The 59,751-nt window shown below is 44.1% G+C and overlaps 2 protein-coding genes across 9 annotated transcripts; both read right to left on the reverse strand.

Moving 5' to 3' along the window:
- Positions 1-9,209: 9,209 nt before the first annotated feature.
- Positions 9,210-17,340, reverse strand: lrrc4ba (leucine rich repeat containing 4Ba; the record flags this gene model as incomplete). The annotated part of the gene is made up of 2 exons (XM_079282666.1): positions 17,080-17,340; positions 9,210-11,159 (listed from the first exon to the last, which is right to left on the reverse strand). Exons 1-2 carry the CDS (start codon positions 17,323-17,325, stop codon positions 9,210-9,212), a joined length of 2,196 nt encoding a protein of 731 aa, XP_079138792.1. The 5' UTR covers positions 17,326-17,340.
- A 25,097-nt stretch (positions 17,341-42,437) lies between these two features.
- med25 (mediator complex subunit 25) lies at positions 42,438-58,584 on the reverse strand (the record flags this gene model as incomplete). Of its 8 annotated transcripts, XM_079281643.1 has the most annotated exons (20): positions 42,438-42,996; positions 44,100-44,220; positions 44,338-44,508; positions 45,150-45,221; positions 45,441-45,551; positions 48,152-48,328; positions 48,942-49,049; positions 49,123-49,180; positions 49,270-49,355; positions 51,877-51,978; positions 53,134-53,390; positions 53,524-53,599; positions 53,737-53,861; positions 54,418-54,574; positions 54,752-54,872; positions 56,256-56,354; positions 56,475-56,599; positions 56,736-56,781; positions 56,870-57,005; positions 58,459-58,584. In XM_079281643.1, the coding sequence occupies 19 exons, from the start codon at positions 56,992-56,994 to the stop codon at positions 42,896-42,898; spliced, it is 2,238 nt and encodes a 745-aa protein (XP_079137769.1). In that variant the 3' UTR covers positions 42,438-42,895. The 8 variants fall into 8 exon arrangements, with proteins under 8 accessions (XP_079137769.1, XP_079137768.1, XP_079137767.1 ...); XM_079281642.1 differs by lacking the exon at positions 58,459-58,584 and having other exon boundaries at positions 53,737-53,852; positions 56,870-57,015; XM_079281641.1 differs by lacking the exon at positions 58,459-58,584 and having other exon boundaries at positions 49,270-49,352; positions 56,870-57,015.
- Between the last annotated feature and the right edge of the window lie 1,167 nt (positions 58,585-59,751).

Below are 59,751 nucleotides of genomic sequence, written 5' to 3' on the forward strand. Positions count from 1 at the left end.
CAAGTCTTACTATCTGTCTGCAGCTCCTGCTGAGTCATTGATTATGTTTCATTCCAGATTACATAATTGAACAGTTTAAACCCGGGCACTTTTTATATTATGCATTGTCTCAATAAGGACACTGAGCTCTGCTTGTGAGGGTGCACACACACACACACACACACACACACACACACACACACACACACACACACACGTTTAATCTTTTTATCATTAGTTGTCTGTCAGCAGGTTTGCAGCAAAGTTTAGTGACAGGTTTGGAATAGTTTCCCTGAAATAGCATCCAATACTTTCAGAGCGTAATGCCTTTGTTGCAGAGCTGAGATATTGAAATAGTGTAATAAAACAATTAGTTCCCCAAATGTTACAGAAAAATCACTGTTAAAACACAATGAATCCATGTTAATCCCACTGACCCAAACCTGCAGCCCTATCCCTGCTCTCCCACACACACACACACACACACACACACACACACACACACACACGCACGCACGCACACACACACGCACGCACACACACACACACACACAAGCCAATAATTCACCCTGACTCAGTAGCATTCAGAAGCTGACCTCTTGGCAAACCCCCAGCCAGCACAAGCTATGTTCACCGCAGGCTAAACAGCATCCCACGAACAACACACACACACATGCACACAAAGACACACACGCATACGGACAGACGTGGGGCGCAGGCGTAGGTCAGCAGCTTGGGTCACAATACACACCCTGCAGCCAGCCGGTCCACAGCCTCAGTGTCAAATCAGCTTTAACACACTGACACAATGCCTTCACACACACACACACACACACACATACACACACCTACACACACACTGCAACACTGCGGCACATTGAGGAATAACCTGATGCTGACTAAAGGAGGGGAGGATGTCTGGGAAAATAGCTTGATCGTAGTAGAGTGCGCAGCATTAAGAATTCACGTAAATGAATTCACACACACATGCAGACACAATGACCTGCAGGTTTGCTGCTGTTTTGGCACACACTGTTTTAAGTGAAGAGACCTACAGTCAAAAAGAAGCACCCCAATTGCACTTTGAATTTTGTGAAAAAAAGTTATTTTTATTTCATAAATTTCTCAGTATGGCACATGAACAAAGATTGAACGTTCTGAAAAGGTTTTGGCACAGAACCTTGAAGCAGAACAAATCCACCCTACTCCACGCATACACACACATACACACACACACACCCGTGACATGTTCCTCCAGTGTTAACACGTACATCTGTGGTTATAACAGGTTAAAACACAGTCTTAAGAAACAATCACAAGAACAACCACAGTCAATATTGCAGAAGAAAAGCTGACGTGAAACAAAGAAGCAGATGGAGGCCATGTTTAATTGAACAGAGGGAAGGAAATATCAGAAGCCTTGGTTTGTTGCTGGGTTTATTTTCCATTTTCCTGAGAGGGGATCGGAGTGGTGCTAGGGGCTAACAGGAGCGTGGGAGAGTGTGTGTGTGTGTGTGTGTGTGCGCGCCTTAGAAGGGATCAAGGGGTTAATACAGAATCACAAGTTGACATCTAGCTGCAGGGGGGTGAAAAATGGCAGAAGAAGGAGGTGGGAGGGGTGAACCAGGAAGCATGAGGTAGATAGAGAAGAGCGGAGGAGGGGAACAGGAGGTTTAACGGGATGAGAAGCACAAGAGGAGGAAAGGGGGTTAATGTGAGGCGTACTCCTGTGAGCGAGCGCGCGTTTGAGTGTGTGTGTGTGTGTGTGTGTGTGTGTGTGTGTGAGAGTCAGAGAGAAAGGGACAAGCTTTAGCTACATCTCTGAAGGAGAGGGTGAGAAAAAGGAGCAGGAGAAGTCAGCTGTGCTCCTCCTCTGCCTCCCCTGGGTCGGGGACAGAGAGGAGTCATTTCCCCTCCAGCGCTGGGTGACATATAAGCACCACGGCAGCCCTTCCTCCTTCATGTCTTTATCTCTGCCGCACACAGATACACAAACACGGATACCGTGCGCACTCGAGTGCACACAAGTACGCACGCAACCCACTCGGACGTATGCATGAATATGCATACTTACATCCCGCTCATGCCGATGTCACGCAAACACGCACTGAGCACGCAGAGCTGGGGCCTCTGTGTGTGTACGCCATGTTGCATTCATGCACACACACATGCAAATACACTCAGTCTAAAACCTACATAGATATGGTGTGACAGGATGTGTCATCTTTCATTCCCCCGGTCATTCTTGTCTCTTTTCAATCTATCGCTCCTTTTCCCTTCTCTATTTCTGTCCACACTGTCCTCCCTTGTCACTCTCTTTCCTTTGGGCTCAGAGGGTGGGGAGGCCTGAGACAACTGAAGCCGTTGAAGCTGGGCCAGGTGAACGAGGCACCGCCGCGATGGGACGAACAGAAACGCTGCAGCTCGAGCACAATGGAGGCCGCTGTCACGCCTGCTGGACGCCGTTCATGAGCATCAGGGGTAAAAATATAACTTGTAAGGTTGGTGTCACATTGACCGGGAGCAGAAATTAGAGCAGACATGAAATGAGGGTACTAAGGGCCAGACCGGATAAATAAATCAGCACAGATGAGAAAAGCAGCACGCCTCACTGGCTGACATGTGGGGGTGGAGACAAAAAAAGGGTAAAGAAAAATCAATATCTTCCAGTAAAATTTTATTTCATATTGATGACTATTTACATAACTATTTGTGTCCTGCTTTTTTTTAAAACCTCTTTCACTGGGAGGATTTTGCAGGTCTTATTCACAGCTCAGCTGAGGAGGCGTATCTAGGTCAGGGCTCTGAGCCCAGACAATTTCTGACCCTCGCCGTCGACGTCCGGTCTGGGTTGGACCTCCCGGGCCTCTGCCACCTCAGCAGACAGATAAGGGTTAGACTGCTCTGTCATCAAACCCCCAGCTTATATCCATATGGCTGTCACTATCTCCCCGCTGCCCTCCATACGGTGCTCCAACCAGACCTGAATTTACACTTCAAAGCGCTGAAATGTACTCCATGGCCCCCACCCAGCTTCAAACAAACATCAGACACAGCAGAGTGTGATTATGATGCCGAGCCAAGGTTCCCATAAACAGTAAATCTGGGAGCCGGGCCTCTGTGGATAGGGTGGAATGTGCGTTTGGAAACTTAACTGTGAGCTTCTCCTCTGAGAGGAGCGCAGCTGCTGGGTCAGCACATCCTTTCATAGTTGCGAATGGTTCAGGACATTTTGACACAAGTCCCCGAGTCCGCACACATCACAAAACTGAAGGGGAGTTTTCCAAAGCGCTTCAGGGCATGAAGTTGCTCCAGAAGAGAGTCTCCAACTCCCAACACGAGCCACGACATCCCAGATTGTTCTCAAAACACAAATCTGTATTTCAAAGTGCAATATGGTCGCTGTCGGGTGAAAACCTCGCATCGTCTCCAAATGCCAGCTTTTCAGGGACCTGAGAAAAACAGCCCTCTTTGGAACCTTCCGCGCCATTTTGTTCAGTTTACCCCACCGAGTTCTGAAAGGGTTTGTAGAGCTAAATATGAAACGTAATCAGTTACATCGTTTTGGCATGACGACACTGATATCCTCCTTTATAAAGCATTCATGAGAAGCTCTGTGTTTAGCAGTGCGCCGGCTTTACTGTTCCCATTAATCGGTACTTTACAATTACATGGGCTGTGAGCGTGTCCCATTTTACTATTTCAATGACTGTGTGGATTTTTCTCAGTTTTCTTCAGAGCAGCGGCTCACAGGCTCGCTGACCGACGACTGAGTGACACAGAGGAGATAGTCATCTGGGATGAGACTCATCAGTCTTACGTCACAGCCCACACACACTTATAAGCCCCGTCCGACTCCACGTACAGCTAAAAGCTCGCAGGACGACCACAATGGCCGTCTTGTGACCAACAGCATGGTTACCAAGGCAACAAGGAAATAAGCCATGTGCTAATGCTCCGGCCATTCTCAAATTAAGGACACCTTCACAGGATATAAAGCACACGCGCACAAAGCTGAAGCACGGTGGCAGCGGTTGAGAGGTTTGTGTTAACCTCCAATGCACTCAGCTGCAAATTGTTTAAGAAAGCACCACCTCAATCAATAAATCACTCAGTCAGTGTGTGTGTGTGTGTGTGTGTGTGAGAGACTGTGTGTTCTTCTTACACGTGCACATGTTGTGTGTGTGGTAAGCTTTGATAAGTGGCTTCAGGGCAGGGTTTTCACAGTGATGACACAGAAAAATGTCTGTTCACATCTCCACTCAAGCCCCAGCAGAAGCAACATTACAGTGACAACAAAAAAAAAGCTCTTCTTTTTCTCACAACAGAATGACCCGGGCATCTAGAAACTGGTGCCATCAAATCGGCCTTCGGACCAGCATGATGGCGATGAAACCAGCTCCTGACAGCAGAAGCCCAGCGAATAGTGAGACATGGCTGCTCTCGTGGGGGGGGGGGGGGGCTCGGTGACACAGTGGCGCACAAAACATTGTTGCACTTAACGGAATATCAGCAGCCATCATGTGAGGAGACAAGCTGCAACGTTTGGCTCCGCTCTCACGCACTGACCTGACGGCCGTGTGAGAAATAACAGCAATAACGACGCATATCTTTTCACAGCGGTTTGATGTTCTTGGCCTCTGCAACGAGGAGAAAAATTAGCGCTCGTGCCATGCATCATTGTCACCATATGTATCAATAATGCATTGAGCTCTGCTGTCGCTTCACTGCTATTTTTAAAAAGGGGGGGTGACAGAAAAGAAATGAAGCCGTGTGAAGCTCTCACAGCCTCGTAGCGCTGAGGTTAACATGTGTGCGACACCACCTTCAGAGGGCGGCACAAGTGTGCCCGCAATCAGCAGAAGACTGAACTTGGATCGCCCCTATATCTGTGCTAACGCAAACCCTCACGCGTCATGAGAGAGCAGCAGCAAATCATTTCATGTGCATCGTTACGATTATGACTAAAAGTCACATCACTGTCAAGGCGATTAACCATAAATACAGCTGCTGAAAATGCACATTAAAAATCACTTAAGCTTCACCAACAGGTGTTACTCTCGTATACAGCTGAGCCAGGGCAAAACAATAAAAACAAATGGCACGATTCAAAATGCGAACGCTGACCTTGATTAGCTAGCTGAGGTTGTGCGGTAGACAGAAGCTGCCTCGAGACTTGACCCTAGATGGGTTGTAGCAGATTGACAAAGAGATAAAAAGAGTTTTGGGTTGCTCGCTTGAAAGGAGATAGACCTTACATCAGTTGGGTTTATCCCAATAAGCAGAGAGAGAGTGGGGGGGGGGGGGGGGCTGCTTAAGTGAAGAGAAAAAGTGTCAGTGAGAGGATCATAAAAGTAGCCTGGAGCAGAGGCAGACAGACAGAGCTGGTTTAAACTAGGGATTTAAAATGGAGGTCTGACTGCCCCTCCTCCCTCTTCCCCTCCTTACACAACCTAGCTAGCGCGAGCCCACCTGAACATGCACACACACACACACACACATGCTCACGCATGCACACACACACTGAGCAGTATTGCATCAACAATGGTGTAACATCTTTTGCCATTTCTTTGCCATATACAACAGTACAACAGGCATTTTGTAATCCAGAACTGTACATGCAAAACCCCAAAAGAAGACATTACACACACACACACACACACACACACACTCTGGTATTTTTCACCTGCCCTGAATGGGTGAACGAGCGGCTCCCTTCCTGCACAGTCAACACAGCATTTCCATTCGAGTGTTGGGAGTGTGTTCATTGCTCTGTGACTCAGACACTGCAGCACTGTGACTGCGTGTCTCCGGCTCAACCGCTGTTCTCTCTACCACCGAGCCTCAATCACATGGCCTCTGGTTTGTGCCACTTCACAGGTGCTATAGGGGCTACACAATGCTTTCCAGAGTGATGGGCCACTACAGGCGATAGGCAGGGAACACAGTATCTGAGGAATTAGGGGGAAATAGCTTTTTGTAACAGTCCTTGCTTTCAGCCACTGATGTACACATGCACGCACACACACACACAGCACTCATACCCACCAGCATGCCCACATGATAATTTCTCCGTTATTTGCACACAGAGGCAGATGAATATGTAAATAACTTGTGAGGGGAATATGGATCCCTTGTGCTGGGACAGGAATACGTTAATGACTGGTGCAGGGTATGAGTGTTCATCACAAGTGTAGGGTGCATAAATGCGTTTAGCAATGGTGTGGGGCCTTTGCAAATTAAATGCATAGGAGGTAGTGGCATGTGAACTGCACGCCTCAAAATATAGTCGCTGGCGAAAACAAATGAAACACATTAACGAGGAAACAAGGAAAAGATCTTTGAGGTGGCTGTACGTGCACACATGGATGGAATTCCATACTGTCTGCTCCCGTCTGTTTAGCATTCGAAACCCAAATCAAGACGCTGTGATAAGGGCTGTCGCAGCGGCAACAGTTGCCAGGGAAACCTGATGGCAGGATGTGGAGGTTTAGGGGAGGAGGAGGAGGGGGGTTGGGGGTTATGTGAGGACATGGGTACAATGCTCAGGTTGATTGATTTTGCTACCATTAAAGGAACACTGGCCGGCTCGTCGAGATATGGCGACCTGAAACGAACGTGACAGCCGAGGGGGCCAACGGGGCGCCGGTGGTGATGACCGTTTGCCGCATTTGTCTGAGTGTGTAGCCATGGCAACGAGGTGTTGACATGGCGCAATCGCACTCCGAGCACTGTGATGGCGATGACATTCAGGAAAGCACAGAGGGAGTGTGGTTGAGCTTGTAAACCAGAGCAGGGCCTTTTCCTGTCCCCCTGTGCAGAAACAAAAAGGAGCCTGCGCCGACCATTGCACGTTCGCTACGTGTCGTCTCAAGCAGAGCCAACGGGATACAAACAGTGACACGACAGTTAGAGTTGATTGTGACAAAAAGGGGAAGAAAAGAAAAATAGCCGTCATGTTTCAGACTTCAACTGCCATTTTATGTGCCAGGTTTTTTTAATTTTCAAAGTGACCTCTGCTAACAGAACATCTCTCATAATTATAACCAGTGTAATTAGCTAATTATAATAACAATAACAATATTACAATAAAGATATCACTTGATTTTTAAAAAACTGAAATATTCAAACTAGATAAAAACCCAAAATGAAAAACACTTATCATAATAATTTTTTTTTTTTTAAAGAGATCTATAAGGTTCTATATTTTTTTTCATTTAATTGTCCTTTTTCTTTAGAAAAAAATCCACCCACCACTATATACTGTAATGTATGCCACCTTCTCTTTCACTAATGAGCTTCGCTTACCTTTAAAAATGCTTGGCAATGCCTGTCGTCCATTTAGCTCCCTGCTGCCATGAAATCCACTCATACACGATAACACTGAGATACAGTTGTGAAATAATCCCCTGCAAAGGAGCAGTCTTCATCAAAGGTCCATGTCCTGTCTTTAATGCGTGATAACATGAGAGGTCCTGTCTGCGTGAGACATCAGAGCAGGCGAGTCAGTGAGGGCTGGACTGAGGAAGCCATCTTGAGGGCCAGGTTATTTCCTGCTAATGCATGTGCAGTTCATTTAGTGGCACGCTGAGTCCGTCCCACTGCCGTTCATCAGCCAAAGTCCAACAAGATCAGTCACAAAACTACTTCAGTGTCATATACAAATGAAAAAACAGTACTTCTCAGCTATTTGTAGGCACAAGTAGTAATAATAATAGTCATATGGATGATAATAATGATAACATTATAACAATAATGTGTCATATCATCATTGTGATACTGTATAAGTTGAAACCGAATGTATTTTTTAGAGAGCATGCTAAACTAGCATGTTCGACTTTTTAGTAAATATTGTAACATATTGTTGATAATTGAATGTGTTCGTCAGTAAATGACCATTATGCCAAATAAAGCTAAAGCTTGTTATCATTATGATCATTATGATCATTATTATTAATGCTATAGCTATACTGTATATCAAATGATGAAGAGCTGAAGTCGCAGTTCATATTTTTGCGGTAGAGCGTAGAGATCTCCCTCCTCCAAAGACCCTGTTCATGTGAATGCGACAGGAGAGGGGAAACACTTTGTGTGGCTACAAAAAAAAGAAAATTCACTCAAACACTTTGCCAGGTTTCTGTTTTAGCTCCCTCAACAGATGCCACTGTCCTACTCGTGTCCTTATGCAGCACAGAGCGGCCATCTTGTTACAAGTTTGGAAAGTTGTTAGGGAGGGCCACTACAACAGCTGTGTGTACATTTTTTTTTATATATATATATATATCTATATATATATTCTTTAGACGTTGTAGTTTTCAATCAGAAGCCTGATAAAGATTCTTTATAATTTATTTCTTTGAATGAAAATATATTTACGGTATATATAATATGTACTTTCGGTCCTTTTTATATCTCTCATTGTCCTTTATATGTTTCTTCTCCCATGATAACCACTCTGTTTCTCTCCTTCTTCAAAGAAGACAGCAGCCAGTAAGGTGTAAGAGGAGAAAAAGTGAGAAAGTGAGAGTGAAACTGCTCGAAAAAAAAATAATAGTTGTTGTTCTGTCTCCCTGCGGAATATTATTCAGATACGTGTGTCCCGGACAGAATCGCTGCACTGCTCTAATTTAGCTTCCACTGTTTTGTTTTAGTGCTTCCTGGAAACCTGGGACCGTACAGCTCACCCAAACCATTGTTTGTTGTTCAGCGTCTCTGCCAAACACTAATCTGACAACATGTTCAATGGACAATAGTATGTCTCCCTCCAAATATATACACTGAATGTGTCTGGAAATATACGAAGCAATCTGTCGAAAACCTAGAGAGGCTCGTCGCTCATTTCATAGCTTTCCACTTTGATTGTGAAATGAAAAGAGTTGGCTTGATCTTGACTTTGGCAAAGACTACAGCAATGATTCTGATGTTTGTGGTTTACATCGTATATGTTTGTAGCTGAGTACGTTTAAAATGATGTGCGGATGCTATTGATGGGACTAGTGCTGATCAGATATCAAACTCTGCCTCCTTCAGTCTTTGTATCGGCTCATCTCTGTCAACAGATTGACAACACAAAGCAGTGTCTATGTGAAATATAATCTTCTGTGGAATCTGTCCATGAGGACAGTAGGCTACAATGAGTCTCTTATACCCGGTCTCACAGGCTCTTTCTGTCTCACTCTCTCTACCAGCATCTCTTCTTTCTTACCTCTTACTTTCACTCTCACTTTTACTCAAATTTGAGTCTCTTGCACATTTTCCTTGGAGCTGCTCTTAAAAAGCAGGGGCTCTTTCTGGCTTTTCCCGATGAGGCCTTTCAGAGAACTGTGGAGACCCAACTGGGGCAGGGGCACAGAGGAGGGCAGGGTGCCACCTGTGGCCGTTCCTCCACTGGTTTGAACCTGGGAACAGGATATGGACGTGTTCTGAGACTGAGAGCAAGGCGAGGGGTTGTTGTTGTTGTTGAGGCCCACACCAGAGCATGGGCCCATGCCCAGGCCCATCATGTTGTTGTTGAAGTGATGGGTTTTGTAGTAGTGGTTGAGGTGCTCCGATCGGGCCAGGTTCGGCAGGTTGACTATCTCTGGGTGGTGCAGCCTGAGGCTCTGGCCCCCTCCTATTCCACTGCTTCCGCTCTGCGTCACCGTGGAGCCTCCCGAGATGCCGCTGCCCCGACCACTGGCCCCCAGCTCATCCTCCACATTGATGATCTCGATGGCACGAGCAGGGCCGTGGTGTTTATGCAGCTGGTGCTGCTTCCTCAGCTTGTAGAAAACCACCAGCATCACTGCTGCCATGAAGGTAATGGCTACAAAGCAGCCTATGATGATCTTGGTGGTCTTCATCACATCATCCAGGCCCGAGAAGCCTGGCTCAGTGATGGGCACAGTGAACGTGGGTCGGGTGGCCCGAGGAGAGGAGGAGGACCAGTCTGCTGACAGAGAGGAGGCTGTGGTAGTAACACCTTCTGGCCACAGGTGACCCGAGGGCGTGATCCCAGGAACACGGATGAACGTCTCATTGAAGGCTACCAATGCAGGCTCCGCTTCTCCTGGGGTCTCCACTGTTTCCACTGTGACTGTTGTGAAGTAGGTGTAGTTGACACTGGCATCAGCAGCGGTGACATTGAGGACAGCAGTTGCCGTGGTATTGCCAGCAGCATTGGTGACCATACAGGTATACTGGCCCGTATCTCGCAGAGTGACATTGGTAAAGTTCAGTGTGCCATCATGCAGGACGGATATCCGCACCTTGTAAGAGCCGTGGGTCATTAGTGTGCCATTAGGGGTGATCCAGTTGACAGATGTTGTGGAGGTGCTTGTGCGACACTTGAGCTCAGCAGCCATACCCTCAGTGACATTTAGGTCTGTAGGTGGCTCCACAATGACCGGAGCATAGCAGGTGAAGTGGCTCTGGTCAAGCTCTCCAATGTACTTGCCCTTTAAGAATGGAGGAGCATGGCAGCGGGCACAGCAGGTGGTGTTGCTGGGCACCGTCTCTTTCAACCACCAACTAAGCCAAAGCACATCACAGTTGCAGATCCATGGGTTATGATTAAGGTGTACTCTCTCCAGCTGGTGAAGGGGCGTGAAGAGATCATGGGGCAAGGAGTGCAGGGAGTTATGTGACAGGTTGAGCTCTTCCAGGCTTTTCAGGTCATCGAAGGCGTTGCGCTCAATGACTGACACCTGTGAGTGCATTAGCCACAGCTTGCGGAGGGACACCAGGCCCTGGAAGGAACCGGGTCGGATGATCTCCAGTCTGTTTCCTGACAGTTCCAGCTCCTCCAAACGCACAAGAGCTGTCAGTTTGGGAATGTCCTTCAGCCCACACATTCCCAGGTTCAGGTAGCGTAGATTAACGAGGCCCACAAAGGCTGCGTCAGAGATGAAATCCAACTTCTTGAGCTCACCGAGGTCCAGGCGACGTAGTGATGGCACACGGTGGAAGGCATAGCCTGGCAGAGTCTCAATGGGGTTGTTGCGCAGCCACAGCTCCCGCAGCTTGCTGAGGTACTCAAAGGCATGTGATGGCACCAGTGTGAGGCGGTTGTCGAAGAGCTCCAGTGTGTTGAGGTTGGGGAGGCCATTGAATGCTCCGACTTCAATCTGACGGATCTGATTCTTGGAGAGCTGGAGGATCTCAAGGTGCCTCAAGTGCTTGAAAGTGTCTGACTTGATGACCTGGAGGGACAGATAATGATGAAGTTACTGTACAACATCTAGACTGATTCATGTAGATTACACATATACGTGTAAGCCAACTATACACATCTGAAGTGGACTCTGGTTTCTGTTTTATTGACAAACAAAATACAAATACAAAATATTAATTCACATTTCACTTGTCATTACTTAAAGGGACAGTGTGTAGGATTTGGTGTCATCTAGAGATGTGGTGGCCTTCAGGTAATGTCAGAGTACTGTCTGAGCAGAGAATGTGAAGTCACTCTCCTGGACTTCTCTGTGCTTTATTGACAGGCTGGGGCACGTCCATTTTTGTTAGTTTGCATGTTCGTGCATGTGACCATGGCCACTGCTCTGCTGAAAACACCGTCCTGAATGACAGTGTCACCACAGAAGCGCAGTGCCCACCCTCTGCTTACCCCTCAGGTAAACACTGTTACCTCTTTTAGCTTTCCTAAAAATACAATTTGTATTTATTCTGGTGATTTTTTACTTCATAACCTTATTGGAGTATATATGTAACAGACATGAAGCTCTAATACTAACATATTATTTACTACATTTAGAGATGAGCAAAATATTACAAAACCATGTCAAGAAAAAAACATCGTCAATGAATGATTCACAGGCACAAATATGACTAAATGCATGTTTAAATAAACAAACCATTCAAATATAAATTATTCATCTCTCTGCTCATAATGGGAACAGCTGATCTTTCCATCCCAGTGACTGCTGCTGTCTGCAGGGAAAGGTGGGCTTTTCAGACAGACTCCCACTGACAGCTGACAGCGACACCAGCCAGTTAGACACTCCCAGCCTCTGTTTTGACTCCAAGGGTCACCCTGACCTCCATATTGGATTTTATTGATAAAACAATATGCATCACTCCTTCACTCCATCCAAAACCTGCTGTATAATCATGGTGCATTTACGCTGCAGAATTTGCGGGGTACTGATCGTGAAATATTCTCACATTTAAAGATGCAACGTGTATACCGAGTCACCTGCTCCAAAGAAATATGGGGCAGCATTTCACCTCTACTACTGGGTCCATACAGTGTTAATTAACTTATAAGTTATATATTTAATAAAATGGAATAACTGATGAACAGCAGGGTAATTATTGTTAAATACAATAACATTTCTGAACTCTAAGAGCCCGTCAAAATAACACTGTAACCGTATAATCTTCATGTGTGGCATTGGCCTATAGCCTACGTCAGCTGTGTGTTTACTGTCACACTGCCCCAGGGATGTACGATCAGTGTAACGTTACGTTTTGATAGTTGTTATATTGGCATGAATCCGGAGTGGCAGAGTCAAGGAAACGGCTTGTGTTTTTGTTTCATTCTCCCCAACAACGGGGGACTGCTTAGCCGCTTAGCGGCTTTGGACCGGATAGGAGCGTGACGCGGCTCCAGGGATCAAGCTTCAGTTAGCGGCTGTGGCAGCTCACATTCGGCCGGCGAAAAGCACGGTGCCTGAAGTCACAGTGGGCTGGGGGAGCACTGGGTCTAAGCTGTGTAACTGCAGCAACAGAAGGTTTGCTGATCAAGGTCGGAGTCGGGCAGCTGTTGAACACGGTGGAGATTTTGCGAAGTAGTGATGTCTCTACCAGCAAAACCGTTGTTTAAATCAGACATATGACTCTGAGGCTCTGAGGCGGTTGTCCAAAACCCCTGTGATGTGTACGGATGGGCGCACACTCATTCTCCTATACATTCACACACACACACACACCCTCACCCCCCCCCAGACGCCACCTAGTCTAGGGGAGAAGGAGGGGGGGGGGGGGGGCAGCCATCGCACCCCCGTGGAGTCCGGGAAGCCGGAGGCAGTGTGATCCATGAGAATATGGGTCATTAGTCTAGAGAAGAAAGAAGGGAGAATCCCAGCCGAAGTCAAAAGGGCCGAGTCAGCGGTTTCAGGGAGAACCTCTGACCCGGTCAGATCAGTAAGAGTAGCCTGGGGGAAGCATAAATAACTTGGCCTTGACAGTGGCGTCGCTGAGTCTGCGGGGGAGCTCTTAGCGACACACAGAGAGACCCGGCTTTCTGAAAAATACGCTGATGTAAGGGTTTTTGTGTCATCAATCAAGTGATGTGAAGGGTAGGAATCCGTGTGAAGTCAGACATCTGAAGCCCGTATTAGTATAAATACCAGCAGTTTTGAAACAACTTTAGGACTCTTGGAGCAGGACCTGGAAGACGCTTTTGGAGAAGGAGTCTCTAATCCCGTGCGGGCTCCGGCCTGCACGGAGGAAAACTTTAACTTTTTACAGAATCTCCGGACTTTGACTGTCGGAGGTTTTTAAGAAAACTTAGAAGGTTTTTTGAAGTCTAGTCAGGAGAGAAGGCTCACTCTGTCCAGTCCTGCGCTGGGTGAATCATTAACTTTTTCCTCCGTAAGCTACACAGCCAGCTTCGTCTGCCTGGCTGAGTCAGCTTTTTACAGATCCTTTGTCTGTAAACTACTCTGAAGGGGTTTTTGAATACTTAGGTGAATTTTTCTTATATTTTTCAGTTAACGATTTTCCTCTGCATTTTGGACCAAGAGACTATACTTTGATTTAAATGCAAATAAATAAATAACGAATTAGTTTCTTCGACCGACTCCTTTTCTTCATATTGTCTTGAGAAGTCAGCCCTGGAGAGGGGTCACACCTCAGACGATCCCCTTCATCCCCTGAGGTAAGTTGTGTTTGATCCAGCTCGGTACATTACTGATGGCATTCTTGAAATGCCCAAACCACACTGATACTTATTCTAATAAAAAAAAAAAAAAATTAATAATTATTAATTTTTCAATTTTTTTTTATTATTGAATTAAAAACCGTGAGGGGTCACCCCCCGATATCACGTAACACAGCATTCGGGGCAGCTCTACTTCTTCTAGACCAGGGGTATTCAACTCAAATTCCAAAAGGTCCAGATTGAGAAAATCTCCTCGGCCAAAGGTCTGGAACATTACAATAATATCTAACTTAACTGGATGGATTATATATAATAGATATAAATACATAAATAAATGTTTTTCTCATTTCAAGTAAAATAAGCACAAAAGAATAACTGACATTACAGAAAGCTTTTCAAAAATGTGCATCTTAAAATAAAGTAATCTTAGTCATCTTAGAAAAATAAATTTCACTGAATTGTCCTGCAGCTTTAAATTCAGTTCATTCAGGTGTGAAGTGATGTCAATCAAAAAAGCTACGATATTATACTTTACTCATCTTCTAACAAGAGAAATCAGTGAGCATGGACTTTATCTATGGTTATTAAACCACTTCTTGTCAGCTCTATTCTCTCTGTTAACATCATTGGACAGTGAAGTTACGTGTTAGGATTCTGATCATATTGGGCTCTTAGCTTTATTTTCTGGGAATTCATTTCGGATGTGAGTGGGTACGTTTGCTCAAAAGAGTTATACTTTGTCTCGTAGGTACACTTCATATTACCCCTTTTAATCATCGTCACGGTCTCTGAACATGTGAGACTAGTTTTAAGAGTCTCTTCATTAATGTTTACAGACTCTGGTCTCTCTGACCACTTTTCTCTTTTTGGAGAAGAGAACTTCATGTGAAATAACTTCTCTGACTCGCGCAATTCTCCTGCTCTTTCTTCTCTTTCCTCCTCTCTCCCACGTGTGTCACGGTGTGTGTACATCTCACTCGAGTCAGGAAACTTTTCAGAATACCCATATTTGATTGGCTGAGCTGCATCACGTGATGTGATTTACAACGCATTGGTCGGCGTGTTTCCTGCACTGCTGAACGTGTGCCGTAAAGGTTAAAAAAGCTGCGCCGGTTAAAATAGAAGCGCTCCGTCAAAATTGTATAATTCTCAATTATCTATCGCTTTTAGGTCATGGGTCCAGATACAACGGCGTCTGGGTAGGATCTGGACCGCGGTCCGCCTATTAGGGACCCCTGTTCTACACGCTACAGTGACTCACTATCACCTCTAGAGGTACAGGTAGTATTACAAGACAGGACAGGATGGGGCTAGCTGTAGTATGCTTGTTTCAGTAGATATCTGCGACAAAACATTCTGTGGATAATGTTCGTCAATTTTTTTTATCTTACAATGCACTTTTAATTTGAAGTTCATATATTCAACAAACAGAAGCAGGTGTAAGACACTAGACTACTTCTCGAAGCACTACGGTAAACCTACTGCAAACTCTGTAGTCCTCACCCTAACCTTATTTCAGTGCATGCTCCAGACACTTAAGTGCTTTTCACACTGATGTTTCAGTTAGACTGAGGGGACTTTCCACTGACACATTATAATCCCTTGAAAATTAGCTGATAATCAGTGTTGGACTATTCACATGGAAGCGTCACTCCAAATAAACACGGTAGACAAAACCATAAATAAATGAATGCACTTTTAAAACATTCTGCATGACACATTTTTGGATCGACTTTACAAGTGAACAACCAATAAAGATGTTTTTCTGCTAGCGGACATGATTCTGAGAAACGCAGGCCCTGGACAGCACACACTGGCATTGGTGCAGCCCAACTGGAGCTCAGTTGGCGAGAAGGCAAAGACACACAGCAAGTGAGTGTGACTAAAAGCCCCTTAAATCTCTGATTGTTGGAGATGTGTGGCCAAAGCCCTCTGTGAGACACACGGAGGCTCCTGGAGTCAGGCCACTGCCTCTTCTGTATGTAGAGCAGGAGCGGGGGGGTGATAGGCAAAGAGCGGAGGCGCGAGACGGAGGGGTGGATATGTTAAGAGGGGGTGGGCGCTGTCAAGGCTTTACTCTCAGGGTACTCAGTGAAGGAAAAAATAAGCCAGAGAATCTAGGATGCCTTCAGGTGTTAAAACATTTTTAGATTTTTAATCATTTCAAGTGGGGCTGCAGGATACAACAAACCAAATCGGAATTTCTAGGCTAAAAGCGAAACGCAACGAATATTGTTATGATTTCTTTGATTTGTCCTTCATGTGAGCAGCATGTCTCAAAACCTCAGACACCAAATCATGTGGCACGATGTCCCATTTATGCTCCGTTAACGTCAAATAATAAGATGTTTTCTCTGAGGAATAGAGGACATCAGACTGCTCTGTCCAATGAACAGAGAAGTTTGACATGATGAGAGATGCACCGGACAATTTTAACAATGTTTAGGATACGCGTTGCTTTTCATTAGCGGAGATAAAATGTAGCGGAAATGAATGTTAAATCACAAAAGAACAAAGCACTGTCAGCAGCATGAGGTTGGGTCCAATTACTTCAAATGCTGCTGCAAAGAGTAAAATCAACCACACTGTTTATAAATGTCGAGATTCATGCGCTTTGTATCGATGGTCTGTGGTTAAATGATTTCCCCTTGCAGCTGTAGAGCCACATAACGCTGTCTTGGGACTATAGATAAATTGGTAATGCATAGAAAAGGCAGCATGGTGTCATGGAACCATGCCTTGCTTTCAATTCATAAAATATTCCCTCGGTTCAGCGGAGGCTTGAGTGCCTTTTTCTACCATTAGCGGCATTTGCGTTTCTGTCTTTTCTCAGAACTAAAGTTTCCAAGAGAAAACCTGCATCAACAAGTTAATCCACAACTGGCTGCAAAAACAAATGAACCCTCTGATAAACACCCCCAAATATGCATCCATGAGCAACACATAACGTACATCTTTGTGTTTGTGTGCTCTGTGAACTCTTCTATCAGTAACTGTAAAAATGGCAAAAGATGAAAATCAATAACTTAAGATGTGTCAACAGATGTGCTGAAAATGTGTTTGTGTTGTTTATGCTGTGATCTAGCTGTAATAACAAACAAGAGTGAACCATTGCACCAACCATATGAGGAACAACCAGCAATTAGAAATGCACAACAAAAATAAACACTGACATGACATGGTGTGACCTGATGAGTGACTTCCCTCAAGCCAATATTTACCTGTATCGAGTTCTCCTGCAGGTTGAGGTATCGTGTGTTGATTGATATGCTTTCGGGCACCTCCTCCAGGTTCTGCCTGGTGCAGATGACTCGGCTGGCCTGGTTGGAGCAGGTGCAGAGGGAGGGGCAGGAGGAGGCGGCTCCCACCAACTCCGGCCCAGGGAGGAGGAGCCGCAGTAGCAGCTGGGCCAATAGAAAGAGGAAGGGGGAAGGGCCGGGAAGGCAGGTCAGCGTGGCGATGCGCATGGTAACTGGGACATGACCCTGCTCTTTAATCCGAAGGTACAGGTGAGGTGACTCCACGCTGGTGGATTTGAGAGAAAAGGTTTATTTTCCCTTTGGTCCTCCAGACGCAATTTGTTCTTTCTAATTCCGCGTCCTCTAAGATGTCTTTTGTCCTCTGTCGAACTCTGTGTTTTTTCCTCTTGTTTCTTGAACATAGAAATATGCAGATAAACAGATGTTATTCCCTTTTTTCTCGTGTTGTCTGGGGATTTGAATGAGGCTTTTTGTGAAGTGAGAAGAACCCAGGAGTTACTGTGAAAGAACAAGAGAGAGAAAGAGAGAGCAGATATTAAAGATGGAACACAGACTGTGCTTCGTGTTTCCACCGAAAGAGAATGAATAGAACAAATAATAGGTATATCTACAGTAGCTTATCATTGGAGGGATTCTCAAAGATTTCTTTGACCGCATTAGAACTTCTGTGTCACTGCTCATATCAAATCCCACATAATCCACAAGCAGACATTTAGTCAGAAATCAAATCCTACAGTTAAAAACAATAAAGGAAGCAGAACGTTTGTAGACTGATGCACACACTTTGTTCAACAAAATGATCTCCACACACACTTAATATCAATAGACAGATCATCGATAGAAGTCATGGTTTTGATCTGTCGAAAAATATTTACTAATATGAATCCCAGAGCTAATTGTCCTCTTCAATCAAAAACTGTTTCTTGGGGAGAAACCCGTGGTATGAACATATGAATCCCCTGTTTACAAAGTGTGAAACAATGTTGGATTTAATACGTTTTGTTTCTTGCCATGGCAGATGAAAAAAAACGTCCTTATCAGCAGAAGAAGTTACTCTGTGACAGGAAGCAACAGGGTTCATGGGACATCTTGATTTTTGAGAAGCATTAATAAAACCCATGGCGTAACATAGAGCCTCCAGTCATCTCAGCAATGGTCTCATTTGTTAATAGTTATACCAAGGAATAACAATTAATAAGACAATGATATATATATATATATATATATCAAACTCATACTCATTAAATTAACTTCCAAACCTTGAAAACAATACTGACTCCAGTGAGCAGTAACATAGACGGGTAGTTGGACTAAAATGCTGATTCCCTTCCTGTACGAGCACAGCGTTGCATGCTGGGGCTGGAGAATGGTAGTGAATGGTGCAGTCTATTCGTCTAATCGATGGCCAGCTCAAGTCAGGCTCCACCAGCCTTGAGAGGCAGAGAGCCTCTCTCTCCCTCTGCAGGTTATTTAGACCTGAATAACCTTAATGAGGGCATCAGCAATCTAGATACGGCTATTAATGATGATGGTTGTAATGGCGGGACGTTGACATGCAAACCCATTCGACACGCTGAGCCTCCTCACTTGGCACAGTAAGAAAGGAGACAGGGGGGAAGGAAGAGAGACAGAGAATGAGAAGGGGAGCAGGATTATTAATCTGATAGATGACTGTATGGCTGCAGGCAGAGAAGGGAATTATCAACACTACAGTAATAGATGAATACTGAACAGCTGCAGAGAGCGGGGCCGGAGAAAGAAAGAGATGGAGATGGAGACAGATGGAAGGTTGAGTGAAAGGGATGATGAGGGATAAAGGCCCAGAGAGAGGTATAAATAGGAGGAAGAGCAGAAAAGAGAACAGTGGTAAAAGAAAGTAGAAGAGGGGAAATATGGAGGGAGAGAAGAAGAGACACATTAATATTACTGATCTCTCCCTCAGTGAGAGGGAGAGAGTGAGGGAGAATGAGAGGAGGGAGGGGGGGGGCTCAATGGAGAGATGAATTTAAAACAGACAGAGATAGAGGGAGGGGAATGACAACACAGAGATGCATATGAAGCAGAGAGCGACTGAGGCAACAGACAATACAGAGGGAGGAATATGAAACAGGTGATGTAGAGGAAGGCGAGAGAGAGCGGTGGGGGGTGTGGGTGAGATTGATCAATAATGCGAACGCAGTAATTCAATGACACGATATGACAAATCATATCGGCAGCTGCATCTCTGGTCAGACAGACCAGGACACCGGTGTAGTGGGACGGCAACTGCAACACCATGCAGGCAACGTTGCAACAGTGATCAGGGACAAGCAGCTGCTGCTGCCCTGCAACTGCTCCTCATCTGTCTCCCGACGAAGACAGAGGCACCAACGGATGAAGAGGCACTCAAGTGTTATTTTTGGATCGACTCTCACCTTTTTTGTGTATTTTAATTTCCAGCCACCTTTTTTTCCTCTCTTTTTTTCCTCACCAGCGAGAACTAAGTGCCAGACGGTAGACACCGTCTGAGCCGAAAGGTGGAAAAAAAGAAAGAAAAAGAAAAAAGCGATGCCGGTGGAAGCTGCAGGTTACGATGGAGGCTCAGATGTTGGGGTGATGTGGTGAGCGAGAGTCCACAGAGGACGCTGAGACTAGTTGGAGCTGACAGCTGGTTAGAGGCTGGTTGATTGTATTCTCCCTCACTGCTGTCACTATCCACATGTTACAATGGTCTCGACCTGTAACTCTCCCTCCCTTATCCCATCTCTCTTCTTCCGTTCTCCATCTCCCTTGATATCTTCCTCCCCCTATCTCCCACCTCCTTCTCTAAAAGTAGGAACACTCTCTTCCTCTTTGCCAACTCTTTCTACAAATTCATATAACCTCCCCCCCGCCCCCCCTCCGCAGCTGCCTTACACCTCCTTCCTCCCTACTACTACTCCTGGACCTCCACTCCCCGCCCTGCGCGGCGCTCTGTAATGTCCAGTGGTGGGGGTAAACGCTGCATTGACCTCGCAGTTTGATGCAAAATTAACCTGCTGCAATGATGCGTATTAACCCTTAGCCCCACCTCATTCTCTTTCCACTGCACACAAACACACACTTCCTTTACCCCTTTTGCTCTCTCTCTCTCTCTCGCTCTGCATTTAAATCGTAGCCAACAGAGTTACCATGGTTACCTATTCACCACAGTCTCCCACTCCGTCCAGCTGTATCCCACCAATTCCACGTGCACCCCTCTCCTCCGCCTCCCCTTCCCTCATTAGCACCCTATACACACACTCATATACCAAATGGCACGGACAAAAAAACGAGTGTGAATAACATCAACAGCCCACAAAGCACGGGACCGCGTTACAGTTTTAGCTCTGACCACGATGCTGCTGCTGTGATCCTGATTGATTTACAGTGAAGGTGAATACACTTTAATTTGACGCGAGTGTCGCCACGAATGACAAGCAACCACAAATCACCAGTGCAAAGGTCAGGGTCATCTGCCCTGTGAGAGATGAGTCAGGGACAAAATAAAAAGGTGTAAACTGACATTATAGTAAGTCAACAACATATGTTGAAATTAAAGGACAGTGCCAGTGTGTTTGTAAGTGTTAGCTCCTTTAAGGCCCTGACAATATATGTTCTCAATCAGCTTCTTACTACACAGCAAGTGCTGCAAAATAAACAACAAAACATAGACATGTTTTCTAATCTTGTTGGCGGGACAGAATTGTTGGTCTATGCCTTCCAAAACTCTTAAATCTGTTGCATGATGTGACAACACTGTGGTTGATGTTTGGTTATATCCAGGCACAAAAAACACTTGGAGAATGATCATGGTTTGGGTTTAAATAAGTACGGTTAGGTGAGTGAACATAATTCACTTGGATATTTGAGCTTTACTGTGCAAAAGGATGTGTGTGCAGAGACACTGGAAGCCTGTTTACACATTCATCTGCTGGAGGAGGAGAGTCGAAACAGACATGGATGGGAACCAACGGATTCTTGGAACAATCAAATTTCTAAAACAGTAAGATGGCTTCAACAATGGGATGTCGGGATGTAAAGTATATACAAGTTTGTGGATGGGATAAAACATGCAAAACTACTGGGATAGACCTTTAAATGTAATGACAGAAAATAATATAATTCAGGGGGGTTTTTTCCCCTTTTAATCGTCGACCCAGAATGTTCCTGGTATTCCACTTAAATGTCCCCTTGAGCTTCAAAGAGTAGCTCAAGAGTAGTCGCAGTAGTTCAGTCAATTTACAGAATCAATGTAATCAATTTACTTCTTGTCAAAATTCAGCAAGCATTGATCCATGTCTGATATAATGGACAGGATAAATATTGATCAACGACACCATCTGAAGCTCTTAATCTGGGCTGAATTCAATGATCAGATTCCTCAGAAAGCAGTTACATTCGTGGTATTATCTTGTGTTTCGGCACACACTGTTAGTGCCCCATGTTCTACTGTAACTACTGTTTCAGTGAGGAAGAGGGCAAGAGTAAGAACCCAGATCCACCTCCTGCCTTGTTCCCTCCAACCTTCTGTTTCCCACTTCAGTATGGATGCCAACAGCGACGGGTGCATGTCTCCTCACAAACGGACACCGAAGGCATCGCTAGGGGGCGGAGTCTCTTGGAAAAGTGAATTTCTTGTGTCAAACAGAAGATCATTTGTGGAGATTCTTTTGATCTCCATTTTTACATACATTTGTGGGTGCTTATCTAAATGGTGAACTGACTGACAATACAGTTTAACACACCAGGGAATAGAAGGGACGGTCAGTTTGGGTTTGCGCTGACAATAAGGAAAGCTCAGTGTTTTTCGCATAATGCTAAAAGCTCACTTTCTCTAAAACCAACATTAGCCGAGTGAATGTTTAAACTTGCACTAAACTGACATTTGGGCACAGTGTAAACAAGCTTATAGACGTATTATCATTTACTCACAGGTGTACATAGATGTGGAGCAACGTTTTTGTTAATTTGATGTCAATTCTGGCCACATGGGAAATGTAAGTACAAGATTTATTGTCCTTTTAGCTCCGTTTTTTTGACTGAAAAAAGTCAGAGTCCGGTACGAAAGCCTCGTGGATTTGTCATTATTGGCGACCCCTTTCACAAAAAGTCATGATGTGATCCAATCTCAAAGATTTTAATTGACGTAAATGTCTGTTAAGTCACCATCTATCACCAAATAAGGTAACACAATGGGGATTGAGCCTGTAGCCCACTGATGAAAGCATTGCAATATCTATATATTTGCAGATTTAAGAACTCTTTGGTGCCATTACCAGGAACCAAACCTCTGTATTAAGTTACTACTAATGCAAACTGAATATTTCCCACTGCTGCAGCTTCACATTAAAAGCATTAAACTGGCAAAACTCGAGTTGACTTTTATTATGAAGTACGGTAGTCATAGGAAATGCAACGCGTTTGTCAGTGAGCTTGACACTGACCGTTATCGTTCATCACAATTGGTCTACAAAACAAAGCAACGGTAATTTTCTGGACAGCAAATCAGTTTGAAATATTGCAGGTAGTAATGGAACAGTCCGGAGCGGCCACAGTGAGCTGCTGTATGAAGAGCTGAAGGCGACAGACTACATACCCACTTCACAAACTCATGCTGTGTGCAGCATTAAATTAGATCACGGTTGCTCACATAATGATGGAAAAAAAGGCCAACCGATGCTTCGCAATTCATTAAAACAACAATAGTTTGTTTTGCTGTCAACACTGTTCTGGGAGCTGTGAAATGAAACCACATTTGCAGTTACCACCAGCAAATAGAGTGTCGCCAAATCCACCAAGACTGGAATCTTCAGGATTGACACTTTCATATAAAATATTGATTATAGCTGCTTTTATTTTGTTAATAAGTACTGAAAGTACACAAAAGTGCTAAAATCTTGCTTTTTCTCAAAATACAATGCTGAAGTGTTAGCGTGCAATAACCAACACCAGGGAGACGGAGACAATTTCAGCTTTCTCATTATTTGAAAGTCATTTTACCAGCAGACAAACGTCCTCTAAATACCACATCGGCTCAATCATCATTTCTTAAAGTGATTCAGATTTCCAAAGAGGCATGGCCCCTCCAGTGAACTGCATTTGAACACAAAGCGCCAAACCAAATCAGTCTCATCTCACTGCTTCTTATTAGAAGGGAATATGACGGACCACAATACAATCAAGCAAGAGGCTGCAGAGAGGTCTTTCACGTTCATTTCTCCAGGCCTTCCCTGGCCGAAGGCGGAGCTGCTCTATCACAAGTGTGATCTCCATGCTGCACAGCTCATAAGAAGCGGACAAATCTAGGATATGATAAATCAGTTCTAATACGATAATAACATAACATATGATAATATGATACCCTCAGTGTTAACATAAAATAACTACTAAATTGTAATTTGGGAGGCGCTCCTCACTCAGCCTGCAATATGTAGTTTGTCACAACCAGGGAAAAAAGCTGCTCATGCAGAATAGCATCCAGTCCACGGAGGCCAAACCAAATCTAAACTGTGCCATCTAAGATAAATCAACATTTAATAATTCAAACAATATAATGAAACAAATTGCATTTGTTTCAGCATCCCTCTATAGTCATGTCAGATAATCCTGCTGTAGAAACGATTCCACCATAATCAGCCCATTATAATCCCATCCAGACCTTCCACAGTCTGCCACCAACCAGCATTCATTTTTAGCCCCGTCTGCTCATCTAGCCTCATTTTTCCTTCACACTCGGGCCCGTCCTGGTCCCAGGGTAGTCTATCACACTTAAAGCTTCACAGGCACTTATCAACATTTAAAGCATTTGACTAACCGCCAGGCAAAATTGACTTTGGGATGAAAGACCGGGGGGGCTTTTAAAAAATGAAAAGGGAAATTCTGCATCAGGACACAGAAGCCCTGATTTAAGGGGGGGACGGTTTTCTGATTTTAATGATCGTGGCAGTGGGATGGGGGTGGGAATGCGGGGCTATGACAGAAGGTGCTTGTGGCGCTGTGTCGTATTGTGCTGATGGGAAAGAGGAAGCCCACCACTTCCTTTCCTCTGTCTCCTCTGCCGGCCTCCTCCGCTGTACCCTCCCACCCAACGGCACTGATAGAAAGCTGGACGAGCACTGGCCTTGCTGGTGAATGAAGCCCTGACGTCACTTGCCCACGCACACACAAACCTACACACACACACAGATACACACCGTAAGCAGTGTGACTAATAGAGTACTAACGTCCTTTGTGTTGCCTCAGTTATACCTGATTCACGTCTGGCTCCCAGGGGAAGGAGCCCCCCCGGTTATTGAAATATTCAGACGTTAGATGTTAGTACAGGTGAATCAACGATGCCAGTCGATAACTCCCCCCTCGACAGGGATTTAAGGACAGGGGTGTGTAATGCCAGCACGCTACAGATCCAGGTGAAAACATTGCTATTGTACTTGATATTGATTTATTTTTCTCCTATTGCGCGCAGTGATTTCCCCACAAGTAAAGGTTTATGTAGAGACATATTTGAGACTGCATTTATTGACTCAATCTGTGTTTGATAGCTGATATCAGTAAGTGGCTTGTTGTAATGGGACAAACTGGGCACTGAGTGTGGGGAGGAGGAGGTGGTGAATTTGGTTTCAGGTATGGTTCCTTATTATTACCGTTGAAATGAGTCGAAGCTTCTTGAAGGGGAGATCTGTATCCGCTGTGATTTAATGTTACACTGACAACCCTGTCCTGTGTACAGATATGCAATCGTATGACTCCTTCTGAAGTGCACCAAACCCTTTAAAGGAATAATGAAATCATTTTTCACCTTGCTAGATCATAATACTGTACTCCAATTTAACCGCATGCTGCAGGCGGTATATGAGTCTACATTGCCGAACAGCATAGTTGCAATTTTTTAAACTGGACTGCATACAAAACAAAACACTATAATAACAATAAACACAAAAAGGTGTAAAAAAAACTCCTACGTTTTTACCATGATGGGGCCTCTGGAAATGTGGCTCTGTATCACTTAGACTATTGATAATAACTGCGAAGTGTTTCCTTTTCGAATATCTAGAGCCTCATTCCAGAAAATATCATAATTGCTTGTTTGCTTGATTACAATATATATATATATATATTTATATATATATATTTATATATATATATATATTTATATATATATATGTATATATATATATATATATATATATATATATATATATATATTTATATATATATATATGTATATATATATTTTTTTATATATATATATATATATATATATATATTATATATATATATATATATATATATATATATATATATATATATATATATATATATATATATATATATATATATATTATATATATATACACACACACACAGACCTACAGACCGTTCAAGAACAGGAACAAAAGTCAAAACTGTTAGCAGAAACTGGAAACGAGAGATTTGTCCCTGCACAACTGATGAAACACTAATTATCCAATTTCACACAAACGATGAAATGATGAGCTGATGACATTTTGGACAGACGTGGATGTAAACCAATCACGAGGCAGTAATTCTGGTTGTATTAGTCTATACATTGTTTTTAAGGATAATCCTACTCGTGCCTTTTTTTCATCACATGCCTTTGTTAACATTCAGCATCGGAAGAATGTCTGTCTAGAAACAAGATGCTCTCAAAGTCCCATCTACTTAAACACCAAAGTTAAATTGCATTAAAATGGACAAAGATGACCTGCTCATCAATATTTCCCTTAAAACAAAATCATTATTATCACAAACTTCAGAAGACTACACAGACTTTCCGTATAACGCTACACAGAACACTGCAAAGTGTTTTACCTCACATTGGTTTCACTATATCATGTAATAAATGCACCATATCCAGAATGCAGTGAAAGCACTTTTGATGTATTTGAATGCCTTGTTACTAGTTGTGCTAATCTCTCATGCTGTACTCCTCTACTGAATGTACAGAAGGTCAATTAAGCTTATGATTGTGTGATAAACTATTAATTAAACAGAACTCCTCCTCCTCCTCCTCCTCCTCCTCCTCCTGTTTACTTATTAAGCTCCTTAATTTCATCTCATGACAGGACGTGCAGCCTCAGATGCTATTACACTCTCACGCATTGTATGTGTGCTTTTTTCCTACGACACGCAGCGCTGTTTGGTTTATTGGGGCAATACTACAATAAGTGCTTATTTTTAGAAAGCAGCACAACAGCCTGATGAGGTTTCTTAAACCGGAGCATTCAGCGTTCCACATTTTAATCACCACTCATCCTTGTCAAATAGGATATACTGCAGCCCCCCTGTGCACTGTATCTGTCTCCACCTCGTCCTCCCACTCAGAATGTCCAAAGATGCGCTGCTGCTCTCATTAGGATGCAGGATGCAGAGAGGAGCCTACAGGAGCGGGGACCTCCTCCCCTTCAGAGGGGGCCAAGAGCTGCAGATTAAAAGTCACTGTGTGTTCATCACCCTGATAAAGCGCTCCCATTAACAGACATTACATTACCTACCCCCACATGTTCAAATCCCGAACTGGGGAGCTTCATACCACTTGTCACTACATGCTGGGATAAAAGTCTTTTCAACGTTAACATCTTCACATTCACTAAGCCCGCTCTCGACTTCAAATAAAATCCAGTTATTACTGTCCGTTCTGTGGCGCTGCCTGGTCCGTACGCCGATTTGGTGAACAATTAATCCGTATTTAAGGTTGTTAAGTGTGTTGATAAATTCAATTCCTGTGCGCTGAGGGGGAAGCCAAAGCCAGCAGCTAATCAAAATGCCTCGCAGCCATTTACAGAGCATTGTACACTGCACAATTTTTGGGTTGCTCTAAAACCTTTTCCCAGTCTTCCTGAGCTGAGCGTTTGTTGCCCCCAGCTGTTTTGGAGAGAAGGACTTGGTTCAGCGTTTCTGTGCTTCATGTTGCCCTCGCTTTGCTTTCTTTCTTTTTTTTTGCTCAGGAGAAACCAGGAGTGTGTGTGTGAGAGATTTCTTTCGGCAGGTCAAACTGTGGCATGTCAACTTTGACTCCATGTGATTGTTTGTGTTGTTTGGTCACATTTCTGGGATGGGGTCAGTCAACGAGGCGTTCAGTGGGCCTCATGCAAGAACCGTTTTCTCGGTGGTCCAGACCTGCCAGTTGTTAACTAATGGATTGTATATTTCAGTATTTTGAAGCAATTTTGAGTCTGAAAACCTTACACTTCACAATTATACTGACATCATCCTGACCCTGCAATTCGGATTATAGGTCAATATAATTCTAAATGTATTCATAGCCTAAAAATAATTCTATAGTATAACACTACAATATTATTTGACCCCTTTGCTGTGGCGAGGAATTTTCTATATGGAATATTTATTTCAGTGACAGCAGATCTTCCTTTATGGACGTCTCAAAGCAGGACAAAGCAGGACAGGAAAGCAATATCGGACATATGGGGCAGGATGCCTTATATGGTATTATTGGAGCGTTGATTATGCTCGTTTATAATTTCCATGAACGTGTGCTCATTTAAGGTGACATTCACTGTGTTCCTGCTGGTCATTTACACAGTTATCTGAAGTTGGGAGCGTTTTCTGAATCTAACGTGGCTCGAACAAAAACCACTGGACGGAGAAAAGTACGAGAAAGTTCGATAAGAATGCCAAAATGTTCTTGCCAGAGGTTCAGTGTTAAAAAGTTGCATGTCTGAGAGCATACAAGCTACAGGACTTTCTACATGTACCACATGCAGGAGAAGGCAGGAGACAGACAGATTTCACCTCCTCCCAGATTACATTCAGGTTCAAAGATAAAGGTTTGCTTACAAACACAAACCTGTCATTCATTAAATCATCTTGTGAAATCCTCATTGTCATCATTAAAGTCATTTTCTGACATTTTTAGACACGTATCCTTTTGCTTCTCTGGTAACACGTTTGTTCATTTTGTTGAGACTATTTTAGTTTGGATAAAACTGGAGATGAGTTTTTCTTTCACTGACACTCCCCTGGATTATTGATGCACTATGATTGTTCTACAATCACTTGTGATAATATTGAAGTGTAACCGCAGCATAACAATATTTGCTTGTCAAGTTCACATTCTCCTTTTAACTAAATATATACTTGCTTGTTCTGGGTTGGATTTCTGAACACATGTTCCAAAGAGCTCTACAATTAAAACTCCATCACCATAAAACAATAAGGTGGCATTTATAAACTTCTTTAAATATAAATTATATGAATGTAAATTATATATTTACACTGATGGATTACTTTTAAATATTTATACTGAAATTTATGTAAACTGATGGAAATGTTTTGCAGCTATGCAACAAATAAGGGGCTGTGGGTAATTATAGTAAATACTACAGCGGGCATCATGCAGGAAGCGATATATGAAAGATATTCCCTCTTATTTTGTTAGGATCCACAATTTTATCATTTTTTTGTTTGTACCCATTGATTTCTGGGATTCATTATCATTTTCGCTCTTCTCTTCGATAAGAAAAAACATCTTGTTTTAACGGACAGCATATTGTTTTATATATATATATATATATATATATATATATATATATATATATATATATATATATATATATATATATATATATATATATATATATATGAATATCATATAGTCAAATTTAGATTATTATAATTATTGGATTATTAAAAAAATATGTATGTTCAGCTTCTGACTGGCTTACATACTGCAGATGCTTTTTGGTTTAAGTTAATTCAACTGAAACTCCATTTCACTCCTGAAGTTATTCCTCAGGCTTTTTGAGTTCTCTAGAGTATTTGCACAAAGCACACCAGCTGCCCGTATATAGTATTTAGGTTTCTTCTTCTTTCTTTACGTTTGTTATGCTCATTATAAACAATCAGCTACACCCCTTCAATTTATCAAGTGGGATTCGTCACAACTGGTCAAAGCAGATGAAGGTTTGTTGCATTGCTTATTTTTTCTCTCAACAGAAAATGAAGATAAAATATAAGATCCATTTAAGAGACTGTTGCAGCATGAGGCCCAATGTTTGTGCCATGCCGTCATTTTATTTGCCATTCAACAGTTTTTGAAACTCTGCGAGTCCCCTCCTGCCTCGATGTTCATTTATTTGTGTGTAATGCACTGCTAAGAGGATATATGGTTTGCACAATTTAGGTGGTGGAGAGCCCCAGAGTGTGCACTCTTATTATTAAGTATTAATCTAACAGTAGGAGGCTGGTGTGCTGTGCATCCACATACCAGCACAGCTCGCTGATTCCCTAATTGGAGCGGGGAACTTGCTTAGTTTCAACAACGCTGTAACAGCAGGACTTTGCCATTAACAGGTGCAGTTTTTAAAGTTAAAGGAGACATATCTTCCTCATTTTCAGGTTCATAGTTGTATTTTGGGTTTCTACAACAATATGTTAAAACACATTATTTGTATCATTCTGTCTGAATATACCAGTATTCACCCTTTTAGCGGCTTTAGGCCCCTTCTCGTGAAAAGCCCAGTTTGTTGCGATTGGCTTGCGAGAAAAATATGGTGCACAGGTATAGTTCTCAAGCCGTGGATGGATCATGAGAGGGGAGCAGCATATGAGCCTGCATGTGAGATAGGATGGGGAGCCAAATCTGAATGGCTTGTTGAATAACATGTTTTCTGATGGCAACCCACAAAAGACGGACTGGGTTGTCTTATTTCAGTTCGTGGGTTAGCAGGAACTCAATATACCCAAATACATGTCATGTCATGAACACACGCACTCAAGCTAACCGCTGCAGCACACGAGTCTGTGATCAGAATGTCATTACAAGCATTAGCTTACGACTCACGGTCAAAGCCACGGTCATCAATATAGGATTTAACAAATGGAGCGGTGGCCTCCTATGATGCTGCACACTTTAGAAAAGAAAATGAAAAGAAAAGTCAACTTTTGGTTGCAAAAAACACAGCATGGCAATGGCCAAATACCAAGATGGTGGCGGCTAAAATGCCGAACTCAAGGCTTCAGAGCGGCAGCCCACAAACCAATGGATGACATTACAGCGACTACGTCGACTTCTTATTTACAGTCTATGGGGGGCAAGTGAGCTACACTCTGAAATAGGTAAAGGGGAGTGTACACACTCCACATCTCTAGTGTAAATAAGTGAGGTAGTTGAAAGACCACGGTGTGAATCGGTTACATCGTGTTTTGACAGTGTCGTGTTGCTGTACACTGTGGCACATTGCACTGAGTGAAGAAGATAACATTTAAGATATGCAGAAGACAAAGGAGTGCAACATCAGCAGTGCTCTGCAGCAGATCTTACACTGTAACAGGGCTCAGTGTTTAATTAGGAATTCAGACGTGAAAAAAGGGGGGAATTAACATTCAGACGGCGTGGTGCAACATGTGGAGCAGAGGTGGATACGCTTCAATTATGTGTCCATCTGTCTATGCAACCCCAGCTCCATGACTGTACACGTCACCTTGCAGTTCTATGTATAAATGGCTGTTTTTTTACAAACAAACAAAACAAACAGCGTGTGCGTGCATGCGTGATAAGCAACACTCTCTTGGCCCCCATCCATTCAGACCTCGCCCCAGCCTTCTCTATGAGTGACACACTGACTAATACACAGACAGATAAACACTCACACTGACAAACACGATAAGGCTATGCCCACCACACACTGACATGGACTGACTGATGGACGTCCCCATGGAGACCAGTCACCAAGACTGACACAATGTCTCTTGCATCCGAGAGCCGTGCCAACTGAATCAGAGGGGTGAGGGAGAGGAGGGAAGAGAAAGAGAGATAGAGTGGAAACACGCTGTGCAGCACCAGAATGATTACAAGGCAGCGCTGAAAAATCCCGGCGTCCGTGTGGATGCGGTGCAGATCTGGTCAAACGGGCCACGTGATCGTCTTCCCTGCCTTTCGGTCTGCTCCTCTCACACCTCACTCTCACCCCATCACTCACACACCTCCATCACTTTTTCTCCTTTACACTCCTCTCCTCTCTTTACCCCCCGCATCTGCTCCTCTCTTCGCCCCCCTTTTATACACCTAAGGCTTGTTTATTTCCACACCTCACCTCCTCTGCTGATTTCTCCACCCTTCTCTCCTCTCTCTCTCCCTGCGGGTTCTTCTCTCCACCCCGCTCTCTCTCTATCTCCCTCTCTCCCACGCTGTGTGAAATGGAAGCTCTCACAGAGACCTGAGGTTGCCATAGTAACCTGCCATAGTAACCACTCACCATCTTGCGTGTCTCCGTCACGTCGGCGGGGGCTCGGGGCGTCTGTGGCCCTGCTCTGCAGCTCCCAAAGCGGGGCGTCAGTTCAGTAAAGCCCGGCTGTGTGGTGGGAAAGTTCCTCGATCGAATCTGCTTTCGCCTCACAAAATTTCCAGATGACAACATTTCTGAGCGAGCCGATGACAAAACAGCTGTTTTCTGCAGGTCACTGTGATGTTTTATTAGACTTAGGCCCCCACAGGAACACGGCTGAGAGGAAAATTGGCTCTGAATGCTCCAAATAAACTTTGATGGTTTCCAACTCTCTCCATTTCAGTAAAACGATCACATTGGTACTCACTTGGGATTTAGGTATGTCAAATAGTACAACAATCAACAGCTGTTGTTTTTGTCGTCCACACAGGGAAATTTGAGCTTGAACGCCTCACCGCTGCAACACCCTTTCCAAGGCTACCGCAAAAGAAAAGTGCAAGAGGGGCAAAATATATAAATAAACGAGCACAACTGAGTCAACACTCTACATACACCGGAGAGTCCAGGGAATGGGGGAACCACACAGTGAAGGCATGTACGGATTCACGTGACGGCACTGAGAGTAATCGTCTTAACCATAAAGCCCAATCTGTGATTTATCACAGCGGTGGCGCCTAGCTTCACTGACTACCTCCTCTGTGGCTCTTAGCGGCCTCCAGGGACCACTGTCTCATCGCCCTCTTCTGGAGCCACCATCGCACCGTGACATCAGGGCCCAACCGCCCTCCACCATCGCCGCCCCTAAATATATGACAACCTCCAAACCACATCCAAAAAATGACATTTGAGTACGTGTCATCTTGTGCGACAGTGCGCCCACGCTTCACTCTCGGCGTCTCATCATGATCTCTCGGAGCGCTGTGGAACACAAACCCGTCTGCGTCAGGCTTGAATCACAAGGAGTGAAAAAGAAAACAAGAAAACTCTTCAGCGTTACACTTTCGGTCATCGGGGTTTTAATTTCATGTATACTGCTCTCATGCGCCGTTTCTTGCCATCTACATCATCAATATTTATCGTGTCATCATCGGGATCAGTATGCCACAACTGTTGTGCCTCCAGCCAGCGCAGCCAGTCAGTGAGGCAGACAGAGGAAAGGCCCCAGCCTGACTCTGCAATGCTGTATTGAGCTCTTATGCCGTCGCTGACCCGAAACAAACTCCCTCAAGACTCTGTGCCTAGATGCAGCCAAGCCGGCAGTGGCTGCAAAGCACGATGGTCACTGAGGCCTGACCGCCTTCATTACCCAATCACATTTACTTATACTTAATCTAACCAGAAGGAGATAATGTCTCTTCTCTTTGCCAAACTCAATATCAGACACGCAGGGCTGACCACTCTCTGGCCAGCTCGTTTTAAACAGCATAAAGCCACCCGACTGTTTCAGTCTCTCAGTTACTGCGGTGAGTCGCGAGCGTGCAGCTACTTTTGACCAGCTTTAGAAACGCATGATCAGATATTTGGCCGAGCACAGCCAGACAGCCCTCCCACGACGCATTCACAAGCTCATGAGGAGGGAGGGAAAGGAATCACCTCTGTCCATTTTTCAGGCATCTCTCGCCACTTTAGGTCACGATGAGAATATATTCCGCAGGGTAAATCTCACCATTTCTAATTATGTCAATTCAATGGATTATAGCGTTCATTTTCTGTCATTAACCATTGCCATTCTTCCAGCTATGATTCACCATGATCCCAGAGGGGTCAACACCCAGGCCCGGATGGGAGACTTGATCAAACCAATCACGGCTAATTATATCCACCCCGCCTTCAAAAAGGCAGCTCAGCATTTCTGCTGTGGACGGGTCAGTGCTCATGCACACTCGGCCCCCCTCCCGGTTACTGAGATTCAAATTGTGCCATATCATGCGCAAAAACAGAATCTCAGATCTCTGTCCCCAAGTTCAGGCATGGCGAGAGCACGTGGCGTCTCAGATGGGGGGCTCGTCGTGCTGCATTATCAAGGGACAGCCGGAGGTTGTTCCCACAATTTCCAGCCTCTCGTGGCCGATCAGCGACTCTCCCCTCGCCCTCCAACCTCCGTACATCAGCAAGTTGTGCAGCCATCACTCAGCGACAGCCTCGCCCTGTGAAGAGATCAGGGACCAGCTGATTACAGCAGTGTCAGTGTCATCTAGAATCTCTGTCTCTCTATTGCTCTCCCATACGCAGAAATTAGTGTTTTGCATAAACACACTAGCGTGCACAAATGCACACTCACACAGACACCAAATTTAGGGAAACAGTTACTCTCTTTGCATTCTAATGCAGCAGTAGCGACGTCCCTCAAAATGAATGCAGTTCTTTGTCCTTTTAAGTACAGTAAGGGGACGAGGAAAGGAAAACTACACAATAACCAGATGGAAAGTATTCAGGCTTCAATTGATGCACATCGATGACATTGGACAATATTTTAGGGGGTAATGGTTTATATGCTGGACTCCTCTCGTGCCCTTTCCCCCCCACCCCCCTTGTGTGTTTATTTTGACTTTTCCACGTCTCCTCTGGAAATAATCCGAAATGGCTGTACAACAGCGTTGGAGCAACGGGGTGCTGAGCATCATGTCAAAGTCACACCTTCCCTCTCGGCCAGGGGTGCAGGTGTAATTTACCATGTCCCTGTTAACCTGCTCGCTTGTTTTCATCAAGCTCATCGGCCATGCAGAAGTGGCGTGCCTCGGAAATGAAAGAGCAGCGTGGCCCGATACCTCAAATGACTAGAATCGCTGAGCCGCTGCTTAATTTGCGACACAGGAAGGAGTCAGTGCTTGGTTGTGTGGGACACGTGTGCCGATGTGTTCAAATTAACGGTTGACAGTAAATATTAGTAAGATGGCCGCACTCTTTCTTTTGGTCTTTTTTGAAGTCGTCAGATTGGTGAAAAAGTTCTGGATATTCGTGCTTCGTTTCTTCCAAAGCAGCTCAGCTGCCGAGGAACAATACGTGGATCCCCTGCTGTAGTAATTGTTGAAAGGAAGCTGGATGATGTCAGGATGCTGACAGGGCAAACACATTAGAATTTAGAAAAATCTGCCAAAATGACCACAAGGAAGAGCTTGAAGGCCCAGTGGAACAGTCTAAACTTGGAGCCTGTTGCAGGTGTAGAATCTTAAAGGGGGAATAAACTGAATAAAACATTCCACCAGCACCACATTAACTAATCTGTGTTAACCTTTCCTTGTGAATCATGACATTGTTAAATTTTAATAACATGCATATAGTGCTGTCATGCCTTTGATCTCCCAGGACTTAAAAGGAGATGTGACCTAAGTTGTGCAATAGTTTCCCTCTACTCCCAGGCCTTTACTAATTCAGGACAGCTTGTCCCCGAATTTCCAAAGAATGAGGCTTGTAGGTATTCACCTCCCTTCATCCAAAAAAAAAAAAAAAACACCAAATGCTGAATCGACCATTTTCTTGTTTTCTCATAAATGGCTGCCTTTTAGTCACCTGCCCCACTACGAATTTGTTTCGGCTTAGGTAATGCTTGGGTTGGGGAGCGGGAGGAGGGCAGCGACAAAGTTGAAGACGAACAAATTCCACAGACATGTTGGCCTCGCTTGCAGCAGGGAGACGTCTTGATATTTTGAAGCGCTGCCCTGAGCTGGAAGACCTTGCCTTTTTTAAATGTGATTTCATGTCTCTCATGAAGCCGGGGCCTTCAAGTGACTGGTCCTGTTGCATATACAGTCCATGATGATCAGCTGGGAGAGAAGCCTCACTTCTAAACGTTAAGCCCTCAATAAGAGCGAATAAAATACATATCTTTACAGGCAACATAACAGCTTACCATCCTCTTCAACTTTTACTTCTGCAGGCCCATTTTGGATCGAATGAAATGAATATTCTGTGAAGTGAGGGCTCATGAATGGTATGTGTCAGGGTCATTCACGCGAGGGTTGAGCTGCAACGGTGTAGAAGTTTACAGGTCAGCGTTAAATGTAATGCGGCTGCATGAATAAAAATCACGTAAAATGCAAGCAGCAAAACAGTGGTGATTAATCGACTTGTGGGGTAACAAAATATTTGAAATGACACCGGCCATCTAACAGTGATCTGTCCAACAAAAATGGTTCCCAGCACTCCTCCAGAATTTAAATTCTCCTTCATCTTCTACCTTCCTAACATGCACATCTACAAACACTTGCAGTGTTGGAGAGTTCTGTCAGTGAGTTACCCCCACCCCCTTGTATAATCCTGCCCCAGTGCCCCACTTCACCTTCCAACACCCCATTAATGACATATTCTCTCTATCATACAACTCAGGAGATCATCCAGCTGGTCCACAGCACACACTGCTCCACACAATCTCCTCCCGCCAGTGCCAGCCCGTTCGGATTTCTCTGAAACACTGCACATTAGCATTCAAATCCTCTCATAACCGTATCATTGTGTCGCAGATAGAGGCAGATCTTCATTCATCAGTCCTAATCTATCTGCTCCTTGTTCTCAGCCGGAGGGGCCCCAGGCTCTGACTCAGAGTTTAACCCACCGCGCATAAGCCACAAGGTGCCTGCGCATTTTCCTCCAAATCTGGGGTCATCAGAGGGGTCCAGCGAGGGTAACTGAACCCCAACACACAAATGAACACTGCATACGGGTGTGATTAGGGCGGTTCAATTGCGTATATTTGAGTGAAAGCTGCACGTTAACCGGATCAAATATTAAGCAGCTGTCAACAGCTTGCGCTACAGCGGATGCTCCTCTTATCGCCAAGGTTAGATACACTTGTATTGACGAACAAAGATGAAATAAACATAAAAAGACTAAACAAAAGCTGAGAAAAGTTTGATTTGGATAAGGCTTCATATTCATTTCCCCCAATTCTCTCTCGCCTCTCACACACACAGACGTCTGTCTCGTCATGCATGTAATTCCTGGATATCAGCCATGCAGCCTGTGTACCGGGACACACGCGGGCACAGTTCACACATCATATCAGGTCATGAATGCGGATTTCCATTCCAACGCATTAGTAGTTTGTTGCGCGTGAAACAAATGCACAAAACTGTCTGCGCACAAACACAACACACACCAGACGGAATCACAATCACAGCTCGTGAATCTGCATCTCGACTGTGTGGATGTCATCGACAGAAACAGTGATGAGACACTCACCTTTATTTTAGGATGCTGCGTTCAAGTCCTGAAAACACATCATGCTCAACACGAGCTGGTCGGATACTCCGAGAGCTCCCACCTCCCCTCAAATAACAGCGTATTCCACTGCAGAGCCTCTCTCTCTCCTCTCTCTCTCTCTCTCTCTCTCTCTCTCTCTCTCTCTCTCTCTCTCTCTCTCTCTCTCTCTCTCTTCTCTCTCTCTCTCTCTCTCTCTCTCTCTCTCTCTCTCTCTCTCTCTCTCTCTCTCTCTCTCTCTCTCTCTCTCTCTCTCTCTCTCTCTCTCTCTCTGATTGATTCACCCTTTCCAAGTGCGCTGCCACCGCTGGTAATGAGAATTGTCTCAGAATCTTCAGGTGGATAGAACCACTGGCCGACGTTACGCTGCTGCTACTATGGCTACTATGCTACTATTACAATGACTAACAATCTGCAGACATAGCTATCACCATGCACGTTTGCAAAGCCCAAATAAGGACATCATAAACAGCTAATATAATCATTATAATAATTGTACTATTACTTGTATGAACAGTGCTGCATTTCAATATTCAACTGCATCTTTTCTTCCTGTCTATCATTTTTGTATTCCCATCCAGACGCGATCACACATGTGTGTCCATATGGTCATATAATCTCTATAATATGATGATGGTGGTGTTTACAGCTTGTTTCGGGGAACATTGGCTGCTTGGCCGGTTCCCCTGGCAACGCTCAAGCACACACAGTGCTGAGCCCCACCTGTACAGCACGGACTGGAGTCCTGCCTGCCTTTACAGCTCCTATCATACGTATATATACGGTGTATACAGCGCAGTATACGTGCAGGTGCATTGATTGGCACGATGAGGTGGAGGGCGAGGACGCAAAGGACGCAGAGAGATTGTGTGTTTGTTTTAGAAACCAAAGTCTTCTTGAAAGAGAAGTGATGGGATTGATCTCAAGTGAGAGCAGTTTAGCAGAGGCTCCACATAGGATGAGAGGGGGGGGGAGGGGGGCATAATCAAGAATCAAGGGGAGGGGGGTTGAAGGTCAGGTTTAGGTTACAGGTGTGATCAGGGTTGAGTTGTTAATCACCTCAGCAGGATATTAACATGTGGATGTATGTCAGAGAGTGGGTGGGTGGTTGAGTGTCCATCAAATAGCAGATGCAAGGGGGGGGGGGGCTGGTTTGGGGGCATTCAGACGGGTGATTAGTGCTGGATTGATAACGCTCTATATCGAGACTCAGAGGATCGCTCGTTCTCACATCCTTGCTCCTCAACGGCAGTTCTCTCCATCACAGGCACGTGTTCTCACACACACTCCTCACACACGTGTCTTCCTTCCAGCTCAGCTCTATCACTCTCTCACACACACACACACACACACACACACACACACACACACAAAGAAGCACGATTTAGATGAGAAACCAGGTAATGACTGACCGCTGCATATTCAGTCTGGGTGCAGCAACAGGGTGGCCAACCTGTATCTCTCTTGCTTAACATTGCACAGTGCACACTCCGCATGGCCTTGGCCGCCTTTTTCCACTTTATGCACAATATGTTCTCGTTCACTTGACCCCCCCACAGCCCCACGCTCTGCAGTGAGGGTCTAGCAGCGTCCACAGCCTGTCCCAGTCCTCTGTAATTCCAACAACAACAGGCTCTAGCTCAGTGCTTTTGCATTGGGTTGCTCCTTCCTCTCTCTCTTTCTCTCTCTCTCGCTCCTCTCCCCTCCCCTGCTGCCTTCCTGCCTCCCTCCCTCTCTCTCTCTCTCTCTATTAAATTTCCAGTCACACAACAGTGCAGTGGATATCCCTCCCTCTCTCTAACTCTCACACACTCTCCCCCACCACATCCCTCCCTCCCTTTCTCCCGCCCTCTCTCACACATACATACCTCTGTAGTCTGTGGAGGTGTTGTAGTCGTCCCGGACGTCTCCCTATCGCTCGCTCTCGACAGTGACTGTTCTCTCCCTCCTTTACTTTGAACCTCTGAATCTCGCTCACTCTTGATACAAGGCTGCTCTCTTTTCACCTCCAGTTGTCTAATCTCCCTCTGTCTCTCCCTTTCTCCTCCCCCTATTGCCTCATTATTTAAAAGAGCCCCCTCACATTTCCTCCTCTTCCTCCCCAACCCACTCCGTTTGTATCGCTGTACTGCAGTGTCTGCTCAGGCTATATGGTGTGGAGTATAACCTCCCCTCCTCCCTCACTGTGGTGGGTGTGCAGGGCTCGCTCCACCAGGCCAGCCTTTAACTGACTGATTGAGTGGACACCACAGGCCGATGAATGAATGAAGATGGGATCCACTGTGAGGATTAATGTGCCTCATATGAAGAAAGAAAGCTTGCCATCAAGTATGTGTGCCTCTGCACAGTGGATGAGGCTGCTCTCTCCTTCTGTGCTCTCTCCTTCTGTTGCTGTGTGTTATGCTGTGCTGGCATATTGGTTGAGAGACAGGCAGGCGCTCTCGTTGCCCTGGGTTATGTTCAGGTCCCGAGGCCACAACGGCAGTTGCTGCGCTGGGGTGAAACCTCTGCCATTGCCGCGCTGTGCTGGAACGGCGTCGTGAGAGGGAGTGGGGCAGAAACTCTGGTGATGAGAACATGTCGGCCGCCTTTCTCCTCCCGCCGTTTCTGCCTCTCCCCCCCCCCCCCCCCCACTCTTTGCTCACACGCTATGTCAAGACTGAAGTCCACAGCCTCCGAGGCCCTAACTGAGCCCTGATCCGTATCTGATGGTGAAACAGCACGCCACCGGCTGCAGAGATTCCAACCTGTGTGATACCAAATTGAACACTCGGGCTGTCGTGACTAGCAAGCAAGGGTTGAACGCTCCGACGCTTATGCCTGTGTACATCCTGAAACACTGTGTTTTCACCCACAGAGAAAGAAGCTCTTTTAAACACAGAGTTAACCAAGCTTGTGTCTCCTTAAAGCCAATACTCCTCCCTTATCAGAAACAGCCCTATCTGGCAACCGCATCCATTAGGCCCAATAGTACCATTGATCTTCCGACACCCAAGCCAAGTGGACCTCAACCACCAGCCCCTGAAGACAAATCCAATTTTAGGTGTTATATGCTCCTCTGACCCGCACCCTCTTCTTAATCTCTCCGTGTGCAGGCTACACTCATCTACCACCGCGACCATCACAACACATTCACTCTCTGTGAGGTGAGGCTTAATAATAAGACTGTCTCTCCTGCTCCTCCATCGCTCGCTCCTGTCAACACCTCCTCTGGCAAGGCGTAAAACAAACTCTGCCTCCAGGCTTAGAAACCCCATTATGCTGAGCAGGACTTCTGCCACCGGGCTGTATAATCATCATCTCTAGCCCATAGCCTCCCCTGACTGGCCCTCATACTGGACCACTACCTCTTTCCTCGGGGCGACAACCAAAATGCCACATAACCAACACGTAGCAGGAGTGTTTTAATTTTAGGCTTTAATTTTAGTGAACGCTTGAAGTCACGGTTTGCGGCTTTGAAGATAGCGATGCACACAAAATGGAAGACTTTCCGTTTCTCATTAATGCCTATTTTGTTCTGCACAACTATTGTAAAGTTCACAAAGAAACTTTAAACGAACAAAAGCATAAATGCTCTCCAGTGCAACAGCACTTCCAGCCACCCGGCAGAGCTCCGAGTGTGAGAAAAGACAACAACGGAACTGAGGAAATGAGTGAGAGATTATTCCCCCATAATCGAGTAAAGCTTTGATATAAGTGTTCATTTGTAAAGTAAATTTGATGTGTGTGTGTGTGTGTGTGTGTGTGTGTGTGTGTGTGTGTGTGTGTGTGTGTGTGTGTGTGTGTGTGTGTGTGTGTGTGTGTGTGTGTGTGTGTGTGTGTGTGTGTGTGTGTGTGAGAGATAGCACAAGACCTGCAGCTTTGTAACTAAGTTTAAAAAATAAAACGGTTTTTTTTCCGTGAAAGTTCCATGAGAATATAGAGGAAGATCTTAAGCTTCATGCTCGATCTGTTATCATTAAATAGTCTGTATAAATAATACTGTCATATTTTCTGCAACTAAGCAACCAATCTACTTCTACACGATCTACAAGTCCACGAAGCACATGTACAGCTGCCTCCACAATGGAGGCTTTGAACATTGCTCACTCGGTTTCAATTTCCCCAACCTCCCCAAGAATGACGGAACAATCCCTCTAAAAACAACCGGGGTGGACGTCCAGAACAGGGACCCCCATTCTACACATTTTGGTTTGCCAGATCCGTCTATCTGCATTTTGCATGGTAGCCCCTGACATCAGGGAATGGATGGGTGTATGACATGTAGTGTAAAAGTAATTTGAGTGCGCTATACAAGTAAAAGTCCATTTACCATCAATTTACCATTTTCCATACCCACCTGGGACCCCCTCTGCATCCCACAGTAGAAGATGGAGGACATGGCTAGGGAGAAGGACACGGGCTACATTGCCTAAGCAGCCAACAGCCACGGTGACCCAAATCCTGACTAGCCAAATAGAGGGAAACTCGTCATTTCAATCTCATAATCCTCGTTAATTTCATGGCTCATACATTATTTCCAATGAGGCAACATCTTTAATTTAGCTTTCTTTATGGTCCATGTGGTGCGGTGTCTCCAAAGAAATCGGTGGTGGTGTCAGATGTTGACATTTAAGCAGCACATGAAGTCCTCTGTTTATTTCTTTACTTGTAATGTTACATCAAACTCATTATTTCAATTAATGAATAAAATATGGAAACACCGCAGACAACTTCAGTATCACCATGTCACACTAACACCATGGTGAGGAAATGTAGTGGACCCAACTGGAGCCAGAGTTTTCCTTGAAGAGAGTCATATAACAAACATCAAATGAATGTAGCTTATATGAATCGAGGAAGATTTTAAGGGTAAAACATTCAAAATATTGCGATTTTTATGATGTCATTCGTTAAGTTTTATTTTATGGGGAATGTTTGTCAAACGCCTAACGTGACTGTAAGTCAGTTTAGTCACCGTTTTATTTACCACTACAGTTCATCACATGGGCCTGTGAACATTTTCGCTGTTAATAAAAGAGATACTGAAAAACTTATGAGCTCAGACAGGCGCTAATAGCTCGATGGTGAGATGGAGGCAGATAGATGGAGATGGAGTGAGAGAGTGAGAGAGAGAGAGAGGAAGATAAAGTGAAGCTAAGCCGGGGCTCCGAAGGCCGGCCAGTGATTAAGGGATGGGAGGGATGAACACCAGCCACTGAGGAACTAGTGTCTATCTGTTTGAGTCTATGTGAAAGCGGTGCTGAGGAAAAGCTCAGAAACAAGAACCCACTGTCACGGTATCTTAGCAACCATCTGTCTCCCAGGTGACAGGGACTGACATCACTTCCTGTTGGTGAGTGTGTATCTGTGTTTGTACACAGTGTCCAAGTGTTAAAAAAAAAAAAGAAGAAGACAAAGACGACAGCCAATGCAAGTGTCATGAACGCATGTGTGAGGCTGAGCAAAGTTCACACGTTTCTCTTCCCCGTGTACGAGCGGCTCGGCAGCTTCGGTCCTGCACACATCAGTCACCATCTGATACAGGACAGGATGGTGTTTGATGGTGTGCAGGATTTAACTTGCATGCATTGGTGTGTGCACGCGACAGCAGACTGTGGGCATGTATGTGGAGTCTGTGCCATGTGCGCATGCGGGCAGCCTGATTGTACGTTATGCCAAAGGAAACATGGCCAACTGATGCCATCTGGTAGGACTACTTGGCACGAGGGGACTCTGTGGTTCCACGACATATTGGAGTAGTTAAAATTAACACTGACACTATTTGGCAGAAAAATACCCTGAACTATCTATTACTGTGTCTATTTCAGTCTCTCTCCCCCCTTACACTCACACAGGGGGGAGGCGGGACTGTGGAGACAGCAAATACCTCTTCAAAATGAAGAACTTCTTCAATGATTTACAGTCCATCATTTTATTGTGTCCTCATAAAACGACTTCATCAATAATAAAACAAGAAACAACAGAAAAGGTAAAATCTCAATTAAAAAAAAGGAACAAATTACAATATTTCTGATTTCAGTGATAAAATTTGAAACAAAAAAAAAAAAACATATAGAAAAGCAGAGTTTCCAGAATCATGACATAATTGACTGTTTCCACTGGTTTGACGTCATCCAGTGAGTAGCATGGAGGATTAGCGTGCCGTCGGTTTGACCACTTACATGAAAAACTCGCATTGTCTGCCCCTAATTAACTTCAGTGGCTCAGTCCCGTAAAAAAAGAAATCCAAAAAAAAAAAAAATCATGATTTGTTCCTTAATTATGTTGAACATTTGTAGCAATAAAGCAACAGAGCGGATGCATGTGTCCAGACTGGCAAATGGCTGCTGCGATACAACTGAAAATCCAGTTCCTGACTCCACAAAGCAGGATCAGATAAGGTCCATGAGGATTTCATCCTCCATGACGCTGGAGACCTGAGTCATGGGCTGGGGTACCGCGCCTCGCTGACCTCCAGACATCAGCATCTGACCTGCAAACAGGTTTGGGACGTTTTGGGAGGAGAGAGGACAGAGATTTAAGTTAGGGATCCTCTGTATTATTTCAGAATTGATACTTTCTATTGGGAATACTTGACAGTATTGAGTACTAAGCGTTATCCTTATTAGCGAGTTATTCCATTAATTAAACATATAACAAGTACAGTGAAATATTTTTAGTTTGAATAACAATCGGAGTTTAAAGTCATGTTTTGCCTCCAACATCTGGATAATTAGCTACATTACTACACACCGTTTTACAAATGATACCATTTACAAATGATACCACATACTTTTTCAAGCATGTTTTTTTCTCCCATGCTGCCATCTGTTTTCAATCACTTGCTAGGAATGTCAACGTCGAGGCACCTGAGATTTGATTGACATCGGTAAACATCGAGATCTGTACTGTTGTGTACCGTTTAGTGATTTTAAAGGTTTACATCGTGCATGAATGTATTTTGAATTGTTTTCAATTGTTTTTTGAGAAAATGCGGTGCAAGTCACATGTCAAAATACGAAGGGCCAACCCATGACGGGCCTGGGAAACCCAATGTGCACTCTCACCGGCTGTAACTCATCTTCAGTGCAACGGACCATGGTCTGGCCACCAAAGGGATACTTGTCTTTTAGCAATGGATATCTTCAGAGCTGGAGCATCAAATCAATATATAAATGCACCAGAAGTTCTCCAAACCGTTTGACAATTAGAGTTTGGGCAGCGTGCACACTTGGATGAAATATCTAACTCAAGCTGGCCTGCAAGTTGATTTTTATTAGACACAGATGGCTGCATGTGAAATCGGATAAAAATACTGTAATAATGAAATGTATGCAGTCTGTAGTGTAACATTGGCATGAAGTGTAGTAAACGGGATACAAATAACTAGAATAACTCTTTTCTACATTGAACTTTAAATGCCTGATTAATGAACTTTCTAGTAACGTGAGTTTTTCGAAGGTGCTTTTAAATACTTTTGAATATCAACCTGATCGCCCTTCAAAAAGTACATTTTTTTAGACCTATACACTAAAATGTCCAATTGGCTCATCTGTTTCTGAACTCTTTCCACCATTGTGGGGGGTGCTTGCTGACCTCCTAAGGGCTGCCTCCACTGGCTCAGCATTTGAGGCCCCCCTCCTGGTGCCGGATGGACCAACTGCTGCCCTAAACCCTGGTGAGACATCATGCCTGACATGTGAGACACCCCACCCTGCTGCAAGGACACAAGAGACACGTTAACCTCTACAAAATATCTGACTTCCAGAAGAGCAGTTGCTATATGAGACATTGACTACAGGCAAATCCACTCAGCCATTTGCTGCACTCTTACTGGCTGCTGTTGACTGAGGAGAAGACTGCGAAGCTGTGGATTGGCTCCTGGGTTTGAGAGGCGGAGTATGGGACCCTGGGGCTGGGCCTGTCCGCTTTGTGCGACCTGGTTGGGTGGCGCTCCGCCGACCGACGGCTGTTGATTGGCTGGTCCGACTGCCCTCATCGTCATCTAAAGGACAGTTTAAGATGTGGTAAATTACATTCTTGTCATATAAGAAAACCAGTTATGACATACTTGTAGTTATAGAAGGTGGAAGTAAACCATCATGTTTGGAACAGGTCTACCCGTGCGGTTAGTTTTGAGCTCGTCACCTCAAACATACAAATGTGTGCATGCATGCAATCAATGAAATATGCTACAAGAGATTCAACAGAGACCGGTAAAGTCAACACATGCCAATTGGAAATTAAATGTCCCGATGCTGAGCAGTGGGATGAAGTAACAGTGTGTATGTGTTGTTGTACTGGAAAAAAAATAATGGATTCCGATGAAGACACAGGATGTCCACAAAGACTGGAATTGAGTTGAACATAATTCAAAATAAACAGAAAAGCAGCCTACTCTTCATTCATGGTTATTTCTGACACTGTAATAAAAACAAGGGCAGATAAAGGTAATTGTGTTGGAAAATGTGCATTGTACTGATAAATCCAGTCTGTGCTAATCTATGCGGTGCAATGAAACTTGTCATTTGGATACCTATAACTGAATGATGATAGAACACTTTAAAGCCCTGAATTTAAATTCAGTCCCCGTGGACACTTTGAGCACATGCTGCTTGTATGTTTAGAGGCTACCGAAGGTCTCACCATATTGTTCTGCCTCTGCTGCTCCTCCATCATAGAGACCTGACTAACAGGGGGCATGCCCACCACCACAGACTGGACAGATCAGAGAGAGAGAGAGAGAGAGAGGGAGGAGGGAGGGAGGGGGGGTAGAAGAGTGGTGGAAGTGTGAAAAAAAAAGAAGAAAAAAAACAGTGGAGGAGAGGGTTACCAGAAAGGCATGCAGAGATCAGCGAGGGCAGTAAAGGTGTCAACACCAGGCAGCGTGAAAGGAAAACCCAGGCAGACATGCCGGCATCGCGTGGGTTCATTTACCTGCTGCTGGATGCTGCCATGCGAGACAGGAATGGGCCCAGGGGGCCTGTTGAGGAAGTTCTGATTGGGGGCGACCTGAACAGGCTGCATCGGCCCCACACCGCCCAACTGCTGCGTAGAAACGGACAGAAAGTGAAACCGCAGAACGTTGATTTTTCCAGCGGCACCATACGGAACATTTCGTCACCTTTATTTATTGACTCGGCATGCACACGCCTCACTCTCTCCTCTGCGGCACCTCTTTACTCGTTAACACCTTGAAGTCGCCCAGCAGTACAAATACCTTGTTTCGGTTGTTGAGCTTACAGACTGAAGGTGACTGAGGCTGAACACTTAAAGTTTTTATGCACCACAACAGCGAAAGTAGTGGAGAGCATCAAGGTCACTGTAATCAATTCATACATCCACTAACAAGCTATTTCTGTGCACATTGTTGCTCTTACTGTGCATGTTTGATCGAAAAAGAGATTTTGATCTCACTGACACCGTTTAGATTAAGAACTAAATACATAAATGCTCACAAGCCCGTAAGTACATTAACAGCTTTACTAATCACTGGAACTGTTCTTTCTCATACTCGTCCCAAAGACATTCCTTCTTAAAGCTATTTCAGTGTGAGTGACTGGGGACAAAATCAGTTTTTTCTTGTATTATATAAATATTATCTTGTATTGTCATAATCCCTGATCTGTATTTTTAGGCAACACGGTTTACACATGTAATGATTGTTTAACAACCTTGTTTGGCTGAAAACAAAATAGTCACTTTGTTCAGCGTGCAGACGGAAAAGAAAAAAATACATATATACCACGATACACTGGTGGAGACTTAAACTTGAAGCACCACCTGGTGAGGTGTTTGCTGCTTCAGATTTCACAGTTTAAAACAAACTAAAGCTTGACACAACTAAAGCCGTCAGCAAAGTCTGGAGTGTAAAAGCAGTCGTATACAATATCCAGTAGAACGTAGAGGAAGCAGAAAGGAAGCAACCTGTTGCTTTACCCACCAACAGATTCTGCAAACACACCTGCAGGTCCTGATCATTTAGGGATATCTCCTAACACTCTGAAGATGTACTGAGCCCATTGCATATTTAATTTGCTTAATTCTGTATTAAAGTTGCAATATGGAGACTGATAACTGCTTAGAAAGGCAACATTTGAAACAAGCAGCACTTAGCTGCGCTATGCAGGTGCTGGTGTGTGTGTGTGTGTGTGTGTGTGTGTGTGTGTGTGTGTGTGTGTGTGTGTGTGTGTGTGTTTCTACACTTAGGGAGAGACGAGGAAGACTGAGGGGCGTTTCAGCCCTCCTTCAAGCACTAATTATTAACTACAGAGCTAGGAAAAAAAATAAATCGCGATAGAAAAACACCTCCACCCATCCATCTTACTGAATCTGGAGAAACCACCCTGGGATTTAGCTAATGCACGGTGTGTTATCCGACCAACAATAACAGCTTTAGGTCTTTTGAAGGAACTAACAAAGCTAAACTCCGTCTCTCTTCTCCTGTGTATGATATATCTTCTGTCTTTAACCCATCACATTTCAGGGAGAAATATAAAACGTTATCTTGCTGTAAACAGAACAAACTGAAGAACGCCACTCGAGCGCTTTGCACAGAGAAACCTGCGCTACCGGGCCAACTGGAAATTTGAATGACATTAAGATTGCTGTAGCCACTCCCTATTAGCAATGCAGCACTGAATATGTGATGAAAAACATATTCATTACAATTTCATGTCTTCTGCCTCCTCTCAATGCCCTGATGCTGAGGCACACACGGCGTCAAGTAACATATAAGGCTGAAGCGCTTAAATTAAGACATAAAATTAGTAGGGTGAGTAAACAAGCACCATCACCGTTGATGAGAGCAGACTGCGAGGACAAAATGTAATCTAACTCATGTAAACCAAGACAGCCAGCTTCATTTTTAAATGGAGACTTGCTGCTTCTCTGTGACTGGATGCTGCATTGTTTCAACAGTCCTCACTGGATGCAATAAGCGGTGAGGCTGGGATGAGGGGCCTTGTCTCCTTTCCTTATCCCGTCCCTAAAGACTAACACACACTCCATCGCCTCTCCTAGCGCATCTCATTTCATGTTAACATCTGGGCTGCCTGAAGTTAAAAAAACATTACATCTACCCCGGTTGTGCTTTGTTTAAAGCCGAATCTACATCGACAAACTACAGCAGAGGACGGAGCAACCAGTGAGCGTATATTCAGTTTTTATGAAGTCATCAACTGACGACATCACATGATGAAGGTATTCTTAAACTGCTGGGATAATATTACACTGCCACTGTTGCTCAAAATGCATGTTCACACAGTGCATGAACAACAACCTATACAATAAACACTGCACAGTGTTAAAGAGACTAATCTATTTGAACCAATTCAAAATAAAGAATGCATGCTGTATGTATTGCGTCTACATTACCCTCACTTAAGCAGAGGCAATGAGGTGGGAGAGCAACAGAAATTTAGCTAATGCTAGCCCCATTAGCCTTGGCTAGAGTGAGAGACGCTGCTGTGAAGATAGTGGACGCGCTAAATGAAATGTCAATAACGATGCACCTTAATGCCGTAAACAATGCACCTCAATTCCCCGGTGCTCCTCAATGATGCCTCCTCGTTATCGCCTCCCCGCTGACGCCTTCCTCTCTTTCCCACCAGCCCCTCCTCCTCCTCCTCCTGGATATCACCACTCACCGCTCTGTGCTGCTGGACCTGCTTGTGGTTGGTGATGACTTGCCGGATTCCGTTGACGAAGCCGCTCTGGTCGTTGGGGATGAGGCCCATGAATATTCTCTTCTTGGACGAGTAGAGCAGCATCAGCACCCGCACTTCACAGGGCGACGTAGTGTGAGGGAAGTGGACGCAGCCGGCCTGCAGGGGAGGGTCAAAGGGCAGATTAAGACCGTGACATGGGACACCGTCAGAATTATGGGATGTGCTCGGGCTTGGGGACAGAACGTACTCCTGAGCTCCTTTGCCCAATCAAACATATCAGTTTTATAAATGTAATGCAAATGGTATTAACTTAACTCATACTGTGGATTCACTGGGCGGTAAATCACATTCAGGCAAAGAGGCAGAGCTCAGCTGGACTGAATAGGATTAATGCCTCTGCTATGCCTCAGTGGTATTACTTCATCAACAATGCACCACACTGACACAACCTCTGTCATCATGCTGGCTTTCTGGAACTGAATCTAAACAACTCAAAGGTTTTTGACTGAATTGATGGCAGAACATGTTTAAAAATCATACAATCTGGCTTGAAAGTGACTAAATGCATGGCCTGGAACCCCCTCTACAGTCTTTAACACAACACTGCAACACAGCTTCATGTTTCAGGCCAACTACTGGACAGAGGTGGGACCTGCACTCAGCTGCCACTCATGGAAAATGTATTGCGGTACACTGAATGATGGATACGATCGGGGACATGGAGGGAACACACATCATTTTAATCTCAGGAAATAGAGTGAAAACTCACGAAGCCATTGGCCATAATGCGGTACAAGCCTTTCAGCGACTCCACGTCTTTGTTGGTGAAGAGAAACTGAACCATTCGAGAGTTCCTGAAGAGGTGACCTAAGGTGGTCTACAAATACAGGACTTAGTTAGGCATCATTTATAAACGATACTTTCACAAAACTAAACAAAAATGGTCTCACCAGTAGTTGCTGTGGAATGAGTTGCATGATGAGCTTCTGTGGCCACTGGTCTGTGTTTCTGTGTGGAGAGAAAATGGCAACGGTGAACTGTGTGCACAAAACAATCCCCCTCTAGATAACGTCCATAGGGTTTGATTGGCTACTCACAGATTCTCCCCTTGGTTAACATGCACTTGACATGGCAGCGAGCGTGTTAGTTTGGTGGTTGAATCCATGGAAGAGGCTTTAGGCTTCTGCAGGAAAGGGGGGGGGGGGGGGGGGGGGCAGTGAGGTGGGACACAAAAAGAAGAGGAAAGTTAGACTGTGAGCCTGAAGGACACCTGGAGGAGCACAATGCACACAACTTAAAATCACACATAACTGTTGAGTAATCTTTTAAATATTGCCCTTAGACCAAACAAGAGTTAAAAAAATATAGAGCAAACACAATAAAATAATTTAAAATGAAGCATTAATCCTGATTGTGTTTCATTTTTTTTTTTTTACAGTTTGTTCTGCTTTAAAAGGTTCTGCCAGTGGTGTCACACTATGCTGCTGGTCTACAGGTGGCAGTATGGGGCCCTCTCAGTGGCTCAAGGAAACGCATTACTGCAGGTACTTGTAACACATTTAAACGTGCAGACGTTGCTGTTGTGACCAGTTGATTACACTTGTGGTGAGCTAAGGATTTCCTCCTTTCTGTCTCTTTCTGGAGATGCTTTGGAAATGAACAACTGCTGGGGACACGAGGGAAGACCCAGGACATGCTGGGGGATTACGTCTTCCAGAGGAGCTTGGAGAAGTTGGAGGATATTGTTGAGGAAAAGAACATGTGGTGCGCTGCCCAGCTCACCCTTTTGCCACTGTGACCCCAATCAGGACAAGCAATTTAAAAAATGGCCGGATGGATGGTCTTTCAAAGATCTGCAGATAACCTGTTCCTTAGTAAAATGTCAGGAAGGAAAGACATAAAGAACTACTTTCTAAGTGCATCAATGCTGCAATCACACTGGGAAAACCGCCAGCACGCTTCATCTCCAGAGCATCAATGAAGGATCAATGATCAATCACATGTTAGTCAGGCCTACTGTAGTCCCTGTGCTGTCCATTGCTAATGTATTGTGCTGAGTTTCCTCTGCAGACTAATGGGTTATCTATTTCAAATGTGAACAGTAACAAAACAATCATCTTCAAAATGCATTACCTAAATTAGTGGCAGATTAAAGGAATAATGTGAGCAGAACCATTTGGGAAACTTACCCCACATTTTAAACTAATAAAGCTTTCGGGAATTAACAGATTGAAATTCAGCCAAACCGGGAGAACCATATTGATAACTCTGTACTCGGAGCAAGCGCCAGCCAAGTGTGCTGGCATCCTCTGTGAGAGTTTTCATCAACAGCCATTTCTTCAAACGAGTTTCAGTGTCTGCAGTGAAATTCTCCTCAACATTACAGATTACTCCACAGCAGAATCACTTACAGAGCTGAAAGCCTAATGAGTGAACTGGAGGAGGAAGTAGCAGATTAAGAGCAATGCTTGGTGCTGCTGATCTGCACACTCAGGTTGCTTGTGTCTGTACGTGCTCGCAGGCTAGATTTAGAGTTCCCTGAGCTTCCCACTTGCCTTCCTGTCCGTTTCACTGACTTAGATCATTTTGACAAACACAACGGGGAGAATGAGACTATAGCCGATAAGAGGCGATTGATCCGAGTCGGTCCACAAACGCAAACATTCGAAGGCCTCGTGAGTGTCGCATGAAAGCCATTAGCATCCATCTTCCTGCCTCAGCAACTGCAAACTACATTGATTTGACCCTGAGCTAAAGCACTAGTAGTGAGGCGGCAAAATAATGTGCAATTAATCATACTGTACGATAATCAATGAGCGGTTATTATTAAGACCCACAACAGTGCTCGGTCCTAGACAGTGGTGATGCTCACAGCATGTTGGCAAGGCAATGACTCCCAACTCCAGTCCTCACAGCTGGGACATCAGGCCACAAAGACAACAAAGTTAACTAACACAATAGTTCACGGATTCTTTTCTTCCTCAGAGTTGAACTATGAAATCAATAGCACTCTCATATCTGTTAGATAAATATAAAAAGGGAGCCGGCAGCCTGTTAGCTTGAAAAAAATCGAAACAGCAGCTAGCCCGGCTCTGTTGAAAGGTAATAAAATCCACCTACCAGGACCTCTTACAAGCTCACTCATTAAAACATTGTATCTCGTGATGTTGTCACAGTGAGCTGGCCAGGCAACCGGCTCTGGAAAGTTACTGCGCCTGGCCAAGAAAAAACTCCTGCACATGATCCCCCATAAAGCCACAACTTGTTGTTTTTACAAATTAAAATGACACAACACAAAACATTTATTTTAAAGCGTACAAAAATGTTCATTTTGTACATTAAACAGAAAGAGCTACAACATGTTTGTAAAATGTGTGAACTTTAGAGGTGCTGGGAGGCAGACTGTTGTGTTTCCAGTGTGCATGCTAACCTGAACTAACCGGCTGCAGCTTCGTATTTACAGTACAGACATGACAGCGGTATCAATCTTTCTCTCAGCAAGACGGCAAATAAACACAGTTTGTGAAATGTTGAACGATTCCTTTAACTGACTTCTGTCCACTTGAACTGGAGGACTAAACGTTGAGTTTTAACCCTACTAACCATTTCATGTTCAGTTGTCCGTACTATAAGTGACTGAAGTGCTTTATTTCACAGATTTATTTTCAGGGAATTCAAAATCAGACCTTTTCACAAGGTATTACCTCTTGCCACTCCAGGACACCGGTCCATGCTACAATCTTATTGGCCACACCTTGCTGCTGTCCAATTGAATTTGCATTGCCCGGAGCTCCAGACACACCAGGCTGTCAAGAGAACAGAAGGGGGGGGGGGGTTACATGTAGTGGACCAGTACAGTTTGATCCCTTTGCCAGTTCGAATTACAGGTGTCCTTGTCAATTTAAATGAAACAAAGACACTGACTGTAGACTAAACAGATGACTTTCATGAAGTGATGAATACAAAGCATGTCATTCTTTACAGCGGATTCATGTGGGACATCATTAAATAATAGATTTTGCAAATTTTAGACAGTTTATTTTACATCAACATGAGAAAAATGATTGAATGAATTGGAAAACAGAGAAGAAAACAACACTGACACTACCCAAAATGATTTTCTAGGGAAAAAAGGGAACATCTTCTGTTTTTGATCCGATAGTAGCACAAACATTTAAAATTCATTTTGTTAAATGAGTGTTAGTCTACAAACTCAGCTCTAGGCTGCTGGCAGTACAGCATCACAGACTTACGCGTCTGATATCTAACATGAGCAGGGCCACTTACATTTGAAAATATTAATACCATTTAAACATTGATAGTGTTTACGAGGGGTTGAGAATACCAAATCAAGTCTTCAGCACACCCCTTTTACACTGAGAAACGCAAACAATTATTAATGAAACTTCAACATGGTGTCATTTAATGGAGCTGGAGTAAAATATTTAGAGCAAGACAAGCTGAATATCTGCATAATCTAATTTGAATTTACAGTGCAAGAGATGCATCAAAACCTTGGTTGGAATTTTGTAACTATAAGATCCCCTTAAGACAATTGGTATTATTGTTAAAGTGTCAGCATGCAGTAAAGAGATGCCACAGTTCTCCAATAGCTCTTTTCCACTACAGGAACTTATTGGCCCGTAATGTGGGGCTTTGCCTGACCTGAATCCATTGTGTTTTCACTGTGTTTTACAAACAGAATGGATAAACATCACTAAAAGGGTGCGTCTTAAATTTAATAAGGCAGCAATGCATGCATTTTTCAGAATACGTCCTGCATTTTTAAAGGAGAAGTTGGACTCGTGTTAAATTAAAAAGATGAATACCACCTTCATATGTTTCCATTAAATATAAACTATGCCAGTTAGCTGAGCTTAGCACAGAGACTGGAAGCAGGGTGAAACAGCTAGCCTGGCTCTGTCCAACAACAACAAAACTGATGGTATTATAGAACTTACCATGTTGGGCTGTGCTGAAGGCACTGTGGGCTGATTCACAGTGGGTTGCTGCTGAGGTGGTATCTGCAGCTGCTGATTTGGTACTGGCTGTACTGGGGGTGGGACTGGCTGATTGGGAGGAGCTTGTTGCTGTGGCATCATGGGCTGTGTTGATGTAGTGACTGTTGCAATGCTGGGCTGATTGAGCTTCACCCCAGCGACTGACGGGATGGTTGGCTGACTGGTAAACGAAGGACCCTGGTTGACCAGTCCCGGGACTGGAGGAGGCAGCGGGAACAAAAAAATACAGACACAGTCACACATACAGTATGCAGACAGAAACGCCACAACTAAAAGCTCGGCTAACATGAATTGTTCACAAAAGGCCCACAGAGTCCACCGGTAACTCACAGCGACTCTTCTGGCTGTTGGCTGCCTCCACAGCCATCTGTGCAGCCACCTGAGCAGCAGTCATTGGGGCTGTATTCTGTCAGCAAGCAGATTAAAGGAAGACAATGCCAGGTACAAAGTTTTAGGGAAGGAACATAAACACCACTGTCTGAAACTGAGCCAAAAGCAGGCGGCAGGAATTCGCCTTATGCTGTGTGGCTACTTGCCCGTTACCTGATAAGGGTGGGTTGGGATCATGGGTGGAGGGGGTTGTGAAGCTCCACCAAGAGGCTGATTGACAGGCAGTGGCTGAGGAGGAAGGACAGGTTTGAGCGGCCCAGGTCCTCCACCTGAGGAAACTGGAGACAGCCAGTGGGATGAGCTTAAGACTTTTTACATAGTTCTGAGATGTAAACTTAAGAATGCTCCCAATGTGGGAGTAAAATGGTGCTTTGCTAAATGTGACGGATAAGACAAATTCACCAAGGAATTCCTGCCTGCTCACAGAAAGGTGTAGAGTAACCCGTAGGAATAGCTCAAGTCTTTAATTACAACTGCTGAAGCTACCACCAACTAAAGAATGACTTTACATGAACAATCACATCATCGTCTGCTGTAGTTAACACACATGAAATTAGCAAATTACAACCATATTAGTCGGGATGATAGAACAGGAAACAGGTCAAAATGAAATAATCAAAACCAGACTAGAGGTTGGAGGGAAGTCTGCTACCTCAGAGAAAATGCATAATAAAAAAGGCAAATTTAGTGCCACACTGAAAAGCACAGACACAAAAAAAGATGCATGGACGGCGATGACAAACAACATTAATGCCAGCTCTTTTATCAGGGGCATTTTGTTGGGATGAATAAAGATGGCCCCCACAAAAATGCGTGTTCAATGTAGTTTCTCACCAGGAAGCGAGATGCCTCTGACTAGGACCATGTGGAAGGGGTCCTGACTGTAGTCTGGATGGGGTTCGACCGCACCTCCCACTGGAGACGCCCGCTCAAACAAAGACCGTAGAGCAGGTAGTTTCCGAGGAGCCACCACAGAGAAGTGAATTCCTCTCTAAGAAATATGAAAATGAAATGTATTCAATGTCCATTATGCTTTTGACCTAATCAAATAAAGTGAAGCAAATACAAATACCACTGATACTACCCCATTCATAACACAAATATTGACGCAAATTAAGTTTGTCATACACAACGAAGTACCTGATGGAGACAATATAAGTGGACTCACATCTCTGATGATTTTGACCAAGTTGTCTGCTGTGCAGCCGGTGTAGCTGACACTCTCCACCGCAGGAAGCAGGTATGGAGGAGAGTTACAAAGAAGCACACACACCTTGTGGGTTTGACCTCTGGCAAATGTAGGAAACAGAAAGCAAAAACATTTCCATCACTACGAGTGAGGGATTTCATTTAAAACCTGAATTCAATGTTGGGGTTTGGAGGATATTTCCATGGCCTTTAAACAACATGATCAGAGCAACTACAGGTAACGCACTGCTGTGGCGGTTGCCACTTAGAGGAGGATGAGCTTGCATTTTTTCATGGTTTCAAACAGAGAGACAAAATAAACGACTACAATTTTGTCCGTAAACAAGGTTCCGTTACCTTGATGGCTCACACAGAGTTTACTACTTTGTAAAACATGACTCCCTGTGAATGATTTGCAGCTCAGGCTTACCCAGATTCAGCTTCTCCTCCCAGGATAATTTAGTGAACACATGAATCTCAGTAATACAGGTTGTCCAGGGGTTCAAAGTGGGCCACAATAAGATCTAACAACTTTTGATCTGAAATATTCATCATGTACTTATCCAGTTTACTATTCAATATGGCACAGATTATTATGTTTATTCTGCATGTCCCCAATTTCATTTAGGAAAGAAGGTTCTAAGCTCTGAGTAAGGCACATCTGTAAAGACTCTCCATTAGATTAGACAGTGGTACTGGACTCATACGAAAGAAAAGGTATAAGGACATTGCCTGTGTTTTCAGTTACATTTTACTTAATCCTGTTCATAGTATCCCTTATTATGTAGTGGTTTATATGCAACAAGCATGACAGTGGATCCATAACTTTTGACTGACACTATTCATCCATACAAAACATATACGTACCAACATTCACTGATCATGATATAAGGAAAATAATATATTGACAAAAAGCGTAGGGACTTCCAAAGAGTGTGCAGCGCATCCTCGATACTCCCCTTTGGGTCAACAATTGCTCAACAACCATGTGGAGAAAAGGTAATCCTGTGCTACCCTTGACACAACTTGCATCAGAGCGGGAGAAGTTCGGCCATTGTTTAACTGTATTTGATTGACATAACACCAGAAGCTGTGAACGAAGTCCCAAAAGTGGAAACCCCCGAAGAACCTAGTAAAGGGAGGTAACAGGACGGGCTAAAGGAAGAATCACTAGTTTGTGTGTGTGTGTGTGTGTATAAGCCAGTGTAGTGTGTGTATCAATCAGCGCTGTACTCTGCAGACTACAGGCTCATTTCTTTGGAATAAAGAAACTCATGCAGAGAAAGACGGACTCCGGAAGATTATTCCACTACATGGCCAAACAGGACACACTTCCATGCTGTAATATATTAAGAGTTAAACACATTTTAATAGAGCAATGCTTAGTCATGATCCTTTCATTGGTGGGCACAGATTGTACTTTGAAAATGTGTAGACTGTTCCACGGAATTAGTGAGCAGTGTGAACCAAACAGGCCGCCTTACATTTGCTCTCTCATCTTCTTAAAGTCATCAAAGAGCTGCAAGGCCACAGAGAGTCCCTCAGCAATTAGACTACAGCTTTCTGCTCCACCTCCCATGAACCTGTGTGGAGAAACAGGGTAATGTTGAAGATTTACTGAATCATTTATCTGTTAAAAGCAATGTCAAACCGCCAAAAGTGTCAACTTTGTAATAATCAAGTAAATGATTTGAATAACTTACTGGATGCTGTCGATCCACGACACAAACTCAAAGGCAGAGCTAGTTGGTGCGTGACACTGGACATATGACTCAGGTGCACAGTCTACTGTGTTGAACACCACGAGGCCGTACTGTGTCCCTCCATACTAGAAGGACAAAAGTAACAGGAATATTTATCTTAGCAATATTAACAGACGCTTTTCTAAGATTTACCTTCTGAAACTATTGACAAACAATAAAAAAAAAAAAAAAAAATTTTAAAAGGAAGGGTGAAACACTCACATCTCCACCAAAATCAGTTTCTGCTGGGGGCCCTCCATTGAAATATCTATAGTAAATAAAATAAAACAGATGCATTTATGACAACATTAATGAAGGAATAACTTAGCAAAGGAGGAGTGTCTTTATGATCTTACTCAATGGCCGGCAGTATATAATTTTTCCTGAGAGATTCAAAGTCAGGTCCGAGGTTTGCCGTCCCTTCAATGACAAATACCACATCAGCCACCTGGTTGGTCGCAGGCTTAGTGGATGGCTCCATGAGTGCTGGACCTGCAACCATGAAGAGAGGACAGATTGAACATGTTTGTCTAAGTCTAAATGAGAGACCTCCACCGTATAGCTGAGCATCTTTTATTAGGGCGTTTCCACTGCAGGGAATGTACCTGTGTTACAACTGTAAGCACTAGGGACTGCATTTATTTCCTGAATGTAAGTTGTAAACTCCAACGCAAAGTAACACAGCAACAAGGAGAGATGAGCAGCACCACTTTACAAGCATCCAAGCTCACCAATATTCATACTAGTGCAGTAAATGATTGAGTGATAACTTCTGATTGTACTATTTTTAACTGTTTGTTTCACGTCATGTTTTGCACGTTTTGCATGTATTACATTTTGTCCTTTCTGTGGACCCAAGGAAGATTAGCAGCCGCTAAGGCGTCAGCTAATGGGGATCCAGTTAATAAACTAAACTAGTGCAGTAACTACATTCATACTAGTGCAATAATTACATTCATAATAATGCAATAATTACATTCATACTAATGCAATAATGGCATTCATACTAGGGCAATAATTACATTTATACTAGCGTAATAATTACATTCATACTAGTGGAAGAATTACAATTATACTCGTGCAATAATTGCATTTATTCTAGTGGACAATTATATTGCATTTATTTATTTCACTTATTATTATGAAACTTGTTTTTTGTGGCGTTTTTCCCTGTGTCTTTTAATAGCACTGACCAGGAGTCTCGCTCCTTTCGTTGTATTCTGTCAACAATAAAGCCTTTCTATAAGAAGTGAGGTTGTATTCAAATAAGCTCTGACTTTTGCATCAAAGTTAGCTGAACCCACGAGAGGAAGTGATACGTAGCTACCGGCACTGTGGCTGAAATGATAACGTTAATCCCACTAAATCCATTGCAAAACGAATCATCTCAGAGGTTTGAGCGTCTTTTTTCCAGTTCTGTGAAGAGGAAAAGCGCTGTTGACCTCACTGTAGTAAACGGAGGACAAGCTCGTTTTGTGTCTGTCTATAATAAACTTAATATTTTAGACACCGGGTGGAGACTGAACGTTGCTGGAGAGTGTTGTGCTCTCGTCATCGTCCTACTTGCTCCAACATAACGGCTGTCAGACTGAGCGGTGACAGGCTCACTATACAGCGTATGAAGGAAGTATCCTCCGTTCGGTGCTCTTGGTGAAACAATGTGAAACTAAATGCATAGTAGCCCATATATAGCTGGTAAAAGGCAAAGAGGCGAACGCGAAGCTAGCCCATCGTACACCGGTTGGGAGAGTGGTGACAGCAAGATACTGTTGTCATAGAAACATTAAAAACAAAGCGCTCGCGAGCTCTTTTCTGCATGAAGAAGACGCTCTATGAACACAGGCCCGGTGCTGGGCAGGTAATTGTCAGTGAGCGATTTAAGCTAGACATTTTAACTAAAGCCTTAACTTGCACGCCATCTCGCTAGAAAGTGGTGTGGACTGACCTGGTGGTTTGCGGCTGCCAGTCGAATCGTAAGATCACTTAGCCAAACTCAAATATAACGTTAAACAAGTTTGAAATTAGCTCCCACCACACAAGATGCTAACATGAGCCATTTGTTGTATTTTTGGCGGAAGTGACAAAATTACAACCCGCCCACAAAATGTGACGTTACGGTTTTCTTCTTCGTCTTTTATTTTTGTGCATATAAAACGTTCTGTGGCGGGGTGCTGCCTCCCACAGACAGTTAACGTCCCTGAACCAATCTCGATGTATTTTATAAATGTTGTTTTTTGTTGTTGTATTGAAAACAATCTTTTTCACGAGCTTATGTTTGTCATGTCACCCATTGCAAGTAAGTTATGTTCATTTGCATAATAAGGCAATTTTAACAGGTTTTATAAAAACATCACATAAACACAAGATATAACGTTAAAGGACAGACAAAACAACAAATAATGACAAAATATGATTTAAAATGACTAAGACAAATACAAGATACAAATGTGCTCAAACCTAATCAAAGTGAATAAAAACAGTGACATGAATGAATGAATGAATGAATAGCACTAAATAAAGGCAGTGGCAAACAGAAAATAGTCAAACAATGAGAGTTGGAGGAGGCGTCAAGATGTCTGGACGGTCCATAACATTGCAGCAGATTTGAAATTATTCTGGCCCTAAACCTTCACTGCTTTATCAGCATGCCTAATATTCTTGAGCTAAATGGGTGTAGCTTTCTATCTTGTGCATCCAGGGAATTTAAATGTATTCTATTTCCGTGGCTACATATCGAGCAAGCTGCTAGTGCTCGTACACTACAAAACAAAGGAACCTAATAGATGCTCACATTTAGAGTAAATGAAGCTTGGATGCAGGAGGTCATCTCTGAATGATATCTTGTCTCCTCACTCTTCTAAAGTGCTCTGCTCGGCAGAGAGGTCAGCTGTTATCACATCTGCATTGTAATCTAATGGCCATCTTCAGATAGACAGAGCCAGGGACCTTTTTTCAGGTTAAAACTGAGAATATTAACTAGCACTACACAATTAGCACCTGACTTAAACAGAGAACACTTACAGAGACATGATCATCAGTTTTGCCCATGTTCAGGTTTGTCTTATTGAACAAACATGTTTGATTTGACGCGCAGCCAGTACTGGTCTGATACTCTGGTGGGGACAGATTTTAATCATGAACACGGAACACGTTCCTGACATTATGTGGACAGCGCAGAATTGATGCTGCTGAAAGACCTGCCAAACCACAGCCCTCTCTGATTAATGACCTTTAGCAT

Source organism: Melanostigma gelatinosum (assembly GCF_949748355.1).
Source record: "Melanostigma gelatinosum genome assembly, chromosome: 13".
Taxonomy (NCBI): domain Eukaryota; kingdom Metazoa; phylum Chordata; class Actinopteri; order Perciformes; family Zoarcidae; genus Melanostigma; species Melanostigma gelatinosum.